The sequence below is a fragment of the Daucus carota genome, chromosome 4 (assembly GCF_001625215.2).
Source record: "Daucus carota subsp. sativus chromosome 4, DH1 v3.0, whole genome shotgun sequence".
In the NCBI taxonomy this organism is placed as follows: domain Eukaryota; kingdom Viridiplantae; phylum Streptophyta; class Magnoliopsida; order Apiales; family Apiaceae; genus Daucus; species Daucus carota.
The window spans coordinates 19167565-19239653 of record NC_030384.2 but is presented as its reverse complement, the minus strand read 5'-3'; the positions used below and the strand labels follow the sequence as shown (position 1 = coordinate 19239653).

General features: G+C 35.5%; 2 long non-coding RNA genes across 2 annotated transcripts; both read right to left on the bottom strand.

Annotated features, from left to right (window-relative positions):
- Positions 1-12845: 12845 nt before the first annotated feature.
- Positions 12846-19228, bottom strand: LOC108218086 (uncharacterized). The gene is made up of 4 exons (XR_001806284.2): positions 18147-19228; positions 17350-17542; positions 17137-17208; positions 12846-12864 (listed from the first exon to the last, which is right to left on the bottom strand). It is a non-coding gene; the product is annotated as an uncharacterized LOC108218086 (long non-coding RNA).
- Positions 19229-36884: 17656 nt separating this feature from the next.
- Positions 36885-37568, bottom strand: LOC108217836 (uncharacterized). The gene is made up of 4 exons (XR_001806251.2): positions 37487-37568; positions 37303-37406; positions 37070-37224; positions 36885-36976 (listed from the first exon to the last, which is right to left on the bottom strand). It is a non-coding gene; the product is annotated as an uncharacterized LOC108217836 (long non-coding RNA).
- Positions 37569-72089: the final 34521 nt, after the last annotated feature.

Below are 72089 nucleotides of genomic sequence, written 5' to 3'. Positions count from 1 at the left end.
GAAAAGATTATGACAAGTCAAAAGGTAAAATGCCTGAGTCTGAAAACATCTTCACCAATCAGGACTATGATAACATTCCTGAAGATGTTAATGATGATGATGCGTTTGATGCTGCTTATTTTAAAGCTGAGGAAGAAGGGCGTTTCGATGAAAGCTATTTATTCACTGAAGATGAATCTCTGGACCCTGAACACTTAGAAAGAGTCAAGAAGTTTAAAGCTGATCACGAAGCTAGCAAAGCCAAGCTTCAGGAGTTACAGAGTTTGGTGGATGAGAAGAGAATCGCTGATAATCTTATACAGCTGGAGAAACAGAAGCTCTGGGATGCTAAGTGCAAGGAGAAAAGGGAAGATGTCTCCAGAAAAGTTGGTGAAAGCTGGGACATAGCAAGGCGAATATTCTCAGGACCTCAAAGGGAACCTTTCGAAGATAAGAAGTTCAAATCTCTTATCTATGATCTGAGAGAGGCAAACCCCAACGAGGATATGTTTATGTGTGCCCTTGCTTTTGAGTTGGATTTTCTAACTATTGGCGTCACTAATCTCCTCGATCTGTGGGAGATTATCATTAGAACTCGTTGGAACGGATCATTCAGGGTTTCAATTGAATTATTCAAGTTCTTATCTCTTACAGAAATCTAGGTGATTCGTAACAAAATTCGACGCAGCTCAAATCTGAATGAACTCCTCCGTGACAGACTTATGGAACATGATGTTCATAATAGTCCACAAGTTGTCAGAAAACCTTACTGTGTAAAGTTCATTCACGAGAGCGAGTTTGGAACCTTCTACTTGGACCATCAACATCTTCTTAAGTATGATGTTAATCAAATGGTCCTTGTATCGACTATTCTTCGTACCAAGGGCTTCGCTTCGAAAGCCAAAGCGGATGCTGATGCTGAGATTGTGGGATACTGTACAAGGAAAAACATTCATCAATACTTCAGAAAGATGAAGTATATCAATCCATCTCAGCCATCAGACTTTATCGAAGACCCTGTGGACATTGAAGTTCAATTCCAACTATCTTTGGCTCGTGAAAGAAAGAAGCGTGGAGAAACCACTGCAACTGAAGAGCCTGCTCAGGATGAGCCTTCTACTCCTATAATTCACTGTTCAGATGCTAAAGAAGGAGAAGTCACTCATTCTGAGTGAAATAGATTGATTAGGATATTTGTTAGATATGTTCAAGGAACATCCTTTTGTAATCTGTTAATGATCATGGTTTAATGTTTAATGCAAAGCCATAAACTTTTGCTATTTACATTCCAATGTTTAAATCTTTGTCTTATCTGTTAGTTGAGTTATCCTCTAGGAAATTTGCATGTTATATTAACAAACAAATAGGGGGAGATTGAAAGGCATATGTTCAGCCTATTTGTATTTAAGAGGTACTACTCAATTCAGATAAGAAAGCTCCGTAAATAGCAAGTCATCGGAATCCGTACGAAGAATGTCAAATTATATATAGGAATAATATGTCTGAAGAATTCCAGGATGCTGCTGCAAACCACTGAAAGAAGTTCATTAATATGTTCAAGCCTCAGTGCACAAATAATCTTTTGTGGCACGTCCAGAAGTTCAGAAGATATAAAGTTTCTATACTTTATTTTATCAGAAGATTCCATTTAATGAAGAAGTACTTACAAGACGAAGACTCGACGAACAAACCAAATTCTTATTGTTTATTTGACGAAGAATATTTAATTTAACTAGATACAGATGAACCAGACAGTACATCTGTGTATCAGTTATTCAAATTAAATATTTGAATTCAAGCAGAAGTGGTAGTTCGATCGATTGACAAATCAAGAAGAAGTTATTAAAGTTTAATGAAGACCGGAAGCAGTTCTACTGAAGATTATTAAATATTTAATAGACTATTATTTCACTTCTCAAATAATTATATTAATTATGTAATTTATTTGTTAAATTAATTCACTCTCGAATTAATTTAATCTATGAATTTATATGATTAATTTAATTAAGTGAATAATTTTCTATTTTATATACACTATTATATTTCTTTAATAATCACCAAAACAAGCTCAGCAAGACAATCCATGATTGTCTTACTGAACTTGCTACAAGGGATGAAAGTGGTATGCAAGACAATTCACTTGAATTGTCTTGCCGAATGGTTTAATGATGCAACAAGACAATTCAAATGAATTGTCTTGCCGAAGGTCTCACCACTGCAAGACATTCTGATTGTCTTGCTGAATGTTTGAAGGGCAGCAAGACAATCTGTTTGTCTTGCCGAATGTACTAGATGATCAAGACAATTCTGATTGTCTTTCTGCCAGTCGAATTGTCTTCCCTTCCCTTTGAATTGTCTTTCCCTTTAAGCAATTGTATTTCCGGCGAGTTTAAAGCTTGGTAGACAATCTAAAATTGTCTTCCCTTGCTTATGCTTTGTCTTGCCCAAGCTTAAATTGTCTTGCCTTTCTTGTAATTGTCTTTGCAAGCTTGTAATTGTCTTTCCTTTGCATTGTCTTACAAGTACAAAGATTTGCCTATATATATGGCTTAGTTTCTTCATTTCTAAGTGTTCATCACTTTGTAAATCAAAGCATTTGTAAAGCTTTCAAGTTGTTCGTAACTTGCTTGATTGTTATATCCACAGTTTTCTGTGCTTTGATAACCCGGTTGTTTTAATCACTAAATCTAGAATATACCCTGTCGAATTTATTCTACGAACTTTAGTGGACATTAAAACTGAACCATATTAATTATATAACGACTTAAAACATTGTTATATTAATTAATTATAATCTGATTAACAAGTCATACTCCAATCAGATTCACTTCCGCGATTATTTGGTATCGATTGTATTCAACCCCCCCCCCCCCCCTCTTCTACAATCGTATCTGGACCTAACAGTAAATGGGTGGGAATACTCGAATTTAACATGTATGTATGTGTGTGTGTGTGTGTGTGTGTGTGTGTGTGTGTGTATTTTGGATGTTCGATTTTTTTCCCATATTCCTAAAAATATTATTACGAAACAAGTCAAAATTCAAAATTCTCTTTTTATCGAAAATAAATATCTTAAAAGACACTTTTGAGTTTTGAAAGTGGAAATATGAGATTATTTTGTTTGTTTTCTTTCTTTTTTTGGAGAAACAAAAAAAACCAATTCTGTAATTATTCTGTTATGCACCGTATGTTAGAGATGTTAAAAAAAGCCCAATATCTCAAAATTCGGTTAGTAAAAAAATTTAATTATAGTTGATCAAAAATAAAGCTCAATTCACAAATTTATTATAGATATTATATTTTCTTCAAAACATTTTGGTCCGGAATTTGAAAAATTCGGATTAAAGTCAAAATTCCCAAAATCCGAATAAATTCTTGTTTATAAGAACATAAGTTTCAGATAGATATTTTAATAATAATAATGTTATTATTGAATGAAAAAACATTAATTAAAACAAAAAAATTCATTTCAAATTAAGCCCGGCCCAAATCATGAATTTAAAATGAAAATTTTATTTTAGCAAAGCTCGAGCCTCGAGCTAAGTTGGTTCCGATCCAGCGCTGCTCAATTGTCAAGATCATGGACAGAAATGCCAACAGAGCAGAGTTAGTTGGGAGTTAGTTACGGAAAGCGGGAAATAACGCATATATAACAACGGAATTGTAGAGAAAAGGGGCATTCTTTAGCTTAACAGTGCTTTGTATCTGCTATCTTCCTCCTGTTCATTCTTCTTCTCTGTAAAACAGTCTATTCTTTTGTGTAAGAACTGTGGTGTAGTAATACATATTCATTTCATTACAGTTCTGTAGTTAAGAGCGTGACAATTGGTATCAGAGCCCTCGATCCGAGGCAACTCATTCCATGGCGAGTAGCACGAGATCTCGATCCATGGAGGAGCAGTGGAAAGATTTGGAAAACAAGATTCAAGAAGTAAGCAGTTCATGTCACAAGAAGATAGTGGAGAGTACAACGCTGATGGAGAGTAAGATCCTAGGGAAGATGGATCAATTAATGACGCTGGTGTCGAATTGTGATTCTAGAATTGAAGCTTACAACTTATCAATGGGAGAAAGAATTGTTGCAGAGGTGGCTGGGGCGTTACAAAAGACCAGTTTCGAAAAGAGAGTTGGTAGAGATGGAGAAGTATGGGTTGAGAGAACACCTTTGTTGGAAACACCCAGAGGAAATCACAAAGCAAGAGGACCCAGGGGTGAAGAAGATGCTGGTACTTCAAGAGAAAGGCCAGGACAGAATCGAAATGCTGCAATACATCAGGCTAGATTGGAGATACCAAGCTTCGTAGGAGAGGATCCCAGATCTTGGATAAGGAAATGTAATAAGTATTTCTTGCTATATCAGGTTAGTGATGCTTGTAAACTTGATATTGTGGAGTTACATTTGGATGGGAAAGCAGATTTATGGTACCACAGTTTTAGAATGGTAAAAGGGAGAGTTTCTTGGGAGGAATTTTGTGATGCTGTGATGGCTAGGTTTGGTAAAAATGGGGGAATAGATTTTCAGGAAGAGTTTAATAAGTTGTCTCAAATGGGGTCTGTGATAGATTATGTGGAGAGGTTTGAGGAATTGAAGGCATTAGTGTTGTCTAGAAATGCTCAATTAGGAGAAAACTACTTCATCTCTAGTTTTATCTCTTGATTAAAAGCTGAATTAAAACCTATGGTTAGATTAATGAGACCACAATCATTGATGGATGCCATAGAAATAGCTCAATTCCAGGAACAGACAATAGAAGTGTTAATCAAGAAAAGTGAGAGTAAGAAATCTTACAGTGCTAGTTCTGGGGGTAAAGCTGCAACCGACAAGAAAGAAGTGGGGGATGACAAGAAAGCTGCAAGTAGTTATTTCAAGAAAATATCTCCTGAAGAGTTTCAGTATAGGAAGAATAATCACTTATGCTATAAGTGTGGAGAAAAATATGGACAAAGTCATGTGTGTAAGAATGAACAATACACATATATGTTAGTGGAGGATGAGAAAGACAAGGAGATTGTACAGTGGTTGGATGAGGTTGAAGAAGAAATTGGAGGAACAGTGGCTGAAGTCTCATTGAATGCATTATCTGAAAATATGATGAGGAAAACAATTACTCTAGAAGGCAAGATTCAGAATAAACAGATTAGAATCTTGGTGGATACTGGTAGCTCAATCACAGTGGTGGATAAAGCAATTGTTACTGAGTTGGGCCTTCAGAGTCATGAAAAGGAACCTATTGCAGTTAAGATGGCAGATGGTAGAACAACCATGAGTAAAATGGCCATACCAAAATTGAAGTGGACAGTACAGGATTATCAGTTTTGTTGTGATGTAAGGGTATTGGAGGTAGGGGCTTGGGATATGATTGCTGGAGTGGACTGGCTTGAGCAGTATAGCCCTATTTTATTTGATTTTAAGAAATTATTTCTTAGATTACAGGCTGATAGAGGGGTAGAGGAACAGATGTTGTTGCAAGGTGAAGTGAAGGAGACCACTTCTATTAAGTTGATTAGAGGCAAAGAACTGCACCACTACAACCAACAGTTGGTTAAGAAGAAGATGACACAAGAAGTTGTCAACAATGTGAGTCAGGCAAACAAAGCAGAGGAGGAGGAGTTACCTGTAGTAATCAAACAGGTATTAGAACAGTATTCACAGGTATTTGAAATTCCACAGTCATTGCCACCAACAAGATCTGTGGACCATGAGATACCTTTGATACCAGAAGCCAAACCATTTAAACTCAAACCTTACAGGTACCCTCATTCTCAGAAATCTGAAATTGAGAAACAAGTACAAGATATGCTGGATGCAGGTACTATCAGAAACAGTAACAGTCCCTCTCCTGTGATTTTAGTCAAAAAGAAGGATAATTCTTGGAGATTCTGTGTGGATTATAGACATTTGAACAAAATCACAGTCAAAGATAAGTTTCCTATTCCCAATATTGATGAACTTTTGGATGAATTGCATGGTTCTAGGTTGTTTTCTAAGTTGGATTTACGTTCAGGTTATCATCAAATTTTGGTGAAACCAGTAGATGTTGCTAAAACTGCTTTTCAAACACACCATGGGCATTTTGAGTTTGTTGTAATGCCATTTGGCCTTACCAATGCACCTGCTACATTTCAATCCTTAATGAATCAGATTTTTAGAACTTATTTGAGGAAATTTGTATTGGTTTTTTTTGATGACATCCTCATTTACAGTCCAGATCTAGAGACTCATGTAAAACATTTAGGATTGGTGTTAAATGTTTTACAAGAAAATCAGTTGTTTGCAAAATTGTCAAAGTGCTCCTTTGCTGTGAAATCTGTAGAGTACTTAGGCCATATGGTATCTTTTGAAGGAGTTAGTATGGATCCTTCTAAAGTGGAGGGGGTGATGACTTGGCCTACACCTACTGGAGTTAAAGAATTGAGAGGTTTTTTGGGGTTGTCAGGATATTATAGGAGGTTTATTAAGGGGTATGGAGTAATTTCAAGGCCTTTAACAAATCTTCTCAAAAAAGATGGATTTAAATGGAGTGAGGAGGCTGAGAGTGCTTTTAACCAATTGAAACAAGCTTTATGTAAAGCACCTGTGTTAGCTATGCCAGATTTCTCTCAATCATTCATATTGGAGACAGATGCTTGTGGAAAAGGGATGGGGGCACTTTTGATGCAAAACAACAGGCCTATAGCATATCTCAGCAAGGCTTTTAATTCCAAGAATTTTGGTTTATCAGTTTATGAGAAGGAGCTGTTAGCTTTGGTGATGGCAGTGACCAAATGGAAACATTATTTGGTTGGCAACCATTTTGTGATTAAAACAGATCATCAAGCTCTGAAGCATCTGTTAGAACAGCAATTACACACAGCATTGCAGTACAAATGGATGTCCAGGTTATTTGGTTTGGACTATGAGATACAATACAAGAAGGGAGTGGAAAATGTGGCTGCTGATTCACTATCCAGGCGCCTGGAAAATGAAGTAATAGTAGAAGAACATTCTGTAGCTGCAATTTCTACAGTACAGCCCTTGTCGATTCAACAAATTGAAGCAAGTTATGAGGGTGACAGTATATGCCAGCAAATCATTAGCAAGCTATTGGTGGATCCTCAAGGTGAAAATGAGTTTGAATATGTTCAAGGATTGATTAAAAAGGAGGGCAAAATCTATGTGGGAAGTGGAGGAGAGGTCAGGAGGAATATAATTCAGACCTTGCATGCATCAGCTTTAGGAGGCCATTCAGGTCAGACTGCTTGTTTACAGAGAATCAAGTTAGCTTTTTATTGGCCTAAAATGAAGAATGAGGTAATTGACATCATTAAAAGCTGTGTGGTTTGCCAGAGGAGCAAAGCAGAACATGTACAGTATCCAGGACTATTGCAACCTTTAGTAATTCCTACACAGGTTTGGAAGGAAATATCGATGGATTTTGTGGAGCAATTGCCAGAATCAAATGGTAAGAATTCAGTGTTAGTGGTAATTGACAGACTTACAAAGTATGGACATTTCATTGCCATGAAACATCCTTACACTGCTAAAGAAGTGGCAGAGATTTTCCTGGATCACATTTTCAAATTACATGGGATGCCAGATTCTATTGTAAGTGATAGAGATAGAATTTTTACTAGTCATTTCTGGACATCTATCTTTGAGAAGTTGGGTGTGGCTCTGCATTTTAGTACAGCATACCATCCACAATCAGATGGCCAGACAGAAAGATTAAATCAGTGCTTAGAGTCATATCTGAGATGCTTCACAAGTGAGAGGCCTAATAGCTGGAGTATGTGGTTGTCAATGGCTGAATTCTGGTATAATACCTCGTTTCATTCTAGTTCAGGGATCACACCACATGAGGCACTATATGGGGTAAAACCAGTACCCTTAAATATGGGAAATCTACAGGATATGATCATTCCTGCAGCTCAAGATGTTCTGCAGAATAGGGTACAAGTGCTACAGATTCTTAAAGAAAACTTAGTGAAAGCTCAGAATAGGATGAAATACTTTGCAGATGCACACAGGACGGATAGATCTTTTCAGGAGGGAGACTGGGTATGTCTGAAGTTGCAACCATATAAACAACAATCAGTGGCTATTAGGAGTTGTTTGAAATTGGCAGCTAAGTTCTTTGGACCTTTTAAGGTGCTGCAGAAAGTAGGAGAAGTGGCTTATATGTTACAGCTACCTGAGCATTCAAGAGTACATCCGGTGTTTCATGTAGCATTACTCAAAAAGCATGTGGGAACAACTCCAATCACGGCAGGAGAGCTGCCTGAGTATAATCAAGATGACATGGTTGTGTTGGAACCAGAGAAGATACTCCAGAGACGTCAAGTGAATAGGAATAATCAGTTGATAATACAGTGGTTGATCAAATGGAAGGGAATGGAGGACAGTGAGGCTTCTTGGGAGGATGCTACATTCATCAAGAGACAGTTCACACAATTTCAACAATAAGGACAAGCTTGAGTTTAAGAGGGGGCAAATGTCAGGATCATGGACAGAAATGCCAACCGAGCAGAGTTAGTTGGGAGTTAGTTACGGAAAGCGGGAAATAACGCATATATAACAACAGAATTGTAGAGAAAAGGGGCATTCTTTAGCTTAACAGTGCTTTGTATCTGCTATCTTCCTCCTGTTCATTCTTCTTCTCTGTAAAACAGTCTATTCTTTTGTGTAAGAACTGTGGTGTAGTAATACATATTCATTTCATTACAGTTCTGTAGTTAAGGGCGTGACATCAATCCGCCTTTTTAAAAAAATCCAGTCCAAGCCCAAAATTCTTCACTTTTTAATTTCGAATAAAATCTGGCCCAATTGAGATATGTGTGCACTTGTGAGTTGTGATCGGGAGTCTGGACTCTGGAGGACCGAAACAAGTACTGAAAACTTAAAAGTCTCGTTGTGTGTATGTTGTGTTCCTTGGCCCATTTGGCCTTAAGCCCAGTTGCAACTGCTACTCTCACTTTGACTAATGACTACTTAAGTGTCTCTCAATTTTGTACATTGTTTTGGGGTTAATAGGCTAAATCATAATCAAACTGACCTCTAAGTTGCAATTTCATAACTAAACTCAAAAAGTTTGCAATCGACTAACTAAACTAATATTTAGTTGCATTTTGATAATTAAACGGAAAAAAAGTTGCACAGCCGTTAACTTATACTCAATTGTAACGGAGAGACGTTAAATTTTTTAAATGGGTTGCCACGTTTCTTAATTGCATTCCACGTAGACTTTATAACCCGAAAGCCCAACAACTAAACCCAATTAATTAAAAATAATACCGATCCATTTATACTAACCAGAGCTAGCCTCGAATGAATTACGAAGAAAGAGAAGCGAGGAAGAAAGGCTACTCACTTGAAGAAGCTCGATCGAAGATGACAGAATGTCGGAAGGAGTTAAGAAATAGAGATTTAGAAGGGGATTCAAACGAAGTGGACACAACCTTTAGCGAATCGATGAGGTAATTTCTAGGGTTCATATACCCAATTCCAAGTTGGGGGTTTTTGCATTTACAGGTTATCTGATTAAATGATTTCAATTGTATAGGTATGACGTAAAGCTTTATTATGGAGGTCATTTTGTACAAGTGCCTACCTACTCCTACACATCATCTCAGTTCAAGCTCTACAAAAATATGGACTTGGAGAATATAACTGTAAACGACTTGAAGGTATTTTTGGGCGAAATTGTTGGTGAGTTTGATAGCTTATATTTTGGAATCGATAATGGAAGGCTAGAGTTGCTTAATAATGCTTCAAAATTTGAAGTTATTGAATATAGTAGAACATGTAATAATCTGGCTACTTTATATGTGTACCATGTGCCCCTCCCTGAGTGTGATAATGATGATGACTATTTCAATGACCAAGACTGCAGTGACGAGGAATTTGTTCAGATTAAGAAAAAGGGTAAGGAAGATGAGCAAAGATTAGATGAGCTTCAAAATGAAAAATGCAATAATGAAGAGGGGAGTGACTCAGAAGATTCGTACTATAGTGAAGATGAAAATGACCTTTTAAATGAGTATACTAGTGAGGAATCAGATGATGAAATTTGCTATGCCAGTCCCCCAGAGTCAAAGAGAGTGAAAAGAGTTGATGAAATATTTAATGAAAATGCATTAGGTTCTGATATAAAATGGAAGGTTGGTTTGATTTTTAATGATAAAAAACAGTTAAAAAATGCTATTAGATTAAGCTCAATGGAATGTGGCAGACCCTACCATTACATGGTTGATGACCCAAGAAGACTTCAAGTAGGCTGTGCAAAGGGTTGTCCATTTAGGATGTGGGCCACTTATATTAAAAGTACCCAGTCTTGGCAGGTGAAGACTTTAAAAGATGAGCATAATTGTGTATGGAATTACCAAAACAGGCTTGTAACAGTTAAATGGCTTGCTGATAAGTATGGGGATTGAATAAGGAAAAATCCAAATTGGAAGTTAGTAGAGATGCATGAGGAGTTCAAAAAGGAGCTAAAGGTGGATGTGGGTAAGTGGAAGTGTTGTAGAGTGAGGCAAGCAGCTTTGAAGGGTGTTGAAGAAAAGATGGTTCAACATTATGCAAATCTGAGAAAATTTGCTGGTGAGATTCTAAGGAGCAACTCTGAAAATACTGTTAAGATAATGACCTCTAGGTTGCAGGAAGGGGATCCACCTAGATTCCAGAGAATATACATATGTTATGCAGGTTTGAAGAAGGCATGGAAGGAGTGTAGGCCAGTATTGGGACTTGATGGGTGTTTTCTAAAGACAGTCACAGGGGGACAGTTGCTTAGTGTTGTGGGAAGAGATGGAAACCATTGTATTCTACCGGTAGCAATAGCTGTTGTTGAAAATGAAAATTATGAGAGCTGGAAGTGGTTTCTACAGCTTCTGATTGATGACTTGGATTTAGGAGAAGGGACCGGAAAGACACTAATTTCTGATCAGCAGAAGGTAATGTGTAATATGTTTTTAAATTCTTACTTGTTACTGTCTATATTATGCTTTTTGGTAGTAATATGTTTGCTTGTTATTATCAACACTAATGCTCTTTAATTGTCTTGTAAAACAGGGTCTAGACAAGGCGATAAGAGAATTGATGCCATATGTGGAACATAGGTTCTGCACACGACATTTATGTGCAAATTTGAAGAAGGTCTATCCATCTAACCTTGTTACTAATTGTTTCTGGACTGCCTCAACATCAACTCATCCACAAGCGTTTAAGAAAGCCATGAAAGAACTGGAGAGGGTGTCCAAAGGAGCAGCTGAGAAGATGAATGAGTTGGATCCTGGAGTGTGGTCGAAGGCTTTTTTTAAAACTCATTCGAGTTGTGACAGCAGCTTGAATAATATGAGCGAATGCTTTAATAATTGGATCATGAAAGCAAGGTACATGCCTCTGATCGATATGTTAATAGAAATTCATGACATGATTATGACTAGGATGCATCAGAAACGTGATGAATTAATTAATCTGGATTGTGTAATTGTTCCAAGAATCAAAAAACAATTGGATCTGGCTATAAAGAATAGTGCAGGTTTGAAAGTGCTTTGGGATGGTAGAGATAAATATTTAGTGAAAGGGTGTGGGACTTCATGTGAAGTCAGTTTGACAGCCTGGACTTGTTCATGTAGATTATGGGATTTAACGGGTGTCCCTTGCCCTCATGCAGTCACAGCCATTCAAGAGGCTAGAAAAAATCCAATTGATTTTGTAGCTGAGTGGTTTTGTAAGGACACTTATATTAAGACTTATAGTAATTATTTAGATGTAATTAGAGGGGAGGAATTTTGGGAGGAAGTTAGTGGTGAGACTGTGTTGCCACCTTTAATTGTGAAGAAATTAAGGGGTAGGCCTAAAAAAATGAGGAGGAGAGTAGGGTGGGAGGGCAGTGTAAGTAAGGGAAATTATAAGAGGATGAGTTATAAGGGCAGGGTCATGCATTGTGGATATTGTAGAAAGGAGGGGCATAAAATAAATGTGTGCCCGGATAAGCCTATAGATTATGCACCTCCACGGTCCAAGGGGAAGAGAGGAAGGCCGAAAAAAAATCATCCTGCACTAGAAACAGAGCTTGATGAATCTGTTCTTGAAGAAGAGTTACAGAACCAAGAAGTTGAAACAGGTGAAGCAAGCTTGATGAATGAAATTATGGATGAATTTGAAGAAGTTGATAGAGTTGTAAGGTTAGATGATGATGATGCCTCAAATCCCCCTTCTACTGTCCACTCGGTGAGACCAAAAAGTGCTATGAAATTTGTAAGTATGACCTTTCTTTCTTTATTCATTCTCATTTATTAAAACAGTAATATTACTTGATGTTGTAAACTGTGTATAATTTTTTATGCTAGATGCCTACACCAGGAGTAAAGAATAAAAGAGGACAGGGTAGTACCCCACCCATTTCAACACCACTCACTGCTATCAATTCACAAAAGAAACAAGTGACTAGTCAATTGTCTACTGCATCAAAGTCATGCACAGGGAGCACAACCAGAACTACATTGAAAGGGGGGGAAAAGTTCAAGCCTCCAAGAAAGACCAAAGACCTGAACTCTCTTTAATTAAAAAATTCATATTTTGTTAAACTCAATGTAGCGGAAGTTTTTAAATTGTTCCACTCTATGTAATGGCACTATTTAATCTTTTGTTCTACCTCGTGTACCAACTGTGTTATGGTAATATTCAAGTAATGCAAGACTATCAGTACTTAAAACAAGTGTGCAATGCAAAAATCAGTAGTATTAATCTATCATTGTGCACAAAAACTATCAATCAAATTTTGAGCCAAGCAGAACATACAATATTATTTCTTTTGTTGCACCTTTCTGAAGAGCCTGAAGTATTATTTTTTTGGCTGCCAACAGGACTTTCAAAAGCTGCAGGGTGCATTGTGCCATCAAGTACTGCAGGGTGCAATATTACTTATTTTTGTTATTTTTATGTAGATATAAAACAATCTATACTATACTATAATAAGCCAACATGGGTATAATTTGTAATACAAGTTTTAGTTATATTTTTTGGTTTGATACGTTCCTTTTGGTACTACAAGTCTACAAATGTGGAGTCTATCTATTAGTATTACATTGTTAAACAATTTCAAATACTAACAACTCTCATAACAATATATTATCATTTAATATTTCATTAAAAAAATTATAATGATGTTACAAATAAAATTATAAATATACAATTTTGAATATCTTTTTTCAACAAGAACCTTTATATAACTTTTTTTTAAATTTAACGTGTTCTATTTCAATATAAACACGAACTATTACATAACCCTTTCTAACTTTAATCTAGAAAGTTTCCGTTGTCAAAAAAACCAAGATTACAAAATTATGTTGAAATTCGATTGATTAGATTACTGAATCTTTCAAAGGTATTACACAATCGTCTATGTTTGGAAAAGATTTGAATTTTCTGATTTTTTTATTTTTAAATTTACGTGTACTAAATTTGGATTAAATGTTTATATACATATTTATTAGGATATTTTCAAGTAATCCGGAAAAAATATAGTCAGCTGAATAATATAATTTAATTAAAATTCAATCCATTAATATTAAAATACTAATAAAATGATGTTAAAATTTAAATTATAAATAATAAATTACGAATTATATACCCGCCCGTGCTTCGCACGGGTTAAAAGCTAGTATATTTTATATGATTTTTTGCTGTCTCTGTGATTGAGGTTTGTGTCATTGAGTATTTGTGTGTGTGTTTGTAATTTCTATGTCTAAAGTCCAGTTTTGAAGTTTGTGATTTTCTTTTTGGGGCTGATTTTGTTGTTATTTTTTTCCAAGCGCAAGTGACCTTAAATAGTGGCTTCATTGTTTACCATGTACTGATTTCTTCATCTTAAAATGATGGTTCTAAAGAATATGGACTTGGAGCTATGTTCTCCTGAGTCCTAAATGTGGATAAGTTCATCAAGTTAAAGCTGATGCTTTTAGTATCCGAATATTATTATATGTTCATTTATCGGCCAAAATCCTCAGCCATGCCAGACCACATCTCTCCATTTGTTCCAGGCAAGTGAAGTTCATATATTTGAGTTTTTTTATTAAAGCTGGATTTGTAGCAGTGAAAATCTAGAGAAAAAAGTCGAGTTCGGTGATGGTGTTCGGTGCTTCTATATGAACATGTAAGTATATATTGTAATTGGGTCAGGTTCTTCATTTAACTACTGATGGGTTATGACAATCAGCAAGCCTAATGGATGTTTTTTTACACGTCATCTAGCCACATCAGCGCTCCGTTAGCTCTGTTAAATGTTTTAACGGCGATCATGTAAATGCAACTAAATATTAGTTGAGTTAGTCGATTGCAAACTTTTTGAGTTCAATTATGAAATTGCAACTTAGAGGTCAATTTGATTATGATTTAGCCTATTAACCCCATTGTTTTGTCCTTCTTTTCCCCGAAAAGTACCGACTTATAATTTTATACTCACTCTGTCCCGCTAATATTGGACATGTTTTCATATTGGTTTGTCCCAAAAATTTTAACCATATTACTTTATAAAGCTAAATAATGTGATAAATATGTTAAAAATCTATAAATAGGATAATAATTGAGATTAAATTTGAAATGTTTTGCTTGATTGCTAAATACATGATTTTTGATTGATTGCCAATATTTGTGGGACGGAGGGGTACTTTTTTCGCTCTTGCTTAAGCCGATAAAGTTTAGGACATTGGTTGAACTCTCCATTGACATCTTCGAGGCAAAAAATCAATGATTCGGCTTCTATAAGTTTGTTTAATTATTAAAAATTAATAAGGATTCGACTTCTAATATATACATAAATTTAATTATTAAAAAAATAAACACGTTTGCTTACTATATCATATAATTTCCACAAAACTGAAGCTCACAATAAAAGAAGAGGGGTGCTAGGTTCCCCAAAAAATTATCCCAAAATTATCCCAAATTATGATGTGGCAACATTTATTTGGGTGGTTTATGTATATACAGGGTCCATTATTATGGAGAGATAAATGAGCCAATCAAAGCCTTACACATAAGCATTTGGGGAAATTTTGAGAAAATCTTTGAGGTAGGTAGCATTTTCCATAAAAGAAACATGTTGGAACTCCTGCTCTCCTAAAAAAAACTTACAATTACAAATCATGAGTAGATTAACAAATCCAAAGTAATAGACAAGTATATAGGTATATTATTAGGAAAATGATTCGCATGATGGATTATAATAAATCATATATTAATTAAATAAGTTGAAATTTTTAGTATTTATATAAATATCACTAAGAACAACTTGCACCATTACAGTCTAGTGACAGAAGATTTCAGAATTATGTTTGATGCACGATTTGAAATACCTAGTAATCTAATATTAATCATATTATTATTTATATTATAATATTAAATTAATAATATTAAAAGTTGAATAGTCAATCGTCAATGGTGTTTCAAAATGTTAGGTAACCAAAAAATTATTTCCAAAAACTTTCCTAAATGCCACATGTTCATGTCTAATTGGTTGTTAAATTTTAAAATAAAGTGGACCTCCTGCATACATATTAACCAACCGATCATAATGTGCCATTTTGTGTGCCACATCATTTTGGGAATAAATTTAGGAAAAGTTTCTAATTTTCTAGCATTACTCTAGATATTTTGATTAAGCTTATTTATTTTAAATTTTTGTAACCTAATATATAAAACACTTTATTTTTGTTAAAATCACAACTATAAAACCCATTTTTTTTCAAAACTAATTTAACAAATGAAAATAAATAAATAATAAAATTCAATCCCGCAAGCAAGCAATAATGAAGATTTAGCTTATGAGCTATTATTTATTAATTCTTCAAGTGTATATTTTATTTGGTAAAAAGGAGGGTAAAGAGGTGTTTGGCAAATTGAAAAGCAGATTTCACAAACCACGCTTGTGGCTCAAAAGCGGATTTTGAGAAAAGCTGGTTTATTATGTGCCCGTTTGGGTTTCTTAAAATAAGGAATTTTTGTCTGGAAAGTCACAAGTGTCTTTTAAGTCATAAGTAGATGAGTGCTTATAAGTTACATTGGTGTTTGGATAAATTTAATTATAAGTTAGTGAAGTATTAATTAAATTAAATTAAAAAAATAATTTTTTCGATCACATATCTTAATAAATATATTTTTAAATACAACTATTAAAATATAAATTATCAAACAAACAAAAAAAATAAGTTTTATGAAATAAGTTAAGAAAAAAGTTAGTATTTTTAACTTCAAAACTTATAACTTATAAGTTATAAGTTAAGCGAATAAGTTGAGTAGACAAACGGTAACCGTAAGTCGGGACCGACTTAAAAGTCGGAAGTCGGGGCAGCCAAACAGGCCCGCTTCGTCAAGAAGCAGCTAATTATGATTGACAATTAAAGGCCAGTCTAGATGTCATCTATCTACTATATCCAATAAAGAAATTCAGATTTTTTAAACTAAATTCAGCTAAAATTGTTTTAATGCGGAAATAAGATTTTTGCTAATAACTTTATGCTGTAATATGTACTTTCAAGTATAGGCAACCCTGTTGCCCCCATGGGAGTCACTCACTTGTAACATCACTCCAACCTTTTGGACCCTCTGAACAATTTTTATAATATAGCCTAGTTTATAACTTTATATACTGTCATCAATCAAGGGACATCCAGTAAAAAATTAAAAAGAGATCATTAAAATCGAAACTTTCAGGTCCTAATCTTGTAATGCATATACATGCATCATATATTACTCCAGCTCGTTTATTTCACCTCGAGTATAAAGTTCAGACAATCAGACATGGAATGGACACTCGATATTTATGAGCACACACTTGGACACTTGGACACTTGGAAGATAACACGCATCACAATACTGATTCAGAACAGAATGCCAAGTATACAGCAGAGTATAGGGGAATTTATTCAAATTCAAGTATCAACCTCTCAGGTGTAGTACCAAAAACTTGATCTATAAACGATATATGTGAGATTATATTCTAATTAGTATACAGACATTTTGTTGCATATACACAAGACAAGAATTGAATGACTCTGAAATAGTTTTATTTCAATATTAAACTTATAAAATTCAAAACAAAACAGCAAAAAATACTGTTCATTTAGTTTCGAATAACTACTGAAATGCAAAACTTTAGCTTAAAACATAAGGAACTATACCTTGCATGAAATGTGGGAAGGCGAGCATGGAATGAGCTTGAAGGCACCCCATTTTCTGCGCTTGCTGCAGCCCTATAAAAAAGGAAATTAATATATTCATACACTTATAGCTAAAAGAATATGTGTGTGTGACCATGTGTATCCAAAAGCATACCAAAATTCTTCCCACTGTAAACCTCTTTCAATATTAATACTTTGAGAGCAAATACAAACCTCAGAGATGTTTTAGGTATCTCCTTTCGGATGTTATTCTGATCACTAGCAGTTGTAAGTTTTCTATCAAAACCATTTGCTGCTGCAAAAGGCATTCCAGTAGAGGCCGGGTTTTGTTCTTCTTGCTAGATCTCCCGCCAGCATCAGAAAATGGAGATGCGCTTGGATTATCATCATCAGAAAGCTTCTGATTCTGCAAAATTTTCATACTAATATGCTGCAAAATTTTCATTTTAAAATGCTGCTATTTTGGCATAGAAAAAATACTTATGCTTACAAGTGCATGTATGAATACAAAAGTTGATAAGGAATATACAGCAATACAACTTCATTTCAGCAAACCATGCTTGTTGTAGAAAAGATTATTTAAATATCTTGACAGATAACAAACTTAGTCCTGCTGTTTATAATGTTACTGCAGTCAGATGCCAGCAAAAATGTATTCATATCTGAAACATATAAATATTCATGATATTTCTAGATCATGAAAGAAATGAAGAACCTATGTAGAGCTAATATCTATAAGAAAATAGTTAAAAAGATCAACTGAATTCCCTCTTCCTTTCATTTGGACAACACAAGCTAATGCTCTCACCGTTACTTCCATTTCCATGGTTCAAGTTTGTTGTGTTGCATCAAATAGTTACAAAATATAAAAATCTACATCAGTGTTATTTCTCAACTATTTTAAGGAAATGTGTATATTAGTATGGAGAAAATGCTAAGGTAGTATCAGATATCAAAGTTCCTTGTGCAGTGAATGTATAAGTTCAAACTTCAAACTAAAACAAATGTACCTAGTTGGAAGCAGATTGCTTGTTATCCATGAAGGCGTGCTAGAAGCATATCCCTCGGAAAGATATGCCTTGTTACCAGGCAACCCTATATCACTCCTTCGCACTTGAGTGAACGAGTACTCCGATCTGGCAGCAGAATCCGATGATTCCTCCTCCTTATAGGCCATTGCATCCAATCGGGTACCTATTTGCACCCTTCATCAGTCTGTCTATTACCGCTCCAAGCCCTCTTCCAACCGTTTCTCTCGACGAACCAACATCTCACTACCATACTGAACCCTTCTCTCCACAGGATTAGAAAACCTTCTAGCTGCTGCCTTGGCAGTCACTCTATCATCCTGCGGTGACAAATCTAAGGAAAACCTCCCTCCAAATCCGTACTCATATCATTTTCCGATCCTGACCTACTATCATCATATTGACGCGGAATAGTTCTCGGAATACCTGTACTACCAGTCCTGACAGTAGAAACATGATCTACTCTAGTTCTTTGACTAGACAATGACACTCCTTTCTTATAATTGAATTATTCACAGAACCTACATTCAAATTCAAGGGGGGAAAAACACACTACTTGACAAATTCACATACATCATCACACAATTATACATCCACATCATAAAATTCCACCAAATTCCAAAATCTATTTCTAATTCAAATATCAAAATTTTCACAAAAACCCATCAAAAAAATCCAAAAAACATAAAATTAGACCAAATTTCACAAACCCATCATCCACAAGACCACAACATACATACACAAATCCCAGCATATACTTGCACAGTTACACACACATATACATACAAACATAAGTAATAGGTCAAGTAGACATAACATACATACCTCTTTAACCCCACAAAGAGCAGACTAATCAAGGCCTTCAGTAAACATGATAATCCTCTCTTTTAACGGCAGTGCAAGCAACAACACAATAACAATCATTACATATCAAACATACTAAAAATGCTAAATGGGTGTTAGATCAGATGATTAATTCATAAAAAAAATAAAGATGGGTTTTGTTCTAATAAAATAATAATAAAAGAAGAGTGTGAAAGCTACAAATTAAGATGAGGAGAGGAAGCAAATTAAACGAGTTTGATAATAGATTAGGGTTTTGAGAGTCGACTCCCAAAATTAGCCGTCACTTCTTCATTCTTCACCTTCATCCTCTACATCCACCAAATCATTTTCGCTCTCCCATCTTCTCCACTATTTACCTATTTTTTGTTTTTCAATAAAATCGAGTGTTGCTTAAACCTCGAAGATTCCAATCGAGTTTTATTTTCAGATCTGTTTCGGATTTGAGCTTGGACTTGATTGTTTTCTGAATAAATCAGATCTTTTGAAATCAAAGGTCCGATTGTGTTTTTCCGTCTCGCCTTTTGGCGTGTGTTGATTTAGTACCCAATTTCTGGGTGTTATATTTGTGGTTGTTATGTCTTCCTGCATTATCAATGAGAATGATTGGGATGGAGTTTTGGGAGATCTGGTTTATCGCATCATTAATACTTTCGGCATGTCTATAGCTGGCTCCCGGCATGTAGATAGCTGGGGTATGCTTGGAACGGTGGTGATCGCATGTGCTCACCTTTCACAAATTATAGTTGTTCATTATTCGAGGATTCTTGTTCCTCATTGCTTAGTTTTTACAACTGAGTCGTCTGAACACCGCAACAGCCATGGAGCTATTGTGAAGGTCAATTGTGAAGCTACCATTTTCGGGATTGATGTAGGCTGGATTACTCGAGAAGCCTTTGTATTCATTTTCAATTTCAAGAATCATTGGATTCATTGTGTTAAGCAGTCTGGAAACAATGCGGCTATTTGTTTAGCTCGTTTTATTGTTTATTAACCTGATTGCATTGTCAGTTGGGGATCTGTCCCGACTAGACTTGTTTTAATTTAATGGAGTGAATTTGCATTTTGTCAAAAAAAAAAAAAAGATGAGGAGAGGAAACAAAAGGGTGAATGTATATGTATGTATTCTGACGCTTCTTTGCTCTTCTTCTGATTGTGTTTTTTTTTTTTCCAGCAGAGATGAGAAATGAGAGAGACAGAGATTGAGCTGGCACGGTAAATCCGAAGAGCAAGTTCTCGATTTTTAAAATTATGAAATTATTGGTTTGGTTTTGATTTGAAAAAACTTGGTTCGGTCAATATTGATCGGTTATGATTTTGAAACCGCATCACAAATAATTTAAAATTTAAATATATTAGTAGGCTTAAAGAAATTCAATCAAAATTATTTAAATAAATTTAAAATTATATTGTTTAAGTTTACTTGTCCTTGCAAAGTTGCAATAAAAGTAGATATGCACAAAAAATTCAAATTGAAAAAGCCCGTCCAATCCGATCGATAAAAATCCAGAAAAAAATCGATTCGGGAAAAGCTCGGCACGGCCCGAACCCGCCCGCAGGCCTTAACGGACCACATATATTTAACAAAAGACCGATCTGGCCCGAATAAATCCCGAATTTTATAGTGTTTTTCTGATAAATATACGAATAAAACTTTGAATAGATTACAATATGAGAGCAACACAAAAATTGTACATTATTACTTCAAAAAAATTAAATCTATAAACATATAGATTACTTTAAAAACTTCGCCGGTCCGGCCGCGGATCGCGATCCAATCCGCGGGATCAAAATGGCGTAGCTATTTTAGATTACATCCGGCCCAACTCGGCCTGATTCACTGAAAGCCTGATCTGACCCGCTTTAAAAAATCCAAAATTTTTAAAGTGGGACTCAAATTGGGCTCAATCCAAATTTTTGTGTTAGAGATATCGCGTATGGGTAACAAGCAGTTCATATACAATTATACATACGGTTTCTTTTTGTCTAGCAACTAGCAAGTACTGCCTCTTCTTTTTGTTTTATTTATAATGTGTAATATGTAATTGTGTTTGTGTATGGCCGTAGTTTCGATCGGACTTGCTAACTTGAAATAGAAGAGCCGGAGTGAAGGAGTGTACATGGCTAAAGAATTACGTCTGAAGGAGTGTACATGGCTAAAGAATTATGTCTAATCCTACATTTTCAAAAGCCCGTCCATTTTCATATTAACAATTAGGAGTTAGGATCTCTATTAACAAAATATTTTAATAGAATATATGTATTTTAGTTTTTAAAATTTATATATAAAAAATGGGTTAATAATCAACTGAATCACTAAAGTGGGCTCAATGTATCAAGTTGGTCACTGAACTCAAAACGATATCAAGTTGGTCACTGAAGTGGGTCACGATTACAATTGACTACTTACTATGCACTTTAGTTAACGGCAATTGATGAAGTGTTTAAAATATCTGATTCGTCATCAACAAGTTTAACGTCCGTTAAGTAAAAGAAAGTAATCATATAAAGTAAAAAAAAAATTATTTAAAATCAAGCATATTATTTTATAGTATTATAGATAACCAATTAGGATACATTTTAACTTAAAGGTTATAAAAATATTAGTTTAAAAAGGTTGTTTATTTATATAATGGAGATTGGAGAGCCAGTTCTAGCGGGACAAGAACGTCACCGTTTAGATGCGAATATGATGTGACGACTGAAGACACATTAGTACATAAAGAACATGTGTGTTGGGTTTTGTATTTGGCTGAGTGACGAGGTATTAGTACATAAAGAACGTGTGTGTTGGGTTTTGTATTTGGCTGAGTGAGGAGGTTTTTGAGTGCTCTGCTCTCTACTTTTAAACGTGCAAATGTGCAATAGCTGAATGTTAATGGTTTCATTTAATCATAAACATTTTATGAAAAAAATATAAAAATATTAGATAAATGACTAATAAAATAGAAAAAACATGTTAGAGGATCGAAGATCCACACTCGCTAAATCTTGCTAAATCATAATTCTACCCTTTAGAGTGTTTCCACGGAGAATGATCCATTAGCAATAATAGTTTATGTGACACAAGTTTTAGAAATTGATGCATTTCAATGGTCATAACTAAAATAAACTCTTAGCAAAAAATATATAAAAGTTATTGGTGGCTATATAAATAATTTAACATAATTTATATTTATATTTTTATTAATATCATGATAGCTAATAAAATAAATATTAATTCTTATCGATAAGATTTTAATTATGATATAGTATGATTAGATCACATAAGTATTGAATTTAAATAAATTATTAAATTTTTTTATTAATCATTTAAATTATCTCAAACTTTATTATAAACAAGTACTCCCTCTGTCCCATTTAATTGTATACGTTTCTTTTCAACTGCTCGACACGCATTTCAATGCTCTTATAAAATATAGTTCCGTAACTTATTTTTGAGATTTTCTTTTTCTGAATAAAAATATAACATCCAAACTTTAATTCAGAAAAAGAAAATTTTAAAAATAAATTACACAACTACACTTTACAGGAGTATTAAAATCCGTACCGCGTCCCCGTCCCCCAATATATACAACTCAGGGGGACGGAGGGAGTATATTTTAAGGTTGGACTATCTCGCTTACTCATATCTATGTGTCTATGTCTATAATAGTTCCCGATACCCCTTTTCTGCAGTAATCTCACTCTTTAGCTTTTCACCCTTACTTTTCAGTTTTATTACGAAATAACCAGGGGTTCCCCAAACGAAGTGAACCATGCTGCATGCGTGCCTTTACTAACAGAAGACACGTGTAAACAGGATTTACTGTAGGCTGCAAACCGGTTACCACACACAGCTTTCTATACAGCCATGCAACATTAAACAGAAATACAGAATACATATTTTAGGAGTGGCAACCAATGGAAGCTTAATGAAAGAATATAAGACACCGTCGGGGTAAAAAAATTATGAACCTAAAAATGAATTTACAACAAAAAACCTATTATTATTATCATTTATGTAATATTTTGTTTAATTATAAGTTTAGGTATTAAAAAATTATATTTTATATCTTTTGGATATGTCCAGCACTGCGGTCGGTGCTGGCATAAATGTATTGTGCAATTAAATATATATATTCAAAAATATTACAATATATAATTACTTGTATGTATTATTTTTAATATATAAAATTCAACGGAGGCGATCACTTTTTATTAATTTTAAAACTAAATCATAGTGTTATTTATATTCATGCATTACAAATAATTTATATTTTAATATATATATATATATATATATATATTATAGATATAAATATTTTTTGATGATGTCTGTAATTCATTAATAGATATTTTAAAAGTATTACTTTTAATATGTAAAGTTCGAGGCTCGACGGGGCCGAGGAGTATTTGTTAACTTCTAAAATTATATATAATATTGTTTTTTCATAATTTACAATTAATATTACTACTACCAAGATCGTATTATCTATAGGAAATTGATAAATAAACTCCAATTTTTACTATTTAAGTTTTAATTTGAATAATAATCCCTGATATACAATCATAAATATGAAAACTGCATAAAAGTTAAGGGTATTTAGGTCATAAATATGAAAATTGCATAAAAGTTAAGGGAATTTAGGTACATGTTGGAGTAAAGGTTGGTGCTTATTTATCACTTTCCTATCTATATTATAAATATCTTTATAAAAAACTCGGTTTACAATACGTAATATATAAATATGATTATATATTATTAAAATCTGATTAATTAGACATTTGGTTTATCAAATGTGTTAGTAGTATGACCTATCAATTTATTAATATTGTTCTTGATATAATTGAAATTTATAATACACAAAACACTTAACATTAGATGTTTAAGTGTACATAAATTTAAACTTTTTTTTTATCAATTTAAGATAATATTAAAGAAATATAAATTTAATAAAATAAAAGGCCCAGCACCGCGGACATAAATACTAGTTACATATATATGATATAATTTAAGTTTGTATATACTTTATTTTTTTAATTAAAGCACCTGTTTTAATTTAATGTATTTCAGTTGTATGATAAAAATTATGATATTAAAATTTATTTATTTTGAATAAAAATACAAATATAAGATCTCTACTGTATATATATGTGCGTGTTGTGCATGTGGTTAGTGACGTGAAAGGTGGAGTATAATCATATATTAAAATTATACAAACTAGTAGAGTTTAATTTCCCACCAAAATTGGTGTTTATAATTTCCCACCAAAATTGGTGTTTAATGATCTAACATTTAGTAGGATTTGGTGCTTGAGTGTATATATTTTGGGCTCGAGAATAGGAACGTAACAAGTTAAAATGTTTGTGAACTATTCAAATTTAATTCATCAAAATTTTAAATTTCAAATTTCGTTCGGTAATAATTAAGCCAAACTTGAGATCAAGCTATTTAAATTCTTCAATGAGTTGGGTTTGAGTTTTAAATTATCCAGCCCAGTGACAATCGAGTGAAGCTCAAAGTCAACCTATTTTAATTTTTTTACGAGCCTATCTCGAGTTTTAAATTATTTGACTTATAAGGTTCGAGCTTGTATCATTTTTCTATGTATAAATGTATTTATATAAAAATTTAGTATTTTAATTATATTATATATAAAATTTTTAATCAAGCCAAATTCGAGCTACATAAACAAACTTTGAGTTTTTGTCCATGTTTAGTGAAATCATTCCGAGTTTTCGAGCAAATCCCAATCCCGCTGAAATTTTAACCATGAATTAAAAATTAAAGATTTGATCGGACTCGTACTCGAACTATTTAATTATGCTCGAGTTGAGCCGGACAGTCTCAACTTGAATCGACTCCGTTACATGACCTACCTCATGAACACCAATTCATAACATTTTTAAGCTGAGTACAGTATAAATCTCATTGTTATCGGCATATTTTCTTAAAATTAAATCAGTAGGTTTTGACGTTACATGCTGTCGGAATTTTTTGAGTACTTTTCAATATTTATTTAACAACTCTAAGTAATATATATGATATATATAGTTAGTAGGAATTGATCCAAAAATTTGATGATATTATTGTGTAATCTTCCTTAGTATTATTTTATGTTTACGTTTATATATTTATTTATTGTGGATAATGATGAGTGTCGGAGGACTTCCTGTTAAATTAGGATATTAAAGAAGAAAAGACAAAAATATCTGAAAATAAAAAAGAAGATGTTACCACCTTGATGGCTGGAAACTTGATCACTCTCCGCCAACTATCAAAATATGAGGAGCAGTCTACACTCTACAGCAGGGGATAGAAAATATGCTAAAAATTTCAGACCAATTAGCCTGATAAATACTACTGTTAAGATCCTCACCAAAATTCTGGCCTCTAGACTGGCAAGTCATATGAGTAGTCTGGTGAGTGACCTGCAAACTGGGTTTATTAAGGGTAGGCAGACTTCTGAAAGCATTCTACTAGTAAAAGAAATTGTGCACTCTATCCAGAAGGCAAAAGAAGGGGTGTGATAATTAAGCTGGATTTTGAGAAAGCCTTTGATACGGTTAATTGGGGCTTTCTCTTTGAGGTTATGGAAAGGATGAATTTCGACCTTAAGTGGATTAGTTGGATTAAGAGTCTGCTAAGAACTGCAAGAGTGTCCATCTTTGTTAATGGTTCTCCAACTAAGGAGTTTGAACCTCGTAGAGGTCTAAGGCAGGGGGATCCTTTATCCCCTCTGCTTTTTAATCTGGTGGGTGAAGTTCTTAGTAACATGTTATCAAAGGCGGCAGAGATAGGTATCTTTAGAGGAATTCCACTAGGGGATAGTTCTAAACCGGTCACGCATCTTCAATTTGCGGATGACACGATAATCTTTGTGAAAGACTCGGAGGAATCAATCTCGGGGGTCAAGAAAATTCTTCAGTGCTTCCAGCTAATTTCAGGACTAAAAATTAATTACGACAAAAGTGAGATTTTCTCGCATAAAAATTGTGTGGATATTCAAAAAGAGGGTGCTCAGATCTTGGGGTGCAAGGTTGGTAGCTGGCCAATGACATACTTGGGTGTGCCCATAGGTATCTCAAGTAAGCGCAGGTTTTTTTGGGAACCTTTAGTTAAGCGTTTCCATAATAAGCTAGCCTCTTGGAAAGCAGACACGTTAAATCTAGCGGGAAGAACAACGTTGGTCAAGTCTGTTCTGGACAGTTTACCAACGTATTGGTTGGGGCTTCATATGTTGCCATCTTTGGTATGTGATAAAATAGAAAGAATCAAGAGAGACTTTCTTTGGGGGAAAGTAGTTAGTCAGAGGGAAATCAGGAGGAGGATACACCCTGTAAGATGGAGCAGAGTTTGCTCCTCAAAAGATCAGGGTGGTTTGGAATTGGTGTCTTTGAAAGTGAAAAACTTAGCACTTCTAGGTAAATGGGTATCTAGATGGGATAAAGAAAGGAACAGGAACTGGAACATCTGGATTAGGGACAAATATGGGTGTTCTAGGCATTTGAACTTACAGGAAAGCTTGGTAGGTAAAAATTCATCAAATAGTCTTCAGGATATGGCAAATGCGGCGTGTCACCCATTGTTTAAGGGGGAACTGGACAAGGGAAAATTCACTTGGAAGCTAGGGAATGGAGAGTAGGCATTATTCTGGGAGGATATTTGGTTTGAGAATTGCTCTCTTATGAATAGGTTTAAGAAGTTATACAGTCTTTCTACTCAGCAAGGATCAAATGTTGCTACCTTCTTAAGGAAATGGCAATTTGCAATCTCAGGAAAGGAACTGTGGTCTAGGGATTTTCGAGCTTGGGAAGTGGAGGAACTCAATAAATTGAGTACAATAATTAATAGCATAATATTATCTCCCAAGAAAGATGTACTCATCTGGCAGGTGTCTAGAAGTGAATATTCAGTCAGCCAAGCTGTCAAAGAGATGTCAACTTCTACAAATAAAGTGAGATGGGACTTTATATGGAAGCTAAAAGTGCCTCAGAAAATAAAATTTTTTCTCTGGAAAATGCACTTGGATGTTTTATCTACTAGAGATTTTTTTGACAGAAGAGGCATAGTTATCCCTGGTAATAATACATGCATATGCTGTGGGATATTTGATGAGTCAGTACAACATTTGTTTTTCGACTGTAGTTTGGCCAGAAAACTTTGGCAACTAACATGTCAATGGTGGAGCTTGGCAGCTGATACTTTTGAAGGAACAAACGCAGGTATGATTTGGGATAGTGCCAAGTTGGTGGCACATAAAAAGGCTAAGTGTGCATGGAAGATAGTTATTAGCGCTACGCTGTGGGCTATCTGGTTATCAAGGAATGACGCAATTTTCAACAATAATAGTATTTGCATTGAAAAGATTTTTATCTCCATAAAAGTACTGTCTAAAGAATGATGCTTGATTTCGGACACCATTATTGAATCTACAGCTTCTTGGTGGAGCCAAAATCCTATGGGCTCAATCACCAAGTCTGAGACAGATCAGCTGCATGCGTTGTTGCAAACTAATAGGGATTTAATAGGCTTCTTGGATGGTTCGTGGAAACTAAAACAAGGAGGCAATCTGGCAGGTATTGGAGGCTACATTCTAAAGAAAAATGGGGATGTAATATTTTCTTTCTCAGGGCCATGCTGTGCATGTGATGCTTTCCAGGCTGAGTGGAATGCTCTCTCATTCATATTATCATCCTTTGCTGAATCTGCATGGGCTGACAGGTCCTTAATATTATACACGGACTGTGGTAGGCTAGTCTACAAATTCTTGAAGTTATGCTCGGGTGGAGTTGAGGAAGCCCAAGCTTCCCTTACTGGGCTTATTCGGTCCAATAACATCTACATTCGACAAATTCCTAGAGAGCTTAATTGCAAAGCTGACTGGCTAGCCAAACAGGGTGCTAAAAAAACTCATCTAGCCCATTTCTGGGCCCAGAATTAAGCCAAGCGTGCATGCATGGGAAATAGCAGTCTATCTGGGGATAGACCATAAACAGAGAAATGGAATAATAGATTAGGAGTAGTAATCGAAGGGTTTTATAGTGGCCAATGGTGTTGCTAGCGTGACATAGATTGGGATGCCTTGGATTTCGCACGCACTCTGTTTTTCAGCTATATATTGCACCTCTCCCTTGGTGTAATACTCAAGAAATTATCCAGTTCTCTCTTAACCTCACCTGTACACACTCTTGTTCTTCAGACCTCCATGGATCCAGTGGAGCATGTGAATGCTAGCCCGAGGTGGCGCATGCCTAGAAGAGGCATGGTGAAAATCAACGTCCATGGCTGCTTCTTGAATGAGCCGCTCCCTAATGGCAACATTTCTGGGATTGGGGCTGTCATTCGCAACAGCAGAGGTAGGATTCTCAGGATGCTCTCTGGCTCTCTGGAAATTCAGAACCAGAGACAAAATGAATTCCAGGCGCTTCTTGAAGGTTGTAAGATAGCTTATGCGGAGAACTGGGAGCAGTTTTATCTGGAGAGTGATCACTTTGAAGCCTTCTGGGAGTGGAGGAACTCAATCTTGGAAGGGGCTCATCCTGATCATGCCGATTGGGTACAGCAACTCAACCAGCGTAAGGCTGATCCTAATTTTAACATTGAACCTACCCTATGTGATGCCAATGCGAATGGTTTGGCCATCTTCCTGGCTCATCATGGTGCTCAAAATTATAAGGCAATGGTGGTGAACGCCCGGCCTTTTGGTGAAATCTTTGAGATTTGGAGCCGTGACATGGGTCTTGGCTCAGCTGACCCTCGATTTTTGGCGGTCAATGAAGAGGATCTCCTCCCTGCTGTGGACAATAATGGTGATGGTGCTGCTCCTGAAGTGGTAGATGGTGGTCTGATGAATGAGGAAGGTGAAATGGTGGAGGTGATTGAAATCGAGGATGACTAGAGTGCTTGGCGGCTGGGGTTGTGTGGAGACAGTCTTTTGTGTGCATGGGGTGATGCGTTTTGGGTTTCTCTAGGTCTAAGTAGATTATTATGTTGGAAAAGTAGATAGAGTATGGCAGTATTGATGATGATGATTGGCTGTTTCTTTCTAGTGTTAAGTATCTAGTCTAGGTTCAAGCTTAAAGCGTTAAGGCTTTATTGAGTATATCTATCGGCATCTTTTGTACTCTTGCCACATCAATGAAATCATTGCTTTTCAAAAAAAAAGAAAATATGCTAAAAATGTTACATTCAGTGTTACGTACGTACATATACACTATAATGCATGTTTGGTTTGTGGAGGCTATAGCCCACTACTACTCTTAAGGCTAGTAGACTAGCTACTAGCTGGGCTGTTCCCTCAATGTTTTATCATTTCCATCCATAATATTTATTTATTATTTATTTATTTGTTTATTTATATATTTTATTCATAACATATATTTTCATAGTAAAAAAAATATAATTCTTCCGATTACATGAATTTTTGATTCATTAAAAATAATTAGATTTAAATATGATATGCATGATAAAACCATTAAAAATATATTTGTAGGTAAATATTTTTGGGGAGGGTTATTTGGGTAATTGTGGTTCCCTCTACTCTGTAACAGATTCCAAAAATTTAAATAATAGCCAGAGCTGGCACCTCCATACAGACACCACTGCAAAAAATGCACACACTCGATCACTCCCCTCCTCCTCTCCCTCCTTCTCCCCTTGCTCTTCTCCTTCTCTCATGAAACCCTAACTCTCTGTCCTCCTCCCTTTCTCTACTTCTCTCTCACTCTTGCTCTGTCTCTCTCTATCTCTCTCGCTTCCTCTCCCTCTCTCTCGCTTCCTATCTCTCTCTCTCTCTCTCTATATATATATATATATATATCTATATCTCTCTCTCTCGCTAATTAGAGTTCTACACGTGTCTCATTCACTAATTGATAGATTTACAAACTGAGTTGTATGTATATACTGTAAGTAATGAATGAAATAGAGAGAGAGACAAATGAAATGTATTGATCAAGTCAGTATTAAAATGACAATCAGTCCTGCTTTTATACTATTACAATCAGTCAACTACAGTTGACTATTTAGTAACAAACTCTGTATTGTCCAGCTTTCATTTCCATGCACTAGCTTCAAGCTGCTCTATACTTTGATGCTTTAAGGTTTGTTTAATTGTGGCTAATTGTGTTGAGGTTTAAGATGCACCAATATTACTACATGACTCTCTGTTTTGATATAATAAATCTATCAGCCACTCAATTAAATACATAGTGTTGTATGTTTTTTTAGAGTTCTAAATGTTGCTGATAAGTGTCCTACTTCGTTTGTCAAGGACTCAAGATCATTTATGAGTAGTCATTTTCTGTTGCTATATTTTGCAGTTTCCTTCACTCTCCAGAAGCAGGGCACCGGTGAATCCAATCAGAGATTTTTTTGGTGAGAATCCTTGGTTTTGACCATACTAAAGAACAAAGTGGCTGTATTGTCCACTTGTTTATTACTTGCTTGCATGAATTCCTGCCGATTGATTCTAATTTACAAGCAACTTAAAGTGCATAAATGATAAATTAAATTTGCAATGTAATGTTACACTTGTCCATTTTCTGGTTGTCATATGAGAGAACAGACGAATGGTACATGGAACATACTGTATATTTTCATGTTTTCTGCTTTCGTGCTAATTTTGGTGGTTTAGGAATTTAATTAGTTGTGTACTGATAGAAACATTTAGTAACTACTATGTTCAATTGTAGATTTGTTGTTAATAGAAAATGTGGCCTGCTAGGGAATTAAGAATAGCTAAAGTTTATGAAATTTGATAATAAATAAAAGTATTTTCTGACAAAGACATGTCGATCATTACACGACTATACCGTTCAAGTAGTACCGTTTCATAATTTTGTTTTGCCTGTGAATGATAGTGTTTTACTTTGTAAGTATGTGTTTTAAAAAAATATGTTATTTTTCCAAATGGATCCCTTTCTCGTCTTTATTCTTCAAAGGTCAGAGAGACATGTCATAACCTGTGTAAGACATTATTTGTATATTTGCTAAACTTTGCCTTGTCATGGCGGTGATAAAATATTTATAAAGGGGTGATTCTTCTGGGGTTGTGGTTGGTATAATTTTATAAATAATTTTTGTTTGTACAGTAAAAAAATTACCATTTAACACATAAATAATCTAATTTTAACATATATGCATGATTGCATGTATAAATATATTCCAAACTCAGCACATGCTCCTTATATTCCAGGCCCACAAATACATGTTCCACGCTCAACACAGATCTCTTATGTTCCGGGCCCACATGATCCTCATGTCCCATGTTCTGCACAGACTCCTTATGTTGTAGGTCCTACACAGACTCTACAGACTTCTTCTGTTGTAGGTCCTACACAGACTCCTAGTGTCCAACGCCCTGCAGTGACTTCTCGTGTCCTACGCCCTGGTTCACCTCCAGGTAATTTTCTAATTGTATTTACATAAATTTATTTGGCTTTTTTCTAATGCTTTGTTAAGAACTTAAAAAGAAAATTATGTGGAAACATATGCTTTTTATGAAAAGAAGAAAATTAAACATTTATTTCTTAAAATAAGTATCTAGGTTCCCCTCGAGGTAAATTTATAATTGTATTTATAAGAAAATAAATGACTTCTTTCTAATGTTGTTTAAGAATATAAAAGAGAAACCATGCAAACATATGCTTTTTGTGAAAATAATATAGAACAAACTTTATATCTTGGAGATAAGTATTTAGGTCAATCATAAGGTAATTTTGTAATTGTATTTACGTAGATTTACATGCCTTCTTGTCGGTGCTTTTCAAGATATTAGAAGGATAATGATATGCAAACACATACTCATTGTAATGTAATCACGTTTTAGACTCTAAAATTTACAGCAATGTACATATAAAATCCTGAAGTACGAACTCGTACAGACTGCTCCTAATGTATCAAAATTGGACGTTTCCATTAATCTATTCCAAATTTTACGTAAATAACATTAAAACAAGCAAAATCACCTATTTAATATATAGACTCTTTCTTGTAGATTTTCCTTGTACATGCTAGTTATTTCTTCAAAATAAGTAACTAAAAGGTGCTCGAATACATGTGTGTAGAATATTACTTGTTAGTAATATAAAATACTCTATTTACGGTTGGTATATTTATGAATGTGAATTTCTAATAATTGCAGGTAAAATAATGAATGTGGAGGTTCGTCTCACAAACACCCCAGATGGGTTTGTGATACATAACCTTGTTCCCATCTACTTTCGACGAGATGCACATGGTCAGTTGGTACTTCGTCGGTTGTGCAAGAATGACGACAAATGGATGGATGCTTGGATGCCCTATGTTGTCAGTCACGTGAATGCTCTTCCTCAGGACCTTCTCAAGAAGATGTATTTACATTGGTATGCTTTGGAGGACGATTGTGATAGATTCTGGGCTAGGAGATTTCTCAGACATGGAGTTGATGGCTACGTTCCTGTGATGGACAACTACTGGAGGTGTACGATTAATGCCTGCATGCCATTTTTTGAGGATGGCCCCCTTTCCTTGGATACTCTCTTAGCAAATTATCCTCGAGGGATGATTTACGATTGTGATCCCTTTAGACAAGGGGTGTCATATGCAGCCCAAGCTCAGATATCAGCTCGTTACAGACAAGATGAGGTGCAAGATATTGTCTTGTCCGAGCTTGCTTCTTGGTAGAGCTAGAGGATGGAGAGTTCAAGAGATTGCTGGATCACACGGAGACCAAGACCGACAAGGACAAAAATTGAAATTTTATCACCAAATTCCATTTCAAGGGTAGTAACTGGATATGAGAGGTAAGTTTTTAAGAAGTTCATATAAACCTTTTTCACATGTTTCGAAGTTGACTTTAGTTATGTGACATGATGAAATTTTACAATCTTGCTGATTGATTTAGCAAGTATAGTGTTTAATATGTGCATGAATCACAATGCAGGCTATTTCCTGCAGAGAAGTTTCAGCTGGAGGTACTTGATTTGGTGGATTGAAAGATTGCTATAATGTCACACGGATTTTCTATTAAATACCATTTTAACACCTGTTGAACTTACATTTTATCACTATATCGGTCTGCTGCTTTACGTATTCAAACGTTTCACTTTCTGGGAATAAATCATATGGGTATCGTATCATTAGGAAATTGCTAAATATCATCTCTTTATCTTAAATAGCATACATGTAACCAAAATATGCAAGACATATTGGTAAGGTACCTCCAGAGTCGTATGTTGCTTCTTGCTGTACGGGAATCCTGAGCAGCTGGCTCTTTCTGTTGCAATACTCTACTCTGCAGTAGTATAGCGTTAAGAAACCAAAGCGAGTTGATTTTGTTTTAATGCTCCTACCCTTCTTAACGTTATTACTGGTTGACCTAAATTACCTCCTGGCACTAAGTTAGAGTTGTCTCTCATTCTCTCATCGGCTATAGCTTATATTCCCAAACTCACTTTATTGCTTCTCTTATCATTATCACTTTGTATAGGTGATACTGAAAAAGTATGGTGAAAGCAATCTACACCGAACACTAATTTTTAATCAGGTGATCCTTCATACCTTTGTAACATTTCATTCAAAAACTACAGGCGTCCATAAAATTTTAGTTGAAAACCAGATTAACATGGCTCGAATGCATCAAAATAAACTTAAGAACTATATATAATATACCCCTAAATTTTTTAATATTTTTATGCCTAAAATATAAGGTAAATTGTAATGTAAACATCTAACAAAAAAAAGTTAAGGACAGGGCATCACCAGAAGTTAAAATTATGATGACGGAATTACACATGTTATAATAATGAAGACTGTTATAGAAAACGAAAGGCAGATATGTGCTAAGAAAAAAAAAGCTGAATTTTACTTCACATTTTCGAAAACCTCTGCTCTTCATATGTTTCCAATATTAGAAAAATCATCACAATATAGAACATCATGTAAGACTCATACAATGTTTGATTACAGCCTGGTATTCTTTTACTCTTTATTGGAGACAAAAACACCAATAACATTTCCTGACCACTAGTGTGATATGTAAATACTCACATACAAGAAGGGCGGCCTCTTTTTTTTCTAGTTAGGACTGCAATTCTATCTGAATTCACATCTCTAGCTTTAGTTGTAGATTGCCCTATTTCTTAAGTTAAATTTCATATTGTCCCTTTGTATTTAGTTGTAGATTTAGGCATCCGTTGTTTTTAAGGGATGATTCACTCTTGCTATTTGACAGATTTGGAATCTTTAGGGCTTTGTGAGATTGGTTTCATGCTTATGGATTGCAATATGAAATCAGAATTGGCCCAAAATATGTTTTTGGTACCTAACAGATTAATAGGCTCTACCCTCTAGGTACTTGCACACAGGCTATAATCTGCTCTAGGAATTTCTTGATTCAACTAAACATACACAGAGGAATAAACAAACACATACAAAGTCCCTTGGAAAAACCCCGATTTATAGTTTTTAAAGAAAATTTCTTTACTAAAGCCTCTGAAATGAAAAGACAAAAACAAAATAAAGGCAATAGTGTTCAAGTAAAGTTATGAATGTAAGACAATAGCTCATATGATTTGTGATTACTATCGAAGTAGGGGTAACCTCCAATCTACCTGTAGTTGCAAATTGCCCTATCTCTGAAGTTGAAACTCATATTGTTCCTATTGCCTGCATGTAGTTAAGCACCCGTTGTTATTGAGTAATTATCCGCTCTTGCTATTTGACATAGTGAAAGCTTTCAGGTTACTTGCATATGGTTTCTTGCTTAAGGTTTGCAATATAAGATCAGAATTAGCCCAAAAAATGTGTTTGGGATCTTATAACAGATTTATAGGCTCTCAGTACTTACACACATAGGCTAAAATCTACTCTTGCAATTGCTTCATATAGCTACACATATAGATAGAAATACACAAACACATATAAAGTCCCATTTTTAAAAGAGAATGACCAGCTAAAGCCTTTGAAATGAGAGGGAAAAAAATGAATATATATAACAGTGCTCGAGCAAAGTAATTGATACAAGTCAAAACACTAACCAAAGAAAAAACTCAGCCACAAACACCGGTCTGACTCCTACACCAAAAATAGTTATAACCAGCTGTTAAAATCAACACATTCGTACCTGGTAAAGGGTTTATAGTTCTAGTGGGACAAGAACGTCACCATTTAGATGCGAATATGATGTGACGACTGAAGACACATTAGTACATTACTCCTTCTGTCCCATTTAATTGTATACGTTTCTTTTTAACTGTTCGACACGCATTTCAATGCTATTATAGAATATAGTTCCGTAACTTATTTTTGAGATTTTCTTTTTCTGCATAAAAATATAACATCCAAACTTTAATTCAGAAAAAAAAAATTTAAAAATAAATTGCCTAACTACACTTTACAGGAGCATTAAAGTCCGTGCCGCGTCCCCGTCCCCCAATGTATACTACTTAGGGGGACAGACGGAGCACTCATTTACTCGTACTTAAAGAACGTGTGTGTGGGTTGGTTGGGGGGGGGGCATTTGTGTGTGTGTGTGAATACAGTGGTGAGAAATTAAATTGACTTGAATAATTTACCTTAAATAGAGATAAAGATAAAGGCTGCGAAATCGAACGCTACAGTGGGAACACATAGGACTGGGTGGGGACGGGGGAGAATATGTTGATACGGCTAAAGTGTAAGAGTACGTATAATTGGGTTTTGTATTTGGCTGAGTGAGGAGGTTTTTGAGTGCTCTGCTCTCTACTTTTAAACTTGCAAATTGAAATAACTGAATGTTAATGGTTTCATTTAATCGTAAACATTTTATGAAAAAAATATAAAAATATTAGATAAATGACTAATAAAATAGAAAAAACATGTTGGGGGATCGAAGATCCACACTCGCTAAATCTTGCTAAATCATAATTCTACCCTTTAGAGTGTTTCCACGGAGAATGATCCATTAGCAATAATAGTTTATGTGACACAAGTTTTAGAAATTGATGCATTTCAATGGTCATAACTAAAATAAACTCTTAGCAAAAAATATATAAAAGTTATTGGTGGCTATATAAATAATTTAACATAATTTATATTTATATTTTTATTAATATTATGATAGCTAATAAAATAAATATTAATTCTTATCGATAAGATTTTAATTATGATATAGTATGATTAGATCACATAAGTATTGAATTTAAATAAATTATTAAATTTTTTTATTAATCATTTAAATTATCTCAAACTTTATTATAAACAAGTATATTTTAAGGTTGGACTATCTCGCTTACTCATATCTATGTGTCTATTATTATGTCTACTAGTATTTATGCCCGCGTTGCTGGGCTATTTCATAATAGAAGAACTTTTACAATGGAACTTCTATATAGCATAGAAATCATATTTGATTCCACAAATCCAACTGATTGGCAAAATGTTAAAACTTTGATTGCAGCATAGTTGATAATCAACTTGCTATTTTACTAAAAACTAAATCCTGAAAATTACAAAAGGGGTCTACTGACCAAACTGGAGCTGATAAAAAATCTGGAAATGAGAATCTGATTCTGTTGTTGCTTTGCAATCTTTCGTGGGTGCTGAGGATTCGCAGTTGAGGTCGGAAAGTCCTGGTATCCGAATACTGGAAGATGTTGCCTGAAGATCAGTAGTTGTTGTTGACTGCTCGTCTGCTGTTTTGGGTTCCTTAGGCTTAAAATCATGCCAGATATTTGTTGCAAAGTACAAAGTACTTTTCCTCACGATGTTTGCTTCATTAAGTTCCAGTTTGATGGTATATGGTTCGGAGCCATAATCTGGAAGTATTGTGGGAACTTCCGAGTAACATAATGATGCCACCAATTGATATTACATAATTATTCAAGAAAAAAAAAAATCTAGAAATCAATTTTTAACTTCATATGACATGTCTTTACCTCTTGGACAATTTGTCGTGCTCTTTTGCCAATTAACTGTCTAATCTCTCTATCATGTAGTACAATTTTAATTGTTCCAGTTAAGTCTGAAGCAAGCACAAACAAACGAAATCTGTTGATTAAAAGTTTATTAATGTCTTATTCATGGACAAATTAATTTTTTAGTATCTGTTGCATACCTTATATCAGGGTACGCCACAATTCTTTCGTATGCAGAGCAGAAGTATAAGCCATCTTTGTTTACAACCTCCAGATGGCACGATGTGTAGACAGTAACATTTCAAATTTGGTTCTCGTCCACGTGCATGATGCTGACATGAGTCAGTACTTGTCTCTACACGTAAATTAAATTTGTTAAAAATGCTAAAACAAAAAAAATTGTGGAAATTCAAAAAAATATAAAAGTATTCACCTGAATAAAGTCTGGGCGTAAAGATTTATGGCATGTACTGTCAAGAGTTCTGCTTTCCTTCATGAGACGATCGAACAGCTTTCGAAAATTCAAGTTCAGATAGTCTGAAAAAGTTCATCTCAAAAATTTGGGTTGAGCATAATACATAAGTAGCGGTAGGAAATAATCTATAAATTGTGCTTACTTCATCCTTAGTTGCTTCACACTATGATGGTTGTAATTGAAATAGTACTTCGGAGTTGTTACATGTGTTAAAGTTACTAGCTTATAGCCCGTGCAAGGCACGGGTGCTTTTTAATTATTTATAAATTTTTTAAATATATTTTAAATGGTGTGAAGAAATTTAATTTATAAATAATAAATTAAAATTTTCAATAAAATAAAATTCGAAATTATAATTTGTTTGTATGTTAGAACTGTGGAAAATACATCATCACAGCCATTAATGGCTTCAAATAAACTATTGTAATGAAGCCATTCCTTTTCTTGTATGTATCCTACCAAAGTATTAAATTCTTTCTATCAAATTTTAATATATTTTGAGTGGAATACGTTATTGCCAACTCTTATTAGATTATATTTATAAATGTATTTTATATTAGAATTATTATAATGTGATTTAAATACCCCGCAAGGGTTGGTTTAGCCGGTTAAAGAGAGGACATGTATCCTCTTGGTCACAGGTTCGACTCCAAAGGGTGGATTAGAGCCTCACGCTAGTGCGTGAGCTCGTGGGTTAGTGCACACCCGAAGGGTAGCGGCTGCGGATTCCTAGGTTAAAAAAAAATATAATGTGATTTAAATATTTTTCAAAAAATTTATATGGTTCTAAATTAAAATTGATAAACATAATTTGTTTTTGAATTAAGAAAAAGAATCATAAACATGCAATAAGAAGGTAGAATCTATTTTGGATTAAGAAATTTTTTTTGTATTTGCTAATCACATAAGTCCGGCTTATTAATTTTAAAATATATTATAAAAAAATTGTGACGGTGAGATTTATATAATTCTACGAATAAAACTGGTAGGAAATATTTATTTGGGATTAAAAAAATCATATACACGTGAAAGACAGAATTTGTTTTGGATTCTAGAAAAGGAATTATAAACATGCAAGGTGATATCAGTTGCCTTGTAGAACAGAAGTTAATTTTCCAATCTAACGGTGCTTATTTGTTTAATATAAGATCCAACGGATGATAAGCTTTTGGACCAGAGGACCATGCGACCAAATTATCTCCCTTACGCTTATTATATATAAGTATATAATTTCACCTGAATAGGAAAAAATAAACACCTCACTAATAATGCATTCCATAATTGTATAAAATTTTAGATACTAAATTTTTATTCAGAAGAAAAAAAAATCAAAATAATTTATCAAACTATATTTTATGAGAGTATTAAAATGCATGTCGAGCCCCCGTCCCCCAATATAAACAATTGAGGGGGACGGATGGAGTATATATTAAATTTAAACTAATTTTTAAAGTGAATTCATACATTAAAATTAAATTTCAAAAAAAAACTTAATTAGGATTATCAACTTCTCATCTTCTGTCTTTGGCTTGACGCACAGATAAATTATTTATAATTGAATAATATAAATGATTTGATAATTTTATGTTATTATTTCCTAAGATAATACTATATCTAGAATTGTTATTATTATTAAAGATCAAGATACGGTCGTTAGGTCATGTCGATAAATTTATTAATTAAAAGAAAGACAAAGTGTATATAGGGTCTATGCGAAATATTAATTATAAATGAAAATAAAATTTCAACATATGTAATTTGGATAATTTTTTTAAATTATAACTTATCGAGTATAAAAATTATCTCTTTTTTTTGACAGAGCATAAAAATTATCTTTAAAATAATGTTATATATTATCTTTTAATATGAATCTATACATTTTTGTAAATATAAAATTCAAAAATGAAAATGAGTCGCATAAAAAAGTTAAGATTTTCAAGTGATCAGATTGTGGCTTAATAAGTTCTTTAAAATAGTTTCATATGGAATAGTTCTTCATTTTCGAAAATTATTTTATAATAATTTTTCAAACAAATTTTTAATATCGCACAAATTTATATGATTAATAAGATTTATATATAATAATTATTTTGTAAAAATATTTAAAATATATAAAATAAATTAATAAAATATAAAATAAAACAATGATGCAGCGACTGGTCTTAGTACTGTGAATGCACGTATGTGTTTAGTTGGTAAAGTGGTACTCAAAGTATTAAAGTCTGACAACCGGCAAATGCGTGTCCACGCAGGAATGGATAAAAGTCAGTGGCAGGGACTGTAATTTTAGGCAAGTTGAATGGCAAAATATTAGCAAGGGAAAACTACTGTTGCAAACACGCAACAGCAATTATAATGTAAATAGATAATAGTTCCTGATGCCCCTTTTCTACAGTAATCTCACTCTTTAGCTTTTCACCTTTACTTTTCAGTTTTATTACGAAATAACCAGGGGTTCCCCCAAACGAAGTGAACCATGCTGCATGCGTGCCTTTACTAACAGAAGACACGTGTAAACAGGATTTACTGTAGGCTGCAAACCGGTTACCACGCATAGCTTTTTATACAGCCATGCAACATTAAACAGAATTAGAGCTGTAATTCGAGCCGAGCCTAATTCGAGCCAAGTTTAATCGAGCCGAGCCGAGCCGGCTCGATTAACTAATCGAGCCTAAATCTTTGCCCGAACTCGACTCGGTTAATTTCACGAATCGAGTCGAGCCGGCTCGTTTAGCTAAACGAGCCGATTTTAACGAGCCGAGCGGGCCAGCTCGTATAATTTTACACTTAATCGAGCCCAAACCTATACCCGAACTCGGCTCGTTTAATTTCACGAGTCGAGTCGAGCCGGCTCGTTTAATTAAACGAGCCGAAACCTTTATCCGAACTCGGCTCGTTTAACGAGTCGAGCCGAGCCCACTTAAACGAGTTCGAGCCGGGCGAGCTCGCGAGCCGCCCAACTCGAATTAAAGCTCTAAACAGAATACATATTTTAGGAGTGGCAACACCATGGAAGCTTAATGAAAGAATATAAGACACCGTCGGGGTAAAAAAATTATGAACTTAAAAATGAATTTACAACAAAAAACCTATTATTATTATCATTTATGTAATATTTTGTTTAATTATAAGTTTAGGTATTAAAAAATTATATTTTATATCTTTTGGATATGTCCAGCACTGCGGTCGGTGCTGGCATAAATGTATTGTGCAATTAAATATATATATTCAAAAATATAAGAATTTAGGTCCAATGAGACGTAGAAGGGGGGGTTGAATACGTCTATACCAATTTTCTTTGATTTAATTTAATTGCGGATATCTTTTACTTCGTCATCATCATTTTCCTGAGTGACCTCTGGGAAATCAAACACAACCCTGGCAATATCCCATTCATCTCCATCTTTCTGCAAGTTAGTAAGTCTCCTTTCCCTACGAATCCGTCTTTGATTTTCTAACTTCTCCCTCGCTTTCCTTTGCTCAGCATAATCCCTAGAGACATCAGCAATATCTTGAGGATTTGCATTTTCAAATTCTTCAGGAGGGAAGATGTCATTGTGATATGCAAGTTCATCAGCAAAGACTTCATTGTCAGGAATTTCTCCTTCTTCTAGATCATCATCATCTGCACCAACCATCCTTATCACCCTGTCATCAACAAACTCAGGGATGTACTCGTCATGAGTGTAACTGAATTGACCTCTAAGAGCAGAGTCAATTAAATCTTCTGACACCCCTGTGATCACCCTTTTACCTCTTGCTTTTTCTGCTGCTTTTTCTGCTGCTCTCTCTCCCTCAGTTGAGTAATCCTCTCTGGAAGGTTGAGATGCCAGCAACTTAGCCTCGAGAGCAGCCAACCTTTGCTCCATTGTAGATTTGATTTCCACTAACTCCTCCCGTAGAACAAGATTCTCAGCTTCAAGATGTTGAACTTTGAACTTCAGAGCTTCAAATTCTGTGACAGATACAGTTGGAATTGTAGATTTAAGTGTAGGTTGGGCTGTTGGGTTCTCACTTGTTCGTTCTGTAGGTGTTTCTCTCGTTTCACTCAGAGCTAGAACACTCAGTGGGTCAGAGGGTTTCTGTATAGCAAGTTCTATAGGTGTTTCCCTCTCACTCAAAGAAGTGCCAGCATCCATAGATGTACCTGCAGAAGAAATCTTCTTAGCCTCTTCTAGAGAGGTCACAGAAGGTGCAATGAAGGTTCGTGACCCTTCGTATTGAGTTTCCTCGTCAGATGAATCTGAGTCATAAGAAACAAGTTGCCAACTACTCGAAGGTAGTGAGTCCTTAGTTGGATCCTGAGTTGGAATCTCAGGGTGGGTAAACACAGGGCTCGAAGGATGTGATCCTTGAATAGGCGAAGCACCCTGGTTTCCCACAACTGCCTTTGACGGCGAATGACTTTGTGACAAGTCCTCAGTAACTGGCACACTTCCTGAAATGAAGGGCTCAGAAACAGATTGTAGTTCACCTTCGAGAGGTGAAGAGTCCCTTAAGGATGGAGAATTTGGCAATTCATCCAAGTTTCCCCTAGAAGCCTGTGAAGGCACTTGATCCGGAATTGGATCAAAAACAACAGTGTCTATCCCTGACATGGATGACAAAGTGTTGGCGACCGTCAATTCTTCAAACGTGTGTGCAACCTCACTATGCAATGATATATCATGTGGCTGAGGTGGTGAAGAAATAGACATGTCTGCAGTTGTCTCAGGTTCTATTCTCCTTTCCTGACTAGGAGACAGAGCTGCAGTTTCAGAAATATTCTCCTTGTGTGGTGCACTTAAGGCACTTTCTCCCTCTCGCTCAGAAATAACAAGTGGTTGGCTAAGGGGTTGAGAAGTTTCTGCTTCATGGATTTGTGAAGTGATGCCTTGGTTATGAATTTGTGGGATTTCAAATTCACTGGCATGTGTGATAGGTGGTGATAGTTGATTGGAATCTAGTAGATTCTGAACCCAATCAGGTGCACTAAATGACAAGTTGTCAGAGTCAGAAGGGATACCTGACTGAAGCAGTGGATTGTAGGTGTTGGTGAAAAGCTCATCAATATCCACCATGACATCATTAGAAGGTGCAGCTACAGTGGTTTGAACAGCACTATCCACTTCATCCTCAGAATCAGTGGAATTATCCTGTAATGAATCCTCTCCTTCAGATTGAGCATTGTTGTCAGAGGATGTTTCTGCAGCATCTTCCACTATCACCTCTTCTACAACTGGAGTAGTGTTAGGTCCAAAGTATCGTAGAAGGGGGGGTTGAATACGATACTCACTACAATTTAAAATTCTTTCGAATCTTGCGGATAAATAAATTGCAGTCCTGTAATGGGTTTCGTGTTCCGGATATTTATTGGGTCGGTTTCTGAGGATATGAAAATATTAAACCAACACACAATATTTTCCAAGGTATATCTGTATATTGATAAATACCTCGAAGGGTGCTATAAATCCAAACCCGAAGGTTGGCTACAATGGCTATTACTACTTACACTCACAAACCCTAGCTTCTAAATATATATATAATACAAAACTAAGCTAGAGTTTATTTGTGTGTAGTAGTGTGCAAGGCACAAAGCCATTCCACCATAAAGGTGGTGGAGAGTGTTACAAATGAGAACAAAATCCATGGGTATTTATAGGCTTTTCATAAACTAACCATGGTTAACGAGTTCGTCCTGGACGAATTGAGTTCGTCCTGGACGAATTGAGTTCGTCCCAAGTGCTTCCAATGTGTATGTATGTAGAAATCCCATGCCTTAGAATATTTTCAAGCTTTAAGCATCCATAGGGCACCAATGGAGCGCAACTTGGGCGCTAGTGGCGCTAACACCCTCACAGGGCATCACTAAGGCGCACACAAGGCGCAACTTGGGCGCTAACAGGCGCAACCTCAAGGGGCGCAACTTCAAGGCGCAACAAGGGCGCTTCCCAGGCGCTCTAAGGCGCAACTTCCAGGCGCAACTTCAAGGCGCTTCCCAGGCGCTCTAAGGCGCAACTTCCAGGCGCAACTTCAAGGCGCTTCCCAGGCGCTCTAAGGCGCAACTTCGAGGGCGCAACTTCGAGCGCAACTCGAGCACTGTAAGGCGCAACTTCAGGCGCATCTACAAGGCGCAACTAAGGCGCTTCCAGGGCACTATAAGGCGCAACTTCCAGCCTTAGTTTCTGAGCAAGGATGTTCATGTACTCAGCAAGGGCGCCACTGGAGATTACTAGGCGCAACTTGGGATTTGCATAGCTAGCTTCCAAGTAGACACGTGACATCATCATTTATGCACATAATATAATATATATATATACACTTAAATATATATATGTTTATGTAAAATATAAATACATATACTATATACATACATATATTTATTTAAATATATATACATATAAATATACATATACATATGTTTAAAAACATATATACATATATATTATATATATTATATTTAATTAAATATACGTATATACATATATATATATAAATATATTTGTACATATACAAATATATAAGTGCACACATATATAAATTAGGCCACTTCCCGATATGACGGTTGAGCAGTAGTTGCATGGAACTATATCAGCTGACTCTGGAGATATTCTGAAGGCTTGACTTGAAATAGATGACTTGATAACTTGATCAATTTCTTCGATTGATAAATACTCTGCATAACTTCATACGTGATGACGCTTAGTGCACTGGTCTGGTTCACAAGCGACTAACACTGAAGTCAAACATTGTACCGTCTTTGTCAGCAAACATTGATCAGTCGGTTCCGGGTTAGTTTATGCTTCAGTTTGTTGATTATAAATAACCAACCAAGATATATAGAAATATCTTGCTTCAGGGGTTGCACTGAAATCTTTCGAGTACTTGGACAACATCTTCATTGCTTCCACAATCTTGAATACTTCAATCTTTATTCTTCACTGAGGCATGAACATATTAATGAACTTCTTCCAGTGAACTTATTCCTTCAAGACTGTAGATGACTTCTTCAACCTTTGTCTTCGTATCTTCCGATTCCGGTGCAGGCGTAGTGTTATTTACTTGTCCTGTTCTATTGTTGAGTTATCATCCCTATGTAACAGATAGGGTTGTCTTTACATTTAGACTTACAATCTCCCCCTATTTGTTTGTTAACCACAACAAGCAAATCCTCTGGAGGATAACTCAACTAACACTAGAAAAAGTAAAGTCTTGGACTAGTAAATAATGCTACAAAGTTTCTGGATCATATAATACATTTCCAGATTTCATGAATAGAAATAACAAATGTGCATATCACCTTTATTTCTCTTGTTTTTGCTTACCTGCCTGAAAATCCTCATAGTCTGTCTTGAAGGGAATTCAAAACATTCCATTATGCAAAGAACAATCAGCAGCTTCATTGAATTCTTCAGTGGTAATGAATAAGTTCCTTTCTACCACTTACTGAAGAATAATTGTATCACCTTATACTTCTCCTCCCGTTACCTTGATCAGGTTCCCCTTAGTGATAAGTAGTTGTCTCTCCTTAGATGAAAGATCAATCCTCCTCTTTAATTGAAGAAGAATCTCCCCCTCAGTAGTACACAGCTAAAGGGTAGTTTAATCCTCCTTAGTTGTAGACAATAGAAGAAAGCTAACTTACTTTTTCTTCCCCCTTTCATATATTCTCCATACATTCTCCCCCTAAATATATTCTCCCCCTTAGTTGTGGAATCCTCCGAGGATATGTGGTATCAAATATGGTCAAGGAACGTGTCCAATACATCCTGTACCAAAAGATAATATCCCCGTAGAGAACTAAACAACGCTAAAGCTGGGGTCGAAGAAAGAGTTCAGAAGAAGGGTTTACTTTGATTGGGTTGGTTCCTATGCTGAAAGAATAGGTTCCAAACGGAAAAGTAATGAGTAAAACTGACATTCTAGTAACAACATCCACTTTGTCTTTAGGTATAAATTTGGTAATTAGTAGGTGTCTCACTAAAATGTTCTGCAGGTGTATCACTCAACACTCAATTTTCTCTCGGTTTTTGGGTAAGGGTGTCACTCACGAGTTCTGTAAGTGTATCCCTCCACACAAATAGTGAGCTTCCAAAATGCTGAGTACCTGCAAAAAAATCACCTTAGCCACCCTTAAAGGGGGTCACCGGTGGTGCAATGGGAGTTCGTAATTCCCAGTCCCTGCAGACTCATCGGATAAATCCGAATCATGGTCCACAAGTTGCCAACCATTAAGTGGCTTATCCAATTAAGGATCCAGAGTTGTTTGCTCTGGGAGGTTAGACAAAGGCTTAATTATGGCAAAGGCCTAAGTCCTCCTCAATGTCTGTGAAGACACTTGATTCAAGAGAATCATCAACCATAAGTTCACACCGTGAAATGGAATGAACCGTAGTTGCTTCTGTCAATTCTTTCAATAGCTTGTGAGCTTTCAATACCAATTATTATTATATGTATCTCACAAGTGTTTCACTCTTCTCAAAATCCTATGTGTTTGCACTCACTCATGCTCACATATTTCTCATTCTGATATCTCACTGGTCCTTCTCAGAATCTCACCAAGTGTTTAACTCTCAGTGTTTGGCTCACAGTGTTTCCCTCAGCACTCAAAGTATGGTCTTCTGTACCTGCATGAGAAAATCACCATAGCCCCTTCAAGAGAGGTCACTGGCAGTGCAATGGGGTTTCGTAAATCCCCGATCCTCAACTGACTCATCAATAAATTGACTCATAGTCAGAGAGTTGCCGATCTCCTATAAATAGGAAATTTATTCCGATTGGATCCAGATCTGTTCTTATCTGGGGAGGGAGACGAGAATCCTGAAGATTTGGCAATTGAGATCCTCGTTTCCTCCTTACACCTGTAAAGGCATCAACCATCTTATCTACCGTAAAATGGTAAATGAAGAAGTTGCTTCTGGAACAAAACCTTTAACTTCACTGTGCACTCTCTTGTATTGTGTCCATAAGATTTTTTGTTTAGGCTCTTCATCAGAGTGATTACTGATGATGTGCTTGACTTAATACAAGATGCTCTGGCTGACGAGCGAATTTCAATGGACTCATCCTGTTGAGAGAATGATTCCAGAGACTGTTTTATTGCCTTTTCAGCTCTATATTCTTTTGAGAGAATATAGATGAGCAACAGTTACCTCAATTTAGAAAACACCTTTTCTCCTTGAGAGGTAGAGCTGTGGGTACACTATCCCTCACATCCTTATTTGCTGCAACAAGTACAGTATCTCCCTCATTGACCTTTAGTCTAATAAGTTCCTTATCACTCCAGGGGGAAAGTTGGGATGTGTTCTGAATTTGGTTTTATAGTCTGGGATAAAGATTGTTGGTTTTCAACCTTATGACTATCTATGAAAGCCAAGAGGCTGATTAAGTTCCGAAGAACAGATGGAGATATAAATGCATTTTTTAGAAAATCTATGATTTTGAATGAGAGCAATTGCATTTAATCTTTTGAGGAAAAATGAATCAGTTGTGATTGTAAAAATGATTTTCATAAAGAATGACAATCACAACCGATGAAAGAATCAAAGTTTTCCATTAAAAACTGGTTTGAGTACAAAGTCTGAATCTATGTATAAAAGGTTTAAATGAACTTGTCTTTGAAAAAGACACAGACTCCTGTTTCTCACTACAATTTAAAAAGGAAACAAGAAAATTTATGCGCTACAGTGTATAAAGCACTCGCCACAATAATTAGTGAAAAGGCATCATACTAGCACATCGTCAAAACAGACGCTGCAAGTGACAAAGATTACCAAGTACACAAATACAAGATAATCAATGTCTCGTCTTAGGACGCTTCATGTATAGATGCAAAATATTCTAAGAAGTATTTATGAAATTGAGTAGTGGATACCAATTGTTGAAATCAATTGATAAGAAAATTTCTTTGAAGAAACTCACCACTCCAGAACATAAATATGAGACAGAATAAAAATTATGTTGTCTCCCTTGTACTCAGAATATTAAACACCTAAAATATATTAGCACCAGTGGTTTTAAGAAATATGCAACAATATTTTACCAGTGCCAATACATCACAATCAATTCACAAATAAAACATCAATAAAGCATCAGAAATAGATACCAATTAAATATTTCGAAAATGAATTAATCATGCTTCTATTATTCTATCAAAGTCAATCATGAAACAAATAGGCATATAATTGTGGATCACAATTTAACTAGGATAAAATAATAATTACCTACGCAATATCATATAATTATCAGATCAGCATATAACAACTAAAATCATGACAATCATACAAAGATATACGCAAGCCCGAGGGAAAGTTGAAGAAAAGTTCACGAGTCTTACACAGATAATCATTAAACACAAGTGAACTCACACAACTCCTCGCAGAAAATATTATTACTTAATATTAGTGATCTACATATAAGCATGCAAAAATATCACTAACACTATAAGTATCACAACTAATGCAGTTAGACATGAAACAAAATATCAATTAATAAATCATCAAATATCCAACACAAAAAGTTATGCTTCAAGTATATACACTAATATAAATGGATTCAGCCTAGAGAGAATCTAAGTAACTCCACAAATACTAGTATATCATGACTAAATTTTAACTAGATTCAAACTAGATACCAATTACTATACAAGTCACAAGTCTAGAAACGAATAAGTCATGCTTCAGATTTTATACCTATAAAAATGAATTCAACCTAGAAAATAATCCTAAGTATGTTCACAAATACAGATATATCACAACTAGATTATGACAAATTTTCTCTACTAGATACCAATTGTTAAAGAGGTATAGATCAAGAAAAATAACATAATTAAGTCATGCTTCATGTCATCTCTAATCATTTAAATCATGAACAAATAAGTCACTTAATTGTCATGCAACATAATTTAAATAATTGAAATAACAAACGCTCATGCTAAAACATATAATCACCATCTAAGCATGCAAAGCAATAAACATGGCAATCACATAGAATAACAAAAAGCACGAGGTACTGGATTTTAAATAAATTCTCAAGTCCTATGTATAGACAATTTAATACTCATGAATTCATTCAAGAAATACGATAGACATGATCATGAAAGAAGTAATACCTTATAGAAAGTATAGTATGTGATCCACTTGCAGTTAAGTAAAGTGATAAGTTGAATACCTCTGAGACTTGACATTTCAGTTGATGTTACTTTCTTGTACTGATGAAGTCCAGTGGTTGTTGGCATAAGTCTTGGCAGGTCTAGAATCTTCCAAAATGCGCATATTCAAAAGATCCTTGACTTCCTTTTATTGCCATCATTCTTTAGGCTAACTAGTAGACCATAAAGAATTGCAACTTTCCAACAAACTCATCATATCACTAATCTGCATTCACTTAGCAATTATCTTGCACAAGTGACGTTAGTCCACATATAATATAATCATGGTATTACAGCACAAATAGTTGTATTGTGTGTGCCTTATATCATGAGAGGTAATAATTTGGATACCAAACATGACTCTAGCAAACAGATATTAAAATAATATGCTAGTCAGAAGTCATACCATGTCCGTGACGATCATCAGGTGTTGGAGAGTAACTCATAGAGAGCTGGTGAAGAAAGAGATATACAAATTCCGTTGGATCTGCAACTGCAAAGTCCTTGAAATGTTGCATGAAGCTTTATCTTCTAGCTCACTGTAATATCCTGAGCCAACGTCTCGTCAATGGTGCTTTAGTTAAATCATGAAGGTCGTTGAGTCCCCTAAGATGTAGAGTCCTGAACTTGAAGATTCTATTTCCATCATCTTCATAACCTTCTCCTTTGTAATAACTCTGAGCAACCAAATTGGCTTGTCCCTCGTAACAGAGCCAAAAACATCCAGTTGGAATCTAAATACCCGACAAATACCAAGTACTGAATTGTCATTAGGTCAGGGTATCAGACTCCGCATAATCTGCTTTCAAACTGACTGAGATCATCTTGCTGTGCAATCACTCAATCTGGATCCCATTAAGAGCTTTTGAATCTTCCCCAAGTTTCACTTTAGATTGAAACCCAAAGAAATAACATCCTTTCACCATAGCTCTCCTAGTCTTCACTTCACCATTAGGAACATTTAAGAACTAGAACCCGAGAATGATATTGATTTCAAACCTTTTGTCTAAGCAGATACGTTCTTCATATGTCCAGTTCATCTTCAATTTGGTGTTGAGTTTGACTAGTGGATCCACCAAATGCTCCCCCTAAGCTGTTGCTGGGATTTTTTTTTAATAATCCTTATCCTTGCAAAGAGATTCTGCTTGGATCTGAATTATTATTATACCACTAATATCACCTTTAACAGCTTGGAGCAAAGTGTCGTTCAATGTCCTGTCCAGACTTACAATCACCTTCTGTTGAATAATCATAATCACCCTGTAGACTGTAGACTCCATTGAGTAGCCGAGGAAAATATTCTTTGAGCTTTAGATGCAAGACTTGCAAAGATGCATTTTCCTCCAAACACATACCAAAAGATAGTGTTTGCTACTGATTGGCTACTGGAAAGAATGGTGTCTTTCTGGATTTATCAATGATCAGGGTTCATCTTGATCAACCTTCATTTGTGACATCTTGTCCTTCGAACGCATACGAACAACACAAAAGACTCTAGAGTAGTCAATGATCATCACAAAAAGATATCTGGCTTTGTTGTAGATATAACATTAACTGATTCGTAGAAATCCATACGTATCATCTGAAGCGGCTCAGTAACGTTGATCATATCTTTGTTTCTGTGCGATGCTCCTTCGACTTCCCTATTTTGACATAACTCATATCCTTCATCCAATTTGAATTCCAGACGAGGTAGTCCTCTCAGCAATTCTCTTCTTACGAATAGAAAGAGCTCCTTGTTTTGTCATACAAGTGCGAGAGCTTCAGATGCCATAGCTAACACTTATCTGATGAAGTTTCACTATCAAAACAGCTCACTCCATCTTCAGTTGAAGTTCCATATTAGCTATGAGCAAAATTCACATCCATCCTGATTTGAGATAAAACACTATTCCATGAGCCGACATACTGTCATTTGTTAGAGAACAGTCTGATACTAGGAATTTGTGTGCTTTGACTCTTCCAAGAAAGATATGCTTCCATGATGACATTCCAGGAAAACAGGCATGTCCCGCAAGAGAATCTTTGTTGTCATCTTTCAAAGATTATTGACGGAACTGCTCACATGATCACATTTGCTAACAGGGTACTTTTTGTGAATCATATGCTTTCAGCTACTCAGCAAACAGAGTGCACCAAAAATCATATGAAACATATGTAACCCGCAATAACAAATGGAAAGAGTTTTATGGTCCCCAATCATAACTGGGTCCGGATGGATTAGAGATTTTTCTTTAACAGTGGTAACAACAGAAGCAACCTTAACATGCTAATTCTTATCTAGACATTGCCCTAATGTGATTCTCAAACATGCTTTTCTAAAATCAATGCAAGTACAAAGACATGCATTCATGACATGAAAATAAGCAGACATGATGTTGAATACACATGGCAAACAATCAAAGATAAGACAATAGCAAGACAGGCAGTTATGCAATTCAGAAGATTCAGTACTCTCTACTTAAACCAATTAACACAAGTGTAACAGGTAGAAAGCAGAATTACGGATATTCAATAATCCCCTAAAAGCATAATGATCATAGACAAATTAATAATCACATTATAAATTCATACTAATCCCACTCTATTGATATATGGCATTATACTATCTCTATAACCTAAGTCAGTTTTAGATCTAACATGAAGTTCTAAAATTTCTACTGACACAAGGTAGACATTCCATCATAGAACAAATAAATTCCTTAACATACAATTCTAGATAAATAAGCAAGTCTAATTGTACTAGGGAATCTGAAACAAAGTGTTTTTACAAAGTTATACATGCTAGGATCATAACCCCTAAAACTAAGAGTCGTGTTCCAAAGGAAAGCTTCTAATCTCACCATTGCAAATAATCAAATCCTAAATATTCATACACATGTTAAGAATCTGCTAAAGACACATGCACAAGATTATCATCAATCCTAGTTACCAGAACAGTGATCTAGCATACTGGTCCAATCATTATCTATTGTGATGCTATCATGCTTGTGCTTGTGTGTTAAACAATTCTACTCAGAGATTTATAACATGCTTTGAATATAAAGAAATATGTATTGCATAGTTAGAAAGAATTCGTACCTGAGATGTGCGAGTTGAGTCATCTTCAGAGAATGCTAGGATAGCCATATAACCATAATCATCCTTCTCATCAGCAACTGATCCAGCTCACACCTTTCCTAAAATAGCATAAGAACTTGTTGTGATGTTTCTTTCAAAACATCCACTTGAATTTCAGACAAGCCCTATCATCCTTGTTTGTCGAGGCTTCAATATATATAGCAACCCACCTTTGCTAAAGATACCAAACAATGTTGTGTGTATTGACCAACTCAGTTTTGAAAACAACCTCCTTGAACTGAACCCTGAAGAGTCACCACTTGAAACCAATGGATTCCATCTGAATCTGACATGACTAAACCTCTCAGACAGTTTTATGCTAATCCTTGAAGTTCATTCCTCGCATTCTTCAAAAGTGTTAACTTTCGTCGACTTGAGCTTCCTCAAATTCAGCAGTTACAAACTCTTCTGTTCAATCCTATGGTTCTGACATAAATGCACGCAACTGATTTGGTGCGGTAGTAACTCGATAATTATATCCTTAAACCTCCACAGTTCTCTGTCTTTGGTTCAGTTGACTCTGGATGGATTTAGCATTGATACAATTCACTGTGTAATTGTATATCCCTGAATCACTGAGTTAGATTGAAATCCCTTGAAGATTCGTCCATAAAAACTTCACTTTTCCTACTACCAGTGGTGCCATTCAAATTTGACATTCCGAGCCCTGGAAAGATGCTTCACTGCATATGTAGCAAATTCCCATCCTGATCTGGTGATCTCATAATCAAGTCGGAGTAATTACTCAGATCAAGGCCTGAAATATCTTTTTCAAAATTCACTGTCAGTAGTGTCCAATCAGTCTTCAATAGAATCTTCTTCGAATCACAATCAGCTTTGTCGAACATAGAAAACTGCTTCCAATAATCCTTTGAGAAATCAATTGGATTGGGTCATCAATGTACTTCCATTACCGGTTCTGAGAATCTGGTATTTGAAAGTCCGGTGTTTGTCTTGTAATCTGTCATCCTGATCTGTCTCAACTAAATATCAATCTGATTTGTCTTGGAGTAGAATAATCAAAAAGGTTACGGGACACTTGATTATTTAAACTAAGTTTAAATTATAAAGAAAATAAATTTAAAAATAAGTTTTAAAAGATGAAAGAAAATAAAGTATAAAATAAACTTAGTTAAATCTATAAAGTAAATTTAATTATATTTAAAAAAATAAATTCAAATAAATTCATAATAAACTGAATAAGTTTAGAATAAATTTATTTCAAATTCATTTAGTAAATATATTAAAATTTATTAAATAAATTTAATTTTTTAAAAATATTCAAGTGTCTCGTCTCCAATTAAATCATAGCTTCCAGAACAAACTAAATTGAACCCTTGAACTTGAACTTATATCCATAATCAGTTAAATCCTCTTAAATTTATATTTTATATTTTAACTTAAATTTAAATCATAAACTATACAAATTTAAATAATAAATTTATAAAAATTTATGATAAACTTGATAAAGTCTAAGAGTAAACTTTACAAGTCTAAAATAAATTTAAGCAAATTTATTAAATGAATTTAGTAAAGTTTATAAAGTAAATTTAATAAAGTTTATAAGATAAATTTAATTAATTCATAATAAACTCAATTAATAAGTTTAAAATAAATTAATTCAAATTTATAAAATAAACTTATTAAAATTTAAAGTATAAATTTATAAGTCCCGGTCCAAAGTTCAGTATCCGACGGATAATCCTTACTTAGGCCTACGGACAAATTCAGCAACACAAACCGGAAGAACATTTCCCCTAATCAAATATCAAAAGCTAGGTTCTTGATTTTCCGTACGATAAGGATCCTGATTTGTATATCAATCAGCCTGGCTCTGATGCCAATTGTTAGGTCCAAAGTATCGTAGAAGGGGGGGTTGAATACGATACTCACTACAATTTAAAATTCTTTCGAATCTTGCGGATAAATAAATTGCAGTCCTGTAATGGGTTTCGTGTTCCGGATATTTATTGGGTCGGTTTCTGAGGATATGAAAATATTAAACCAACACACAATATTTTCCAAGGTATATCTGTATATTGATAAATACCTCGAAGGGTGCTATAAATCCAAACCCGAAGGTTGGCTACAATGGCTATTACTACTTACACTCACAAACCCTAGCTTCTAAATATATATATAATACAAAACTAAGCTAGAGTTTATTTGTGTGTAGTAGTGTGCAAGGCACAAAGCCATTCCACCATAAAGGTGGTGGAGAGTGTTACAAATGAGAACAAAATCCATGGGTATTTATAGGCTTTTCATAAACTAACCATGGTTAACGAGTTCGTCCTGGACGACTTGAGTTCGTCCTGGACGAATTGAGTTCGTCCTGGACGAATTGAGTTCGTCCTGGACGAATTGAGTTCGTCCTGGACGAATTGAGTTCGTCCCAAGTGCTTCCAATGTGTATGTATGTAGAAATCCCATGCCTTAGAATATTTTCAAGCTTTAAGCATCCATAGGGCACCAATGGGGCGCAACTTGGGCGCTAGTGGCGCTAACACCCTCACAGGGCATCACTAAGGCGCACACAAGGCGCAACTTGGGCGCTAACAGGCGCAACCTCAAGGGGCGCAACTTCAAGGCGCAACAAGGGCGCTTCCCAGGCGCTCTAAGGCGCAACTTCCAGGCGCAACTTCAAGGCACTTCCCAGGCGCTCTAAGGCGCAACTTCCAGGCGCAACTTCAAGGCGCTTCCCAGGCGCTCTAAGGCGCAACTTCGAGGGCGCAACTTCGAGCGCAACTCGAGCGTAACTCGAGCACTGTAAGGCGCAACTTCAGGCGCATCTACAAGGCGCAACTAAGGCGCTTCCAGGGCACTATAAGGCGCAACTTACAGCCTTAGTTTCTGAGCAAGGATGTTCATGTACTCAGCAAGGGCGCCACTGGAGATTACTAGGCGCAACTTGGGATTTGCATAGCTAGCTTCCAAGTAGACACGTGACATCATCATTTATGCACATAATATAATATATATATATACACTTAAATATATATATGTTTATGTAAAATATAAATACATATACTATATACATACATATATTTATTTAAATATATATACATATAAATATACATATACATATGTTTAAAAACATATATACATATATATTATATATATTATATTTAATTAAATATACGTATATACATATATATATATAAATATATTTGTACATATACAAATATATAAGTGCACACATATATAAATTAGGCCACTTCCCGATATGACGGTTGAGCAGTAGTTGCATGGAACTATATCAGCTGACTCTGGAGATATTCTGAAGGCTTGACTTGAAATATATGACTTGATAACTTGATCAATTTCTTCGATTGATAAATACTCTGCATAACTTCATACGTGATGACGCTTAGTGCACTGGTCTGGTTCACAAGCGACTAACACTGAAGTCAAACATTGTACCGTCTTTGTCAGCAAACATTGATCAGTCGGTTCCGGGTTAGTTTATGCTTCAGTTTGTTGATTATAAATAACCAACCAAGATATATAGAAATATCTTGCTTCAGGGGTTGCACTGAAATCTTTCGAGTACTTGGACAACATCTTCATTGCTTCCACAATCTTGAATACTTCAATCTTTATTCTTCACTGAGGCATGAACATATTAATGAACTTCTTCCAGTGAACTTATTCCTTCAAGACTGTAGATGACTTCTTCAACCTTTGTCTTCGTATCTTCCGATTCCGGTGCAGGCGTAGTGTTATTTACTTGTCCTGTTCTATTGTTGAGTTATCATCCCTATGTAACAGATAGGGTTGTCTTTACATTTAGACTTACAAGTAGTTTGAGCCTCAGGAATATTGGCTTGAATAAGTGGCTCAGTGACTAGCTCAGCTTGTTCTTCAGGGACCTCTTCAGCAACCTTAGGAGCAACAACATTATGAACATGAGGTGGAGGCAAGTTCTGGAGATTAAGAAATTCTTGCATTGCCTCAGAAAGCACCACATGTTCATTGTTGGTGTAGTTCTGATGACTCTCCAACATTGAGATTACCCTTGTGGTCATGAAAGAACAGATGACATTGTCTATATTTGGGTAGACAGCTTTTTCAGCAGGGGTCAACATCTGATTCAGCACTATCTGGAAGAATCGAGGGTAGAGAAGTACATGTCTGTTCTTCCTCAGAGAGTCCTGAAAAGCTCCCATAATCAGATGACCCAGATTGATTCTTGTGTTCTGTGCTATTGCAATTCCAATTTCCTGATTGAGTGTTGTAATGCCATGAAATCCTCCAGTCTTAGGTGCAAACACATGAGAAATGGAATTAAAGAAGAAATTCCATTCTCTCTGCTTCCCTCTGACAGTGGATAGCATAGAAAAAATTGATCCTTTCAGCTCTGTCAGGTACTGCCTCGAAATCTTCAGTTGGCAAATGGAGTGCATTGTTCAGGGTGTGTTCAGTTATAATGAGTGTTCGTCCCTGAATGACACACTTAATTCCAAATACCTGTCCTTCATTTACAACAGAAACAGAAGACAGAAAATCTCGAAGTAGAGACTTGTTAAGCATTACTGATTCAGTTAAAGCAAATCTAGCAGAGGAAAATTCTGACATATATCGAACCCAGCGTCGATAATTTGCTTGCGTAATTAAATTATTATTTTCAACAATCGTGAAATTTGTTTTCGGAATATCAAAATTTGCAGCCATTTTTAATTAAAATTAAAAATGATTATAAATTTCGTTTCACGAATAATTACGAACAAATTGGCACTTATGTTATGAAAATAATTAATTAATAACGCTCCGTAAAACCCTAATTCCAAGAATTTCAGATTTCGATGAAATTACAATATGTTGTTCGTCTCGAAATTCTAAGAATTATGGTATCGGTCTCGCAAATTATTGACACTAAAATCTCGTTCAAACCTGGCCTAGAAGTCCAAGAGTTTCGAAAAACCCTTTCGAAAAACGACAACGGATCGTTAAAAGATTTATATGAATGTGAAGTGCTCGACAAGGGGATCCTAAAACTGGTCTCGTAACGAAAAATGGACAAGATTTGGTCTGAGTTTTGTGAGTTTGAATAACTCGAGTTCGTGAATTTGAATGTGGCAGTGGAGAGTTTCTCGTCTGTGTGTGTATATGCGTGTGTATTGTGTTGATGAAGAGTAGAAAAACGCTAAGTGTAGCATATATATGTGTACAGGAGAGGGAGGCGCAACATGTATAAAGACTATAATACCCCTTATACTAGACACAGTATATGGGGTAGGCGCAATGTCTGAATTGACGATCTTGCCCTCCATAGTAAGCACTATGGAGGCGCAAGTTCGTGTAGACTTAGAGAAAAAACCAAGTCACAAACATCTGTACAAGAGAGAGGCATGTCGTGGCGCAACCTTTGACTATAGGAAAGTCAAACGTTGCGCTGCGTGAAAGTACAGGAAGAAAGAAAAGAGAAAAAATCTCAAGTCATAGCCGATACACACCTGTGCCCTTATACACTCTTGGCGCAACATTTGACTTTGGTCAAATGTTGCGATTCTATTATCACTTAACAGAGAAAGCTCGTGTACTTAGAGAATTTTGAGGAAAAATTCAAAAGTACACGCTCCACTTACCATTTTATCAAATATATTTTGATTGAATCAAAATAATTCAATATTATGATAAATTAATCACAATTAATCAAATAATGTTAAACTAAATTAAAATTAGTCAAACAATAATTAATTAATTATGCTGCAAGTATTTTAATTAAAGTTTAATTAATGGTCAACTTAAAATTAATTGAATTGCTTCAAAACCATTAATCAAATATAATTAAAATACGAATCAAATAAACACTTAATATTCATTAATTGAATATAAGCACTTAAACAATTTAAGAAAATTGATTCTAAATATCTACCATTTAGCAAATAATCACATAAAATCATGCAAATCATATAAATCATGGCAAATAATTAAAACTAATTATGTAAAGTACTGGATGCTCTTTGTAAATTCACAAGTCCTGAAAATATGTACATTTTAAAACTTGTGAACTTACGAACAAATTGCAGTTATTTCTTGTCTAATTAATTAGACATATTTAACATCCCAAGTTCAACAACCAGTCTAGAGAAAGTGGATTCGTCTAGTGGTTTAGTGAAGATGTCTGCAATTTGTTGATCAGTAGGTACGAAGTGTAACTCTACTGTTCCATTCATGACATGCTCGCGAAGGAAATGATACCTGATATCAATATGCTTTGTCCTGGTGTGTTGAACAGGATTGTTGGCAATGGCAATGGCACTCGTGTTATCACACAGAATCGGAATTTTATCCAACATGAGTCCATAGTCTTGTAGTTGATTCCTCATCCACAAGATTTGAGCACAGCAACTTCCAGCAGCTATGTATTCAGCTCCCGCTGTAGACGTAGACACGGAGTGTTGCTTCTTGCTATACCATGACACCAACCTTCGTCCAAGAAACTGACAGCTTCCTGAAGTACTTTTCCTATCAATCTTACATCCTGCAAAGTCAGAATCTGTATAGCCAATTAGATCAAAACCTGTATCTTTAGGGTACCAAATCCCTAGATTGGGGGTTCCCTTAAGATACCTAAAAATACGCTTAACAGCTATAAGATGAGACTCTTTAGGATCAGCCTGGAATCTAGCACATAAACAAGTTGCGAACATGATATCTTGTCTACTAGCAGTTAAGTATAAGAGAGAGCCAATCATACCTCGATACTTCGTGATGTCAACTGACTTACCAGATTTGTCCTGATCAAGTTTGACAGCAGTTGGCATAGGGGTTTTGGCAGGAGATGCTTCTTCCATTCCATATTTCTTCAGAAGATCCTTGATGTATTTAGATTGGCAGATAAAAATACCGTCAGGCTTCTGAATAACTTGAATTCCTAGGAAGAAGTACAATTCTCCCATCATGCTCATCTCATACCTGCGCTGCATCAGCTTAGCAAATCTCTCGCATAAAAGATCATTAGTAGAACCAAATATAATGTCGTCGACATATACTTGTACAAGAATTATATCATCCCTATGCTTTTTATGGAAAAGAGTTTTATCGATGATACCTCTGGTGAAACCATTTTCAAGTAAGAACTTGGAAAGAGTGTCATACCAGGTTCGAGGGGCTTGCTTCAGGCCATAAAGTGCTTTGAAGAGAAAGTATACGAAGTCTTCAAATTCCTTGTCTTCAAACCCAGGGGGTTGTTCAACATAGACTTCCTCTTCCAGATCACCATTCAGGAATGCACTTTTCACATCCATCTGATATACTTTGAAGTTGGAGTGTGCAGCAAATGCTAAGAACATCCTGATTGCTTCAAGCCTAGCAACTGGAGCATATGTTTCATCATAATCAATTCCTTCTTCTTGTGAATAACCCTTTGCAACCAGTCTTGCCTTATTCCTCGTGACAATACCATCTTCATCCAGTTTGTTTCTAAAAACCCATCTAGTGCCAACTATAAATTTTCCTTTAGGTCTTGGCACCAGCTTCCAAACTTTCAGCCTTTCAAATTGATTGAGTTCTTCCTGCATTGCAGATACCCAATCTGGATCATTTATAGCCTCTTAAACTTTCTTTGGTTCTGTCTGAGACAAGAATCCAGCAAAGTTGCGTTCATTCTGAGTTGCTCTTCTAGTCTGCACTCATGTGTCTGGATCACCAATGATTTGTTCAACAGTATGGGCTCTACTCCATACCCTTTGTCTTGGCAGATTCAATCTTGATGATTCACCATAATCATAGTTGTGTTGAGTGTGATGACTAGTAGATCCACTTTGACTTGCTCCCCCTGAGCTGATGCTAATTCTATTTGATGATCCTCCACTTTGACCACTGTGATCATGATGATCATTTGTATTGTTGCCAATACTTCCTCCAGATGGTTCAGGATCAGCATTTCCTCCATTTACATTAGGTTCCCTAGTATCAGCTTCAGGTTCATCTTCTCCTATATAGATGTCTTCTAAATTCTCAAATTCCAGAGAATCAGATTCATTTTCCTTTTGAAGACTTGGGAGCTTGGTATAATCAAATCTTACATTGATGCTTTTAATCAGCTTGTCGTCATTGATCAGATAAACCCTGTAGGCCTTAGACTCTAAAGAATAACCCAGAAAGATGCCTTCTTCAGCTTTGGCATCAAACTTTCCCAGATGCTCTTCTTTTAACACAAAGCATTTTGCACCAAACACATGAAAGTAACTCAGTGATGGTTTTCTGTTAGCCATTACTTCATAAGGAGTCTTATCCAAATCCTTGTTAATCAGGGTACGATTTTGAGTTTAGCAAGCAGTACTCACAGCTTCAGCCCATAAATAGATTGGAAGTCTTGATTGACTAATCATTGTCCTTACTGCTTCAATCAAGGTTCTGTTCTTCCTTTCTACGACACCATTTTGTTGTGGAGTCCTTGGAGCTGAATACTGACGAGAGATGCCTTTATCAGTACAGAAGTTATTAAGAACAGCATTGCGAAATTCTGTTCCATTATCTGATCTGATTGCCCTTACTGGCAAATCTGCTTCCTTTTCAATCTTTTTGATATGATCAATGATGACTTGTGCTGCTTCATCCTTTGAATGTAAGAATAATACCCATGTGTATTTTGAGTAGTCATCGACGATCACAAGAGCATATCTTTTCCTTGATATAGAAGGAATGTTAACTGGTCCAAACGGAACCATATGAATCAGTTGAAGGGGTGAACCAATGTCAGTCATGCCTTTGCTCCTGTATGATGCTTTCTTTGACTTCCCTTTTTCACATGCATCACAGAGTCCTTCTTGACAGAATTCTTTCTGTGGCAGTCCTCTCACAAGTTCTCTTTTGACTAAAGAATTCATAGTCTTAAAGTTCAAGTGTGAGAGCTTCCGATGTCATAACCAACTATCATCAGCAGAGGCCTTGCTGTAGAAACACTTGACCTCCCCCTTACTTGCTGAATCTATGTCGGCTATAAACAAACTTGATTTTCTTACACCACGGAGTGTAAGATTCTTGTTCTTCCGGTTCTGGATCAAGCAAACTTCCTTCTGAAAGATTACGTCGTATCCTTTGTCACAGAACTTACTGATACTCAGTAAGTTGTGCTTGAGTCCTTCCACCAGAGAGATATCTTCAATGATGACATTTCCAACTTTCAGCTTACCATATCCCGTTGTAAATCCTTTGCTGTCATCTCCAAAGATTACAATTGGGCCTGTTCTCATCACCACATCTGTGAGCAGGGACTTTTCTCCAGTCATGTGTCTTGAACAACCACTATCAAGAACCCACACAACTTTACTTTTCTTTCCTGTGCCCTGCATTCACAAATGGATTAAACTTTCTTTGGTACCCAGACGTTCTTGGGTCCAGGTGGTTTAGTAGAAACAGGATTATCAACAGAATCTGTTTTAAAATGTGCTTGTTCAGGGGTGACTGGACTCTTCTCCTTTTTAGTCTTAGCAGAAGTGCTTTTAGACTTGGAGTTTGGAGTTTCCTTCTTCTTAGAAGGACTAGCAGTCTTTGCCACAGGGGCAACAGAAGGTGCAGGCATGTTCATATTCATGGTAGGTGATGCAGAAAAAGATGCATTTAACATGGTAAAACATGCAGACATCATATTCATAGCACATGGCAAATGAACAGCATTCATGTTAACAGTATTAGGCATGCTAGGAACAGGATTATCTACTTTAATCACTTTACATGCATGAGTAAGATGATTAGTAGAATTGCAATTATTACAAACCTTTCTAGCATTAGAATTCCTAGAGTTGGTGTTCTTAGGATCTAGCTTGCCATTTCTGTTGTTCTTCTTTTTGTTGAAACTAGTTGATGTGCTCAAAATAAGATTTTGAAATTAATCGCAAGTGCACGATTCCGTTTTAGTAATATAAGATTCGTTCCAAGAATTAAATTTATTTTCGCGAAAACCTTAATTTTTAATTTAGGCGAATTAGAACAAATTAATTTTTGGAGAGTGTTTTGATTTATCTAAATTAAAAATTAAACTATAAACAATAGGAAGGTTGATTGCGCGTTCTGGCTTAAACAAAATCAAAAGAAAAAGAAAATTAAGAAAAGAATAATAATAGAACAGGCAGAAGGTGTAGCAGCCGTGTGAAACAAACAAACGCGCGTAAAGAAATTAAAATAATAAAATAAAATCAAACTGCAGCAGTCACGTGATTCAAAACACGACAGTGTATGTATACCAACTAATAAAAAAAAACAAATACTCGTATTAGCCTGAACAACGAAAAGGAACAGCCCCTTGCCGGAATTTATGAAGCTGCCGGAAGATATGGAAATGCCCGGAATAACTTAAATCTCGCCGGAAAATTGATTTGACCGGAAAATAAAGCCATTTCAAATTTAACTAACCAAACCCCACCAACCTCTAAACAAGATTTGACACTAATTTCTACCCTAAATAGCCCCTAAACTATCCACTTTTTTACCAAAACAAGACCCAAATCAAGTCAAAACAACTCCAAAATACACCATACTTTAAATCTAGCCTATATAAAATATAACTAACCAAAACCCACTAACCTCAAGTCAAAATCATAAACTAAAATTTACACCCAAAAGCCCCAAAATCAAGAACAAAGAGAACACCAAATCTTACCAAACTAACTCTAAATCACACAAAACTTCAAAACTAGCTTATCTACCAAGTATCTAACAAAACCCCATCAAACTACAAGCTAAAATCAAAATCTAGAATACTAAACCATTGAACCCACTAATAATATTGAGAATTAAAAGGGGCTCAATCTAAATACTAAAAAAATGCAAGCTTAAAACATATAATTAGGCTGCTTTCAATCCACAAGTAATTTTGAGTCTCATGTGGTTAGAGAAAGATTTCATAGCCTAGAAGTAAAAGTATAGAGCAAGATTTAAGAACAAAAATGAATACTTGTATTGATATAATAAAAGTGTTTACAAATTTAGAGTGCTACTACTAGATCTACTACATAAAAGAGAGGCTACTAAAAATATGAAATCCTAGGTTGGTCATTACAAGTAAAGAGAGGGGGGGTATTTATAACTAAAGAATTAGGGTTTAGGGGTAGGGTGGCTCAATCTTGACCATCCATGTGACTTGTGTGTTGGGAAGTTTGTGGCCCTCCATGTGTCCCTTGCCAACTCTTTTTTTCTTTCTTCTTTTCTTTTCCCTTTTCTTCTTTTTCTTGCATTTACTCTTCTTTCTTTATTTATCTACAATTTCCTGAAATAAAATAAATAAGCGATTAATACTACGAAAATAAACAAAAAAATAGGCACTTAAATATGCAAAAATATGGACTAATCACTAGTACATCCTAATCCAGTTTTATCTGAATCTTCTCTGACTTGGGAATTAGAAGGTACATCATGTGATTCCTGTTTTACTTGAGGCTTAACAACTTCCTCATTTTTCAACTCTTCCTTGATGACAAGGTCTTCTTCTATCAGAGGTTCTGTTTGTGCTTTTCTAAAGATGGGGGTCTTGGTGTTCTTTAGAATTTTAGGTACATTTGTTCCTTCAGGAGCATTCTCAATTCCTGCTGAAACAAATATGCCTTCATTCTCTTTTCTCTTCTTTCTTTTAGCACTTTCCAAAGAACTATAGTCAAGGCCAATAGCAACCTTCTTATCAACCCTTTGACTATCCAAGATCTCTTTCTGTAGAAAAGCAGAATTCTGATAGGCCCTAAGCTTAGTTTCTAGGTCATCAATCTGAACCCTAAGGGACTCCTCAACTTCTGCACTACACTTCTCCTTATTCTCTAGATATTCAATTCTATCTTTAAGGTTAGTGTTCATGAGTTTCTCTAAAGCTAATTCGTCTACTCGTTCTTCAAGTTTAGCTATCTTTAGAGAAAGACTACAGTTATCTGATTCTGAAGCTAATAAACTAGTGTGCAAGTTATACATCTCTTGACCTAGTTCATTTATAGTCTTTTTATAATCAGCAGTAGTCATGTCATCAACAGAAATTTCAGGAGATACCTGAGATGGAGATTCCTCGACAGTGTCAGCCATTAATGCAAATGCATAATTGCTCTGGACAGGTTCATTATCAGAATCCGTGTCATCCCAGTTTTTTCCCTCAACAATGTAAGACCTTCCTTTATGCTTGGCCATCATTGCTTCCAACTTAGCTTTCAGCTTTTCATTCTCTTTCTTCAGATCCTCATAGGAATTCTTCTTATCATATGAGTTGCTTCTTTCTTTGACAGGAACCACTTTGGGTTTCCTGCACTCTGTTGCAAAGTGCCCTAAGTCATTGCAGTTGTAGCATCTGACCTTGCTCTTGTCATACATGTTTGATTTGTAACTGCCAGTACTCTTAGACCCTGACCCTGAATATCCTCCTTTACCCTGAAACTTGTTCCCTGAAGTTTTCTTGTACCGGGGGTTCTTCCTGAACTTGATATGCTTGAACCTTGCAGCCATATAAGCCATAGACTTATCTTCCAGCTGCTCCAGCTCTTCCTGAGTATAAAACTCATCCTCCGGTTCACCAGAAACTTCATCAATTTCAGCTTCTACAATCTTAGTATTGGTAGAAGGATAATCAGCTTTGATGGATGAACAATCACTCTGAGCAACAGTGTGATCATTAATACCATATTCAACTAGTTGCTGATAACCAAAGTACGGTTGATCAGCAATAAGTGCAGTGGTCTTTTTTAAGGCCATACTATTGGCTTCAGATGATCCACCACCATATATGATCTTTCTTTGTTCAAGTTCCATTTCAAACGTCTTCAGTTTTCCAAACAGCTTTTCCAAATTAATAGTTCTGAAGTCGCTTCTTTCCCGGATGGTCTTAGTCTTCACAACTAAATGGGGTGGCATCACAAATGAGAACTTTCTGTTAATCTCTTTCTGTGGATAAGTCTTTCCATGCAGGGTGAGTTCATTCAACAGCAACATGAACCTTTCATAGATTTGAGAAATGTTCTCTCCAGGTATTGCCTGAAATGCTTCATATCTGGCAATTAGCATATCGTATCTATTTTCCCTGACTTCTTCAGATCCCTCCATCAATGCCTCTATAGTATCCCACATCTGTTTTGAAGTTTTCAGACTTAGTATCAGATGTGTCATAGTCTTGGTCATTGATTCAACAATTATGAGTTGCAGATTATGGTCATGTGCAATATATTCCTTATCAGTCTCAGTGTATTCGCTTTTCTCTTTGGGAACAGACTTCTGTGGAATACGAACAACATTTTCAACAGATTCAGGAATAATCTTCATAGGCAAAAACGGACCATTTTCCAGAATCCCAATGTACATGGGATTAGCAACTCTGATGTACAGCAACATCTTCATTTTCCAGTTGTTGTAGTCATCCTTGTCAAATGGAGGTACTTTGATTCCTAACTTGTGTGTCGACATTGTTATTAGATAAAATTACGATTGTACGGACAGCTAGCTTTTCAGATTGGTAACGGATCTCAGATCTGTATATCGATCAACCTCGCTCTGATACCAATTGTTAGGTCCAATCAGACGTAGAAGGGGGGGTTGAATACGTCTCTACCAATTTTCTTTGATTTAATTTAATTGCGGATAATTCTATTTCAGTCCATGTTAAATCAATCGTAAATAAACAACTCCAGCAAGTCGGGGAATATTCTTTGTATTAGAAATAATCCTCGGGTGCTACAAATTCCAACACAAGTGTCGGCTGCAGAGACTACAATCACTCTAGTACAAACTCTCGATAAAAACGATATTCTAATTTAACTCTCGAGAATGTGTATAGTGTGTGCACTTACAAAGTGTGTAGTTATTTTCAAATGAAAACATCAAGCTCTATTTATAGGCTTTCCAACAACTAACCATGGTTAACGAGTTCGTCCTGGACGACTTGAGTTCGTTCAGGACGGATTCGATTTATCAAAATAAATCCAACTCCATCCTGTAATGGAAGTGGCGCCAGTTGTATATATATATATATATATATATATATATATATATATGTGTGTGTGTGTGTGTGTGTGTGTGTGTGTGTGTGTGTGTGTGGTCAAAGGTTGCGCCTCAGGGGAGTCAAACATGGCGCCAAGTAATCGAGTGTCATACTTAGACAATTTCTTGAACTTGAACTTGCGCTAGTGAAGTGAATGGGAGTCGCAACCTTTGACTTGGTCAAAGGTTGCGCTCCAATGCTGTGGTGACTCCACTGTATAGCACTTAGAGTTTTAATCCAGACATGAGAGTTGTGTATTGTCGCCACTGTTGACAAGTCAAAGGTTGCGCCTTTAACTTTGGTCAAAGATTGCGCCTTTGATGCTCTACTGTACTGTAGTCACTGTACTGTAGCTTCACTTAGAAAACTTCTTGACACAAAACCTTCAATCTTTGACTTGGTCAAAGATGGCGCCCATTTTCCCTTGTGTTGCCCTGTCCATTACTTAGAATAAATTCAGTTGTTCCATATTTGCACTAAGACTTATATATATATATACATATATATAATTAATTGTGTTTAATTAATTACTTGAATTATTAAAGTTCCAGTAATTCACAATTAATTAATATATATATGTATACATATACATATTAATTAAATCCTTTGGCAGTATATTCTGGAACAGCTCGATTGACTTGATCAGTTAATTCGTTGATCGAATCCACTGAACACTTTCGTACGTCCTGACGTCCTGTGCACTGGTCTGGTTCACGAACGACTCGAACTGAAATAATCCCTTGAATTCTTTTGCTTGATAATATGCTTGATCAGTCATTCCGGGTTAGATGTTGCTTCGATAAATTTGATTATAAATAATCAAATTAAATATACTGGAATCTTCTGGTCTTTGATACTTGATTATAAATAATCAAATTAAATATTCTGGGTTAGATGTTTCCTGTCTTTTGTTGTGTTGTTGAGTTATCGTAATTACATTTACGTTACATTATGCTTTACAATATATAATTATTTGTATGTATTATTTTTAATATATAAAGTTCGACGGAGGCGATCACTTTTTATTAATTTTAAAACTAAATCATAGTGTTATTTATATTCATGCATTACAAATAATTTATATTTTAATATATATATATATATATATATATTATAGATATAAATATTTTTTGATGATGTCAGTAATTCATTAATAGATATTTTAAAAGTATTACTTTTAATATGTAAAGTTCGAGGCTCGACGGGGCCGAGGAGTATTTGTTAACTTCTAAAATTATATATAATATTGTTTTTTCATAATTTGAAATTAATATTACTACTACCAAGATCGTATTATCTATAGGAAATTGATAAATAAACTCCAATTTTTACGTTTTTAAGTTTTAATTTGAATAATAATCCCTGATATACAATCATAAATATGAAAACTGCATAAAAGTTAAGGGTATTTAGGTCATAAATATGAAAATTGCATAAAAGTTAAGGGTATTTAGGTACATGTTGGAGTAAAGGTTGGTGCTTATTTATCACTTTCCAATCTATATTATAAATATTTTTATAAAAAAACTCGGTTTACAATACATAATATATAAATATGATTATATATTATTAAAATCTGATTAATTAGACATTTGGTTTATCAAATGTGTTAGTAGCATGACCTATCAATTTATTAATATTGTTCTTGATATAATCGAAATTTATAATACACAAAACACTTAACATTAGATGTTTAAGTGTACATAAATTTAAACTTTTTTTTTTATCAATTTAGGATAATATTAAAGAAATATAAATTTAATAAAATAAAAGGCCCAGCACCGCGGGCATAAATACTAGTTACATATATATGATATAATTTAAGTTTGTATATACTTTATTTTTTTAATTAAAGCACCTGTTTTAATTTAATGTATTTCAGTTGTATGATAAAAATTATGATATTAAAATTTATTTATTTTGAATAAAAATACAAATATAAGATCTCTGCTGTATATATTTGTGCGTGTTGTGCATGTGGTTAGTGACGTGAAAGGTGGAGTATAATCATATATTAAAATTATGCAAACTAGTAGAGTTTAATTTCCCACCAAAATTGGTGTTTATAATTTCCCACCAAAATTGGTGTTTAATGATCTAACATTTAGTAGGATTTGGTGCTTGAGTGTATATATTTTGGGCTCGAGAATAGGAACGTAACAAGTTAAAATGTTTGTGAACTATTCAAATTTAATTCGTCAAAATTTTAAATTTCAAATTTCGTTCGGTAATAATTAAGCCAAACTTGAGATCAAGCTATTTAAATTCTTCAATGAGTTGAGTTTGAGTTTTAAATTATCCAGCCCAGTGACAATCGAGTGAAGCTCAAAATCAACCTATTTTAATTTTTTTACGAGCCTATCTCGAGTTTTAAATTATTTGACTTATAAGGTTCGTGAGCTTGTATCATTTTTCTATGTATAAATGTATTTATATAAAAATTTAGTATTTTAATTATATTATATATAAAATTTTTAATCAAGCCAAATTCGAGCTACATAAACAAACTTTGAGTTTTTGTCCATGTTTAGTGAAATCATTCCGAGTTTTCGAGCAAATCCCAATCCCGCTGAAATTTTAACCATGAATTAAAAATTAAAGACTTGATCGGACTCGTAGTCGAACTTTTTAATTATGCTCGAGTCGAGCCGGACAATCTCGACTTGAATCGACTCCGTTACATGACCTACCTCATGAACACCAATTCATAACATTTTTAGCTGAGTACAGTATAAATCTCATTATTATCGGCATATTTTCTTAAAATTAAATCAGTAGGTTTTGACGTTACATGCTGTCGGAATTTTTTGAGTACTTTTCAATATTTATTTAACAACTCTAAGTAATATATATGATATATATAGTTAGTAGGAATTGATCCAAAAATTTGATGATATTATTGTGTAATCTTCCCTAGTATTATTTTATGTTTACGTTTATATATTTATTTATTGTGGATAATGATGAGTGTCGGAGGACTTCCTGTTAAATTAGGATATTAAAAAAGAAAAGACAAAAATATTTGAAAATAAAAAAGAAGATGTTACCACCTTGATGGCTGGAAACTTGATCACTCTCCGCCAACTGTCAAAATATGAGGTGCAGTCTACACTCTACAGCAGGGGATAGAAAATATGCTAAAAATGTTACATTCAGTGTTACGTACGTACATATACACTATAATGCATGTTTAGTTTGTGGAGGCTATAGCCCACTACTACTCTTAAGGCTAGTAGACTAGCTACTAGCTGGGATGTTTGTTCCCTCAATGTTTTATCATTTCCATCCATAATATTTATTTATTTGTTTATTTATATATATTTTATTCATAACATATATTTTCATAGTAAAAAAAAATATAATTCTTCCGATTACATATGTATTTTTGATTCATTAAAAATAATTAGATTTAAATATGATATGCATGATAAAACCATTAAAAATATATTTGTAGGTAAATATTTTTGGGGAGGGTTATTTGGGTAATTGTGGTTCCCTCTACTCTGTAACAGATTTCAAAAATTTAAATAACAGCCAGAGCACCTCCATACAGACACCACTGCAAAAAATGCACACACTCGATCACTCCCCTCCTCCTCTCCCTCCTTCTCCCCTTGCTCTTCTCCTTCTCTCATGAAACCCTAACTCTCTGTCCTCCTCCCTTTCTCTACATCTCTCTCACTCTTACTCTGTCTCTCTCCCACGCTCACACGCAGAATGTATTTGTTGTCACAATAGTAATCCAAAATGCAGTAGTCGTTACTATTTTGGCAGTTGGTTAATTATTCCAATTAGTGGGTCCAATGCATGGGCTACGGTTATTGGCTACGGGCTACAGCTGTTTATTGGCCCATGTTATTTCCTACCGTTAAGTCCTGTCATCATATAATAGGTGCATGCTGTAAGTTTGGAGTTATCTTGAAATGAGAAGAATGCTTTTCTTTTAATTTATTGTGTATTCCCCAAGTTTTCCTTTTCTAGCTTAATCTGCACCTTCCTTTTCTGTGTTAATTCTTGTAGTAGTGACAAAGTGGTATCAGAGCCATTCCTTGGCCATGGCTGATCCAAATTTAAAAACTACCCTTCAAAAACAAGAAAAACTCCTCTCTGCTTTAGAATCAATATTTGAGCAAATGCAGATCTTGTATGATGATGAGCAACAACGCAACCATGAGTCTGTTGAAGGTATGAAGTCTCAACTGCATCAGCTTGCGACTGTTAGCATAGACAACTCTAGACGATTTGATGAGCTGATGGAGCTGTTCAAAAGTAATCTCAAGGGCAAACAACATGATTCCCCTGAGACAGGATCTTCCTCACCCCAGGTGAAAAACCCTCAACCCAGAACTTTAGGGTTTCCTCCAGGGTTTCCCCCTTCAACTCCGTCCAACTTTGCTACATACAATGATCCTTGGGGTGGCCCTCAGAGTGTGGGATGCGGTGGCGCTGGTAACTCTGCCACAAGCAACATCCAGCAACAGCCCTTTAAGGTACGCCCAGACCCTTTTCAAATCCCTCATGTACCACCGCAAAACCAGATCTACACACCTCAAACCACACTACCACCTTTACTACACCAACATCTCACTTCCTTGGGGTATGGCCCTGATTCCCATCATTATTTTCTACCCCATACATCTCAACCCCTATACACTACCACACCCCCACAAACCCAGTATACCAACCAATATACACACCCCCCATATAACACCCAACAACCCCCTTATACTACCCAACCAAACCCGTTTGCACCACCATTTCACCCTCAACCACACCCTCAAGCTGGTCACTACAACCATAACCCTTACAACCATCACCGAGATAACCATTTTGTCCCTTATAAGTTCCCCAAGATAGACTTCCCCAGAATTGAAGGAAAAGACCCTCGGGGTTGGATTTCAAAGTGTGAAAAGTTTTTTCAGTTGAACCCTGCTCTTGACAATAGGCAGCGAGTTGTGTATGCAGCCTTGCACTTGGATGGTGAAGCAGATACATGGTGCCAGTCCGCCCAGCTCGAACAAGGGGATTTATTGTGGGTTGATTTTGCTAGGCTGGTTTGCCACAGGTTCACAAAGGGTGGTTACGAGAACTTAGAAGGGCAGTTTAATAAACTCACTCAATGGGGCAAAGTCGATGACTATATCACGCAGTTTGAAGAGTTAAAAAAACATATGGTGGTCCAAAACCCTAACCTAGGAGAGCTGTATTTCATCAATAGTTTCTTGAGCGGTCTGAAAGATGAGATATCAAGCACCCTCCACCTCCATAAACCAAGTACTATGAAGGATGCACGTGATAAGGCGAGGGCTCAAGAATGTGTAGTTGAGGCCATGGAAAAGCGAACCAGGGGTCCTATGCGGCCGGCAGTGACTGGCTCATCTGCCATAAAAAGGGAGTCAAACCCTTACGTTGACAAACTCAAGGGCCAGGCTCAGGGTGGAGGCCTGAAAGATACCAAGCCAGTCAAACGCTTATCATATAATGGATTCAAAGATCGTATGGTCAAAGGGCTTTGTATTCACTGTGATGACAAATATGTGCCTGGACACAACTGTCGCAACAATCAGCTCTTTATATTGACAGAGGAACCCCAGATAGAGCCTGCAAACGACACTGGTGAACTGTCCATCATTTGGGAAGAACCTGAGGTAGAGGAAGTGGTTGTCGAGGACACTACAGAAGTGTCTATCCACGCCATATCGGGCACAGATGGGTTACACACCCTACAAATCCAGGGCACTAAGAATGGGAAACAAATTACACTGCTTATCGACAGTGGGTCAACACATAACTTTGTGTCACCCTCCTTGGTTAAACAATTGAAATTACCACTGCGTCCCTGTTCCCCTGTTAATGTGTTGGTTGCTAATGGGGAGAAGCTAAGCACTAATCAGCAGGTGGCTTCATTTAGCTGGCAAATGAAAGGAGAAACGTTTGAGGCACCAATGTTGGTTTTGCCTATCAAGGGTTATGATGCTATCTTGGGAGTCAACTGGATGAAGCAAGTGAGCCCAGTTGTTTTTGATTTCGCTAATGGCAGCATATTAGTGTCTCTACAAGGAAAGAAAGTGGAGCTTAAGCACTGTGTGAACCAAAGTCAGGTGGAGATACAAAATGAAGAAGACAAAAGGCGTTGGGTGCAGAAGGATGACTGCTGTTTTCTCATTCAAATCAAGGCTGTAGAAAATTCACCAGTAACCACAGGTATGGCTGTTTCCCCACCCATACAAGAAGTGCTTAATGATTACACTGATGTGTTTACGGAGCCAACAGGGTTACCCCCTAGTCGTAACCATGACCACAAAATTCCACTCAAACCCGATAGCCACCCAGTCAATACCAATCCATATAAATGCCCTTATGTACACAAGCAAGAAATTGAGAAAATAGTCAAGGAAATGCTGGAAAGTGGGATTGTTAGACACAGTTGCTCTCCATTCGCATCACCAGTACTACTAGTCAAGAAGAAAAATCATTCATGGAGACTCTGCATCGATTATAGGGCATTGAATGCTCTTACAGTGAAAAATCAATTCCCCATACCCA